At 35.0% G+C, this 72,089-nt stretch overlaps 2 protein-coding genes and 1 pseudogene across 8 annotated transcripts in view; all 3 read right to left on the minus strand.

Moving 5' to 3' along the window:
- Positions 1-17,914: 17,914 nt before the first annotated feature.
- LOC149182451 (alcohol dehydrogenase 1-like) lies at positions 17,915-20,406 on the minus strand. Its single transcript, XM_089416843.1, has 7 exons — positions 19,932-20,406; positions 19,622-19,758; positions 19,380-19,426; positions 18,925-19,250; positions 18,733-18,815; positions 18,317-18,392; positions 17,915-18,177 (listed from the first exon to the last, which is right to left on the minus strand). Exons 1-7 carry the CDS (start codon positions 19,969-19,971, stop codon positions 18,086-18,088), a joined length of 801 nt encoding a protein of 266 aa, XP_089272969.1. The 5' UTR covers positions 19,972-20,406; the 3' UTR covers positions 17,915-18,085.
- Positions 20,407-22,230: 1,824 nt separating this feature from the next.
- On the minus strand, positions 22,231-28,614 carry LOC149182452 (E3 ubiquitin-protein ligase RZFP34-like). 6 transcript variants are annotated; one of them, XM_089416846.1, is made up of 11 exons: positions 28,261-28,614; positions 27,756-28,108; positions 24,935-25,022; positions 24,724-24,754; positions 24,438-24,515; positions 24,257-24,300; positions 24,093-24,133; positions 23,872-23,998; positions 22,996-23,065; positions 22,773-22,814; positions 22,231-22,666 (listed from the first exon to the last, which is right to left on the minus strand). In XM_089416846.1, exons 3-11 carry the CDS (start codon positions 24,973-24,975, stop codon positions 22,466-22,468), a joined length of 675 nt encoding a protein of 224 aa, XP_089272972.1. In that variant the 5' UTR covers positions 24,976-25,022; positions 27,756-28,108; positions 28,261-28,614; the 3' UTR covers positions 22,231-22,465. The 6 variants fall into 6 exon arrangements, with proteins under 6 accessions (XP_089272972.1, XP_089272970.1, XP_089272971.1 ...); XM_089416844.1 differs by having other exon boundaries at positions 24,724-24,783; XM_089416848.1 differs by having other exon boundaries at positions 22,624-22,666; positions 22,949-23,065; positions 24,724-24,783.
- Positions 28,615-63,342: 34,728 nt separating this feature from the next.
- Positions 63,343-72,089, minus strand: part of LOC149182453 (phosphatidylinositol 4-kinase gamma 7 pseudogene) — an 11,867-nt pseudogene continuing 3,120 nt past the window's right edge. Inside the window, exons 2-4 of the transcript XR_016257615.1 lie at positions 68,276-68,416; positions 68,130-68,182; positions 63,343-66,207 (exon numbers count right to left, since the gene is read on the minus strand). The product of XR_016257615.1 is annotated as a phosphatidylinositol 4-kinase gamma 7 pseudogene (transcript). The remainder of the gene's footprint in view (positions 66,208-68,129; positions 68,183-68,275; positions 68,417-72,089) is intronic.

The raw sequence follows: 72,089 nt of genomic DNA on the forward strand, positions 1-72,089 counted from the left end.
CAACTTACCTAAACCATATATCTGGCTTCTCATTGAGCGGGGCAGTGGGTCACATATCACATGCATTGCGCAACAGAACAACAAATTGATCTTTTCGTAAATCCATATCCTCAATGGTGTGCTGAATTCCAACACTGTGGAAGTAAAGCTTAGTAACAGAGGAATTAGCCAATAGACCTTCTTCGTTTGTAGGAAGAACCCAGCCAAGTTTAACATTTTCAGTACCTTTTCCTCAGAAACTGACAAGTCCACAGGCAGAAGCATAGAACTACCCTCTATCTGCCTCAGTGTGTGGCTGTCGAGTATGATATGATCTAAAACTTGTTCGAAAGTCATGTCCCTACCGGTGGCGACGTGTTCCCAAATTTCTTTATAATCTTCCAGACACACGGCGTTGGCGGAGTTGGGGGCGAGGGTGGATTGCTACTTCGGCCAGTTCATTCCAGATTGTTTGTGTGATGTAATAACACATTTTGCCATTGACAAACAACATGTTTTCGTGGGTTCCCCTACTCTCCAAATGGAATTCCATGCCCAAGAACGCCCATTTTATCTCATCATTATCACACTCACGCCTCACTCACGCCTCTGTGGTAATTGACGCAGATGTTCGAACACATAAAAGTACCGCACTCTCTTGAAGAGACGTCCTGGCAAACATTGAAGGCGGGTGTAAGATGGGGAGAGGCCCAAAGGGCGCAACAAGCAGCCCACTACCCCTTGTAGCAGAGCCCCTAGCGGTGTTAATTTCAAAAACTGCCAGAGGCCCAAGCAGATTTGGAAGGCCAATAGGACTTTACCCAAAATTGCCTTCACTTCTTCCTTTGACATCTTTACCATGAAAGATTATCCACTCTCCTTACTCACTCACTCCACTGATCTTCCACCTTGGATAGCCTACTCTCTCAGTTCACTGATCTTTGTCCTCCTCGCATTATTATTTATATTATTAATATTCATCCTTCTTTCCCAAAGGCATCTTCTTTTTCTTCATGACTTCGTCTTCGGGTACTTTCTTCGTTAACTTCATCTTCGGGCAAAGCCATCACAGATTCCCTACCACACCAGTACAGCATCAGTGTTTTTTATTAGGCCATTTCACATGCAAGTACGGCCTTCTACTATTCGCTTCGGAATAAGAATTCACTTTCATAATGAAGAAAAGAAAGGGGCAAAATACTATATATCATATACCAGTTTTATTTATAATACATATATAATAGATTATAAATTTTATCTATGTAAAAATAGGTCATAAATTGGAAGGTTATTAAAAAAGTTTAGTGAATTAAATTTTTTCAAATTTTTAATTAATTTTTCTCATATATTTATCTTTCATATAAATTTGTATAATGATGTTTTAGGTTTTTAATTTTTTTTAAGAGATATATTAATTTGTTTTGTTAAGAGCATTTTCTTTTATATATAATAAAGTATTTTTGTTTCATGATTTTTTTTAATATATTTGAGAATAATTAATATGAATTTAGAGAGACATTGAACATAGTAGTGTTCCATTATAATAGTACAATTAATAAGGGGTTGGTTTTTATTATTACTAGCACAACATATTTAATTAATTAAATGTAGTTGATATACGAGGAAACCTTCATTTATATCTTTACACAAATTATTGATAAATATATAATAATAAAAATAATATTAAAAAAGACTATTACCATAAAAATATTATTATTTTAATTAATAAAAATAATAATAAATCATTTAAATAATTAAATAATAATAATAATAATAATTTAAATAAAAAAATAATAAATAATAAATATTTATAAATGTTTATTTATTAACAATAAATAAGCCTGAACTCTATAATAATTATTTAATAATAACAATAACCACTATTAATAAATATTTATTATTTATAAATAAATAAATATTAATAATTATTACTCTAAATATTAGATTATTAGATTATTAATAATAATGATTAGTTATTATTAATTATTTATTTATTATTATTATTTAATAAATAATAATAATAATTTAAGTAATAATAAAGAATGTAAAAATATCAAATAATTAAATAATATTAAATAACTAAATAATATTATATAATTTAATTAAATAATAATACTAACAATAATATTGTTTTTTATTTGATCTAAGGCTTTTGTGATCCATAATAATTTTTGTAAAAGTTATCAGATAAATCACATAGGCGATAATTGATGGCCAACGTTTCGAACCTAAAAATATTAATAATAAATAATTAATATTATAAACCCTATAATAAACATGGTTCACTAAGGTTGACCATGGATGACCATGATTGTCACAATGTGACGTTAGACCAAGGGATTGATAAACCCAAGGGATTAATTCTAAAACCCTAAGGTATTATAAACCAAAGGGAATAATATTAAACCCAAGTGATCAATATTATAAACCCAAGGGAATAATACTAAACCCAAGGGATAAATATTATAAACCTATATAAACCCAAAAATAAACATGGTTGACCATGATTAACCACAAATGATTTTCATATTGACACAATCTTTGTCACAATGTGACATTGGCCATGGTTGATTTACATATTGAGACAATCTTTGTCACAATGCATTGTTGGACCATGCTTGACCATGGTTATCACAATGTGATGTTACCAAGATACAATCTTTGTCACAATGTGACCATGGTTGACCATCATTGATTGTAATGTAGAGACAATCTTTGTCACAATGCAATGTTGGACCATGATTGATCATGATTGATTTTCATATTGAGACAATCTTTGTCACAATGTGACATTAGACTATGGTTGACCATGATTGATTTTCATATTGAGAAAAGCCTATTATAAACCCAAGGTATATAAACCCTAAGATAAATATTATAAACCCTAAAATAAACATGATTGACCATGGTTGACCACGGATGATTTTCATATTGACATAATCTTTGTCACAATACGACGTTGGACTATGGTTGACCAAGGTTGATTTTCATATTGAGACAATCTTTGGCACAATGCGACGTTGGACAATAGTTGACCATGGTTGACCATGGTTGATTTTCATATTGAGACAATATTTGTCACAATGCAACATTGGACCATGGTTGGCCATGGTTGTCACAATGTGATGTTGGACCAAGAGACAATCTTTGTCACAATGTGACCATGGTTATTGACCATGGCTGACCATACTTGATTGTAATGTTGAGACAATATTTGTCACAATTTGACATTGGACCATGGTTAATCATGGTTGATTTTCATTTGAGACAATCTTTATCACAATCTTATTTCTTATTACCTAAATTTCATATATTTTCCTATACGATGCCATCAGATAATGATCATACATTCATTCTGATGATGAGTTTCATCTCTTTTTACCATAAATTAGGGTGGAGTCTGCACTAAAGCAACTCCATTGTCGCTACAAGATGCGACGCGAACAACATCATTTGAATAAGAAGAAGCAGAGTGAGAACTAAGTGGAGGTATGGGTGGAAAAACGACATATATAGCTAATGGCCTCAAAGAAGGAAGCAACATCAACTCTTCATTGGGATTTATGAGAACCTGTAGCACTTGTCTTATTGAAGGACGCAGTTTGGGAACAAGATGCGAGCAAACAAGTCCCAAAATTAGTGCTTATTTCATCTTCTCTTCATCAAAATAACCATTCAATCTTTGATCTTCCACCTCGATAACTTGTCCCTGACCATAAATACCCCATATCCAATCTACCAAATTCTCCTCTTCTAATAACGGATGTCGCTCCACCACCCGCATGTCACTTGCCACCTCCCACATGATGACCTTGAAACTGTAAACATCTGACTCTGAAGTGGCCTTACCGATGTAACCACATTGGGGCGCTTAGTATCAAGGTGTCCCTACTAGCTTGGTATTGACAACTGAAGATGTCTTGTCGTGCTCAATGAGGTAGGTGGGGCTGAAATCACTGAGACAAGCATTGAAGTCTTTGTCAAGCATAATGTTGTTGGCCTTAACATCCTGATGTACAACTTTTTGCTCCCATTTTTCATGAAGGTACAACAACGACAAAGCTAGCTCACATAAGATTCGGTGCATCTGCGCCCAACTCAGAGGGTGATGATTATGATTCTAATGTTGTTCCCCAGGTTTCCAGAAGATGAACCTGTCGAGGCTTCCATTGGGCATGTAGTTGTAGATGAGCAACAACCCATCACGCTCATGGCACCACCCCTGGTACCGCACCTAGATGTATCCCATTCAAACTGTCATAACACCAAGCACAATTTTCTAAAACATTACCCGATACCCGATCCATTACCCGATGCACTTATATATTTATCTATTACCAGATGTGTTGTGGTTGTGCTAGCTGTAGATAAAGATTCACGTGAAGCATATTCCCAGCATATCGAATCTTCACCATTAATTAAAAAGTAAACAAGCCTCCTTCCGCCGGTTGAAATAGGAAGCCTTCAACTAAAAATAAAGGAGATAATATGGTGAAAATTAACCTCCCCATCTTGGATTTTCCTATAAAAGGATTCTTTTTGGAGTGAATAAAAAATTCTCAACTCTTATTTCTTCTATTTAGATATCCAAGATGTTATTTATCATCAAACCTTTTCACCCCCACATTATTGGAATCTCTCCTCTCCAACCACTAAGATGTTTTCATTGAACCCTCCACTTTGTCACCCCCTCAACATATTCACCATACCATCAAATTTGTGCTTGACACCCATCTTCCTAATACCTAGCCATATTGTCTTACTCCTACCAAGACAATTGACATTGACATAAAAATCTAGCCATTGTTGCAAATATGCATGATTCACCCCACCACCTTACCCTATGGATCAATACCTTGGTAATCCCTAAGAAGCAAACCCATGAATGGAATCTAGTCACTAACTATAGAGTTTTGAATAAAGTTATCATAAAAAGAAAATACTCATTTCATTGTATCCAGGATTTGTTGGACCATTATACTTTGAAGCATACTTTGGCTAGTAGAGGCCACATGGAGGTTGATGTGAGCCTCATGCATGTACCAACTGTAGACAAACTTGCTATGGGAAAATGAAGGGTAGTAAAAAATAAATTTTTATGGAGGTGGTTATTATCTTGACCACCTTAACATTCTTGATTAATGTCATGTTTGCATCAAACATACAACACTCAAAATATTTAAAAGAAAATTATTTCTGTTTTCTCGCGACGGCGTCTAATTCCATCATTATTGAATTTTTGTGCATGTGTCATTATAATATTTTATGCATCATTGCATCAAAATAGCCTCTTTTTCATAAATATATTGCATCATGTTAGCATTGTGATATTGAATTCGTAAAAAAATATATTATGAATTTTTTGTCGTATTCACACACAATTTCATTTCCATTCTTCTAAAGAGTTGTCATTTTTCATTGACCAAAGAAAAAACCAACCTTTACCAATCAACAAAAAATGCATTTGTATAAACCGATGCACCTGTCCATAATTTCAATACAATTGGATGGTTAGGTGGCTCATGGTATTTGATAAACCTCCCTATAATAATAGTGAGGTACCTTTATATTTCTTGAGGAAGTTGTGGGTAGAGTTCAAGTTAGGACTCCATGTCAACTACTTTGACACGGGAGATTCCCATGGGGTGTGTGTTGGGTTTGCACAAGATAGACAATAATGTTAGGCACAACCTAGCACTAGGCCCTCATCCACATGGACAAAGGCCTAACCACGTGCCCAACATCCTCTAGTAATGGATAACATTGTTGCAACAAGAGACACCAACAACTCATGTTACATGAGGGTTGGACCATTAGAATTTGAAGCATACTTTGGCCAAGAGAGGCCACATGGAGGCTCATGTGAGCCTCATAGATGTACCAATTGTAGGCGAACTTGCTATGGGCCAATGGAGGGTAGTCGAAAATAGAGTTTTATGGACGAGGTTATTATCTTAACCATATTTACATTATTTATTAATGTCATGTTTGCATCAAACATATGACACTCAAAATTTTAGAAGAAAATTATTTTTCTTATCTCGTGACTACGTCTATTTGCATCAATATTGAATATTTGTGCATGTGTCACTATAATCGTTGACTTGTCGATTGTGTCAAAATAACCTCTTATTCATAAATATATTGCATCATGTTAGCATTGTGATATTGAATTCATAAAAAACTATGTTATGAAATTGTTTTCATATTCACAGATAATTTCATTGTCATTATTTTAGAGAGATTTCATGGATCATAATGAGTGAAATTTGCAAAACTTGGTGTGAGGAATAATAAGGTCATTGTTAATACAAGAATAAAACTTAATGTAAATAATCATATGGTATTTGTGAAAGGAATGATATAGAACAAGAGGTTACAAACTTGTATTTATATATTTAGGCAAACATATAGCCCCCCTTAATCTTATCTCTTCTTTTCAAAGATCTCAGTAATGGGTGAATGAATGAAGATGGGTTGCACTTTTGGGCCACATGTGGCGATGAAATTTCGAGATTTTACTCTTTTATCGAATTGAAACCCTCAAAATTCATATAAGCATTGTGAAAATTTTAGGGGCGAATTTTCGCCCTTAGGCAAAATTAAGGGGTTTCAAATTTTTAGTGGGCGAATATTTTGTATCATAGTACATTTTTACAAATAGCCCACCTTATTTTAAGGGAGACGGTAAAAAAGGTAAATTTAGCCCTTGAAATTAGGAGTTACAACCTTCCATTTGCCCTAATTTTCAAGAATAGGTTTTATTTAAGTGAATCTTATGGGCCAAATACAATATTTATAAAAGAGGTATGGTAAATTAATAAAGATATAAATAAATGAGAGGTATGGTAAATAAATAAACAATTTTTAATATTTACTCCATAAGTCACCTTATATACATGCAAGGGTGTAAACAAATAAAAATATAAATAAAGTGGTGGTATGGTAAATAAATAAACCCTCTTTTTATACTTACTCAAAATGTATGGTAAATAAATAAAAATATAAATAAATTAGACGTATGGTAAATAAATAAAACCTCTTTTTATATTTAGTCCATAACCCTCTTTCTATTTATGAAGACTCAAAAAAGAGGTTTTATTTAAGTGAATCCTATGGGCTAAATACCATATTTGTAAAATAGGTATGGTAAATTAATAAAAATATAAATAAATGAGAGGTATGGTAAACAAATAAAACATTTTTTTATATTTACTCCATAAGTCACCTTATATTTACGAACACTCAAAAAATGCGTTATATTTAGGTGAAACCTATGGGCAAAATACTATGGGCCAAATACCATGGCATAGATTATTATTAATACCATGCAAAAAAACATTACTAACCCTAATATTAGTAATAATAAAAATGGCACATGGTATTGAACCATGGTATTCACGTGGAATGTAGCCTATTTAAATGGGGGAATTAAACTACCATAGATCCATCTTTACTCTGGATCTACTAACCACTGAGAGGGATCAAATATCGTGATATGCAAACTAGCATAGAGTGAAAAAATAATATGTGATATGCAAACTAGCATAGAGTGAAAAAATATTTGATCCCTCTCGGGGCTTGTTGGATCAAGAGTAAAAATGGATGTTGTAATTTAATGTATGTTAAACATTTTAACTTGGTTAAAATAAAAAATAAAATAAAAATCAATTATTAATTTTATTAATTTTTATAAATTATTAATAGTATTTTTTAGGCTCGAGGTTTATGATAACCCATGGTAATACCATGGTATTCATGTGAGCATAGACTATTTAAAGGGGAAATTCTATCATCTTAGATCCATATTAATTCTAGGTCTACCAAGTGCTCAGAGGGATAAATAGATTTCATCCCCTAACAGTGGTAGATGTGGAGTTAATATGGATATAGGTTGGTTTTTATGATAATGAAGATATTAAATAGACTTAGGAAATTATATTGTAAAAACATATTAAGGTGAATGGTTAAAACTACATTTAGTCACTTCACAAAATTTAGTAAAAAACACCAATATCTCCATTAATATTGGTTTTTAACTTTTTTCTGATTTAACAAAAAAAAATCAAAACAATGAAACCTTATCACTCTTTTTGCATCACCCTCATAGAAGATTTCTCACCTTTTTTCAAACTTTCTCAATATGGTATCTTCATGAAAAAGTTTAGGTACTAATATTGGATTAGTTGTTTGAAAAATAAGCTGGTTTATACAACCTTTCATCTTATGTGCTATTCTTAGTTTGTCCTAACGATCTGTAGGGGTTGGAGCCACTGCACCATATTTTCCTAAAGGGTGGAGATTGTTCACAAAAAAGGAAATTAATCTACATGTTACAATGTTGTTAAAAAATGACCTATGAGGGTAGTGAATTATGCTAATAAGCAATTTAGATTAGGAGAGACGTAACTAAATTTTATTATTTAATTGAAGATTTCCAATTAAAATAATAATAAATCTACATTTATATATTCATATGTTGATTGGAAGGATTCTCACAATGGTCACTTCTTTCAATTAGATCCCCTTCAAGCCTTTGGGATGCCTAATACTTTATTATATAATATAGTTGGGGCTTGCTACTTGTTGGCGTGTTGGGGTAAACAAACTTGATGGGTTTTTTTTTATCTTGCAGTTGGAGTCTATGGAATAAGAAAGAAATTTGATAACTTGAAAAAAGTGGTAGCTTGACAAAAGTTATAGAAAAAAGATTAATCTCTCCTACCTTGACAAAACTCGTTGTTAATATCAACATCTACAAGAAATTTGTTGTGGAATATTATCAAAACTAATAGAAGGATATGAAAGATTGTATTGTAAGAACCTTGACAAACATGGCTGTTGAAACTTGGAACATTGTTTGTAGGAAGAGAAAATTATGTTTCTTTTTCCAAACATGTATGTTAGTATATTACACTTTAATGAATATGTTTTCTTAATATCATATATGGTTTCATACTTTAACAAAACATTCGCCAAGACTTCACAATGTTTTATTATTCAGTAAAATATTTGCCAAGATCTTACAATATTTTATAATTCAGTGAAAGATTCTCCATCATTGTACAAGATAATATAATCTGGTGAGAGATTCGCCAAAAAAATTATATATACATATTATATTATTGATAAAATCGCCTCCCATTTTTCCTATGTGTCATGGCGATTAGCCCATTTATTATACATATAAATTTAGGGTGGTTCTTAAAATTTTCCCTGATAGGGGGTCTTGTGTTTTAAGGAAGTTGGTTTCCTAAGTGTTAAATTAATGTAATTATTTAGGATTTTGAGTGATTTTAATGAAAATAGGAATTAATTAAGTATTGTGAGGCATATTTGTAAATGTTCTCGAATGTTGGAGAACATGAGAGATTTAGGATAGTTGAAAGATTTGGGAATCAGTTGTAAATCCTAGAATAGGAGTTGGTTTCATGATTTGAGGAACTAGGGAGGATCCTTAGGGATAAAGAAGAGATTTTAGGATTTTGTTGAGAAGGTTATGGATCTAAACTAGGAATTGGTTATAGAATCCTTTTGTATAAATGTAAGCCTAAAAGGCATAGAAAGGGGTTAGATGGTTAGCTAGTTAGGAATCAGAGGTTTGATTATAAGCCTATGAGCAGGTAGGAAAACAGAGGCCACTGATTAGAAAATCAGGCCAGAGAGACAAAGAGTCTCATTATGTAATCATTTGTTTATATATATATATATATATATATATATATACACACACACAGAGAGAGATTCAATTCTTGAATTGTTTGAGGGTGTGTATTGATAAATCAAAGGGTAAATTGTGTGTGAATTAGAGTTTTTGCATGGTATATGTATGCAGGCGGAGTTTGAGCAGAACACAAAGTAGTGTGAGGATGATGGATCGTGTTGGATCGCTTGAATCAATTTGAAGGATCATAGTTGAGGTTCAGGAGTGACAATGATTAAAGTATGTAGAGTAAGTCTTAGAGGGAGTTGTGTTGCAAAACAACCAAATGCCAGAAAGCCTGGAGAAGCCCGAAACCAGAGAAGAACCTTGAGAAACCACATTAAAAAAGAGTAAAGAGAAGGATAAAGAATGAAGCGATGATGCGCAGAAGCCGTTGGATCTATAAGATCAACGAACGAGGTTGAAGGCGATGGGTGACCAATATTAAGTCATGTACATAAAGTAAAAGAGATGAATAGTAGAGATTAAACCCAAGTGCGAGCGGAATAGAGGAGCGGTTTCATAGGCGGAAGGTTTTCGCACGGCATCAAAAACGTAAGTGGTAAGTGAAAAATGGACCCGATAAAGTTTATGAACCATATCTTAATTCAATTGAAGTCTAGAGGTGATTGGACCGTCTGTTGAATCCGTGATTGAACGGATATTGCATGCTAAGCAAGTGCGGAGAATCTTTGAAAAATGGACGCAATGAGATTTTATGCAGCAGGGTTAAATCTTGTTGAGATCTGGTGATCAGGACCGTCCGTTGGTGGTCTAATCAGACTGATATCGCATGGAGAAGGTGTGCGCAAGTTAATACGTTGAGCAAACCTGATATGGTTATGGATGTGAGTTAAATTTGTTTGAGTTCCAGAAGATGAATGGAGATGGTGCGACAACCATTGATCTGGTGGAGTGAAATCAATGGTGGAGGTTGAACACGATAAAGGTAAGCATAGAATGTGCAAATGCCGTGGAAAAGCGGAGTATTTCTATTATACGAGGGTTATAATAGAAATAAAGTGGATTAATGAATTTGGGTTAAGTTGAGTTTAACCAAAGTCTTAGACCATGGTATGATTAAGAGCGAGCGGATAGGTGGAAATCAACCAGAAGGTTAAGTAATAAGGTTTAAGGATTAACCGAAGTGTATGAAGGTTGAGGTTTAAATAGTCAAATATAATGTTTCCGCATGAGGTTTAATTTAGAAGCTTAAATCCTTAATTTGTGAAGGTTTGACTAGGTAGGGAAATTGTAATTCCTAGGACAGAATAGATTATGCAATTTATATGCATACAGTGGGTTGAGCCAGCTTAGGCTGGCATCACTTTACCTTGTAAAGACATCTAGAACTCACCACTGACTTGTCTGCTGGTCTTGGGACCACTTCCCAAACGCTGTTTCTGATAATGAATTCATACCCCTCAACCATGGAATCAACCCATATTGTTTGTTGCATTTCTTCCTCAAATGAGGATGGCTCAATCTCTACACTCTCGCTCATCAGAGCCATGCAACTAGTGTATCAATATGGTGACCTCCTCTTCCTTCACTATGATGTGGGTGCTCCCACATTCTCTCTAGCATCATGCATCAATTTATCAGCCTCTCTGGTGTGCTTCATTCCATCTTTGGAATTCTTTGCATGAGTGGGTGCTTCCACTCACTATTCCTCTGCATGTGGCTTCTCCACATCATCTTGAGGTTCCTCCTTTGGAGCTCAAAGTTATTCTTCTACATGTAATTGAAGCTCCGTCTCAAGGGAACATCTCATGGCCTTCTCTTAATCGAAATTCACATCTCTACAAACTATTGTCATCATGTTGGATAGCAAGTACACCCAATAGTTGTGAGGTGTATCAATATACCCCATAAAAATTCCAAATCAGCTGTTGGATCTAGATTTTTCTATGCATGCTTGGTAACATGAAAGTAGAATGATGAACCAAAGATCCTGAAGTGTTCCACATCTGGTTTCTTACCTGAAAAAGCTTCTTCTGGTGTACTGATCCTGAGTATTCGATGAGGGATTTTGTTCTACAAATAAACAAATGTGTTGCATGCTTTAGCCCACAAGTGAAAAGGTATATCCTCAACATGTAAGATTTCTCATTCCACTCCCAAAATACTTATTTTCTTCCTTTCATCCGCCCCATTCTATTGTGGGTTACAAGGTGCTATTAGCTCCTATTGAATTCCTTTTGATGCACATAAGTTCTTGAATTCATTTGACACATATTATTCATCGTTATTTATTCTAGGAGCTTTAACTTTCATGCCAACATCTTTCTCGACAAGTGCTTTAAATTCACAAAAATTAGCAAATGTATAATATTTCTTTTGCATGAAGAAAATCCAAAACTTATGGGAAAAATCATCAACAAATATTACATAATACTTGTGCTTGGTTGTGGATGATGTCAAGAATAGTCCACACACATCTGAGTGAACTCGATAAAGGATTACTTCCGCTCAACTGTCTTTATCATGAAAGGAACCTTTGGTGTACTTCCCCAATTTACACCCTTTGCATGTGTCTCTCTGCTCTAGTGTACCCTTGGGAAGTCCTGTAGAAATTTGTTGCATGATCTTCACAACTCTGTGGTACAAGTGACCCAATATTCTATACCACAAATCACCAATGTATCAGCTCTGCGCCTTCTCTACTTTTTTGCTCAAAGCAACGGAATCTTCTACATCCAATTTGTAGAGGTTCTTCACTCAAACCCTGATCCGCTTCACCTGTCCTAAGGCTATGTGTCGAAGGAAATCCTTTCCCTTACTAAATATCAAATCGTAGCCACGGTCCTCCAACATGGCAACTAAAACCAAATTCTCCTTTAAACCTGGAAAATACATGACATCCTTTAATTTGAAGGGAGAACCAGACTCCCTCTGAAAGGTAACAATATTGATGTCGGTCGTGCTATACCTCCTATCATCTCCCATCTCGATGTGCTTCTGGAGGTCCTTCTCCTCTAAGTCATTGAAGAACTCTTTGTTGTCAATCATATGGAATGAGGCTCCACTATTCAGGTACCACACACTATCCATCACCAATGTCACCATGCAAGTGATGAGGGTGAAATCCAGCTCAAATTGTGAAGCAAGAGCTTCACCTGTCGCTCCTGCTGTGCGGGGACTTCACTAGCAAAGCAATATCATACCACGTGCATTCATATTGGGGGATATATATTGAGGATAAAATGACATAATATATTGAGCATATAATAGGGGGTAAAGGATTTTTATATTAGGAGGTACAAAAAATGGAGCTCAAAGTTAATGAAAAAATATAAAGGGGTATAAAAAATGTTAACAAAAAAATGGATACCTACAATATCTAGTGATAGTAGGGGTTTTTTAAATTGGGAAGGTGTATTGGGTTCATATTGGTAGGGGGTTAGATAATGTGATTTTTAGAGGTATTTTCCAATATGTAGTCAAATTAAGGGTATTTTTTAGTATACCATGAACGCATGCGCTATGTCATAGGTTCATTCAGTGAAGCCCTCATGTCCTCCTAAGGGCTTATTACTAAACTTATTTTGTGGACACTTTGTGGCATTGTCCCATCTCGTGACAGTGAAAAAATTTAATATTCTTCATGTCCTTATTCTTTCTACCTTGACTGGAATATGAATTTAAATGGGATGAATTCCCCTTCCCTTTCTTCATCTTCCCAGCTAAGGCACAATTCTCCTCATCATCATGCTTGAATGAGGATCCATCTCTAGTGTTCCATCAGATCTCTTCTTGTACCATGTTGGACCACAATCGTTCCCACTCTGGTAGCTTCTCCCTCCCATTAACTGAGTCTTAGTAGTTGTACCAGCTATTGGGAAGTCCTAGAAGTGCTAGGCTCTCCAGATTTTCTTTAGCAACTCTAACACCGACACTTCCAAGCTCATCCCGACATTGGGTGAACTTGGTCAAGTACTTTGGTATTGTATCGTCCTTCTCCATCTTGATATTTCTAAGCTTTTCCTTCAGTGCCAACTTCCTATGGTCACTATTGTTTTGAAACAGGTCGGTCAAGGCCTTCCACATTACAAATGGAGTTTCCTTACCGTGGAGGTTCTAGACAATGTGATCTTGAACTCCTTCTAGGATAATTTGTTGGGTCCCTATAATACTAGTGATTACCCCATTACTATTGTAGTTATACCCCTTATTAATATTGTTGTGCCCCTATTGCCCCAATATTGTTATTACTGTGCCCCATAGAATCCCTCTATTGTTATTTTTGTGGCTTTATATTATTATTGTTAGGTTCAAATGATCTTGTTTCGATTAGGGTCTTCACATGTTTTTATAAAAAAATTGACTCCCCTCCTTTAAAGTTTGATTTTTTTTTTTAATTAATCTAACTATTATTTCTCAAAAACTCGCTGTTTAATATAGCGGTTACTTATTAATATTTGTTTTTAATAAATTAATAAACTAATATCACAATTTAAATATTATTTTTCAAAAACTAGCCGTTTAATATATCTGTTACATATTAATATTTTTAATAAACTAATATCATTATTTAAATATTATTTTTCAAAAACTAGTAGTTTAATATATTCGTTACATATTAATATTTTTAATAAATTAATGAAATAATATCATTATTTAAATGTTTTTTCAAAAACTAGCCATTGAATATAGTCGTTACTTAATAATATTTGTTTTTAATATATTAATAAATTAATATTATAATTTAAATATTATTGTTTAAATATAGTCGTTACTTGAAATTATGTCTCTACATTGCTCTCTATTTAAGCCTTTGCCATGGTCTGCCTCTTTATCTGGTCCTAATGATGAACCACACTTATTGAATCCAAACGCATTGGCCAAAAATTCTCTTATATGATTTCTACCGAAAGACTTTGCTTAATTTATTATGGATCACAGAAACTTGAATACATAAACATATATTTTGTCTTCAAATATCAAATTGTTCTTGGTTATCCAAATTCCTCATGCTATGTATATAGAAAGTGTTGCATACACAATCTAGATGCAAATCATAACAACCTTTAAACCACTTCTCAAAAATTCCCCATTCCAACTAAAAAGGAGATTAAATTCCTACAAATCAAAGCAGATGGACACTTAAGAATATATGTGATATATTCTTCTCCGTACGAATAGCACATCTACCCGATTTAGAGAAACCTCTTTTACCATCTAAAGAATTTCCTTATGGCACAATGTTTGTAGCTTAGTGTTTGGCTTTCAAGTTATCACAACCATCATTCATAATGCTTGCCATTTTAATTTTTTTCAAAACAATCAACAATACAAAAATAACAACGATGATTTAAGTGTAAATATCATTTCAGAAGAAAAAAAAATAAAACTAGCAATTGTCCCAAAAGGTACAAAGAGAGGCCGATAGAATTAGTGAAAGGAAGAAAGTTCTATAGAGAGTCAAGCATATATAAAGGTAAGTAGTGACGAAGGCAATATGATTATAATTTCTGACTTTCAAAGGAACTAAAGTAAATATGGAAACAAGCATAGTGCTGCATAGTGCCCCGGAGGATGTGAAAAAAGTCCCAAGTTTCATGGTGAGTGAATGCACACCAAAATTTAGGGAACTCTTGGACAATGCCTGCATCAAAAAGAGGATGAAGGGCAATCAAATGCACCACAAACCATTCTTAAATGATTAAAGAGAATGAAGGATATTACGTGAACACCCATGTATGATTATAATTGATCTAGAGGATGGGACTTACATCTGGTACACAAGTACATACAGTATCTATGATCTGAATCTGAAGACAATGTACAAAAAATAAGTAAAATTTATACTGTGAGGCAGTACCTGTTCGTTGTCACCAACAACTGATTCATTACCCATAACCTGCAGAAGGGAGTCCTTTGAAGAACAATTCACTGCAGTGGGACCCTTTTATATGATCCTTGATAGCTGTTTGTTGATGTCCCTTGAAGAGGTGAATTGGATAATTTCCTCAAGGAAGTTAAAAGCTAGGAGACGGGGCTTCTTCTGCTCCAAAGAGATATGCCAGGGATCTGCCTTTAACATGTAATATTCTTGTGCACTTGTTCAACATAGTCTAGTCCGATCTCTCCTGTAATAAGTAGAACTAACAGGAAAAAGAGAGATAAATAAATTGTCTCGAGCACTTAAGCAAACCTGCCAGATCTGACATTGACTGCATGAAAGAAAACTTGAAGAGAAAGAGACGTGTTGGTGATTTCAACATTGATGTCAAAGGTGTATGTGGACAGTAAGCTTGGCATTTGATGATGAGACGTTGACTGGAACTTAAGTTTGGATGGTGGAACTGCTCTTGAAGAAGGCTATGTAAGTTCATTCGATTGCCTGGCAGAGACAATGCTCCACCTGATAGGGATCAAGCAATCAAGACACTTTGGCAACATTCAAATGGAGGAAAACAGTTTATTGATGAGATAGTCAAGTTTGATGGTAGTGTTCTGGGTAGTAGATACAGATCTCATCCAAACCAATTCTGTTGGATTTAACACAGCATATTAATGCAAAATTTCTGACCTGAATACTCATCCCTTAATGGTGCTCATGATAACAGATACACTGCTCATCTCACGCAGCTGTTTCTGGGTTGCATAAACAAGGAAATGCGTATCAAACCTCCTCAAGGACTTCTTCATACCTTCATCACCATAGTTATGGAGTGCAAAAGCGTTATATTTTTTTTTACTGATCAGTTCTGCAAACACTGTCACAGGTACACATTGCTTGCAAACTTCTGACTGTTATCACTATTTTTTATTTACGGGGATAGCCCTCCTGGTTACCCCAATTTTGCGCAAGGCACTATTGTGGGTAACAGTCCCCTCTTATATTATCATGCTCTTCTTTGAGCACTAACACATGGTGAGCCTTACCTGGTGTAAAAGCTCTGGCTCGATTTTTCATTTTATGTACCAAGTGCAACAACTCTGTAAACACCTTTGCACAGCAGCTTATTATCTTGAATAAGCTTAATAGTCTTTGGGCTGAATATGTCGTTTATCAACTTTCATTTCCAATTATAATTCTTTAGAAATAGACCATTTGGAGCTGTGTGGAAACTTCATTAATACACTCAAGCACTGTGGTGGCATGAGACCATTCATCACATGTAGGAGACAAAGCATTAGTGTATCTTTAGAAATAGTGCTTAAAGAATGAAGAGAGAAAGCATAAAACTCTGTGATATGGTCCATACTCCATAGAGTATCATCCAACAGATTTGAGAGAAGGCATTTAAGCTGGATTTGCCATCGTGCATTGGGATTCATTTCATCACATGTAGGAGACAAAGCATTAGTGTATCTTCAGAAATAGTGCTTAAAAAAGAAAGAGGGAAAGCATAAAACTCTGTGATAGGGTCCATACTCCACAGAGAATCATCCACCAGATTTGAGAGAAGGCATTTAAGTTGGATTTGCCATCGTGCATTGGGATTGATCTAGCGTTCACCTCAGTCTATAGCTTTGCTTGAAGCTCTACAACACATCCATCCTTGATGAAGATGAAGAGGAGTCCATCACATCATTTTCTGTAGAATGTCTTAATTTTGGCACAGCAGTGGAAGAAGACATAGTTCTGTAGTGCAAAGAATAGGTAACCAAATAGGAAACTGTGCAACTTTATAAGAATGGGCTCAGAGGACAATTGCGGCATTGCCCTTGGTTGGCAAGTGGTACAACTTGGATCAAATGAAAATCAAATCAAGAAGAAACTTCCTCAACTGTAAGACAATTGATGAGTACTGACAACTTCTAAGTGGTGATATTTGATTGTAAATAAGATCAGAGGTTTACTGAGCCTATGATAATGTAAATTTTCTCTGAGGAGAAGTTCAACAACAAATTTGCTACAGTATGACCACTATTTCAGAAGTGAGTTGTGCAGATGATAGGCACAAGTCACATATCATAGTTAACATTCCTCCTGCAATTTTAGAGTGATGGCAGTCGCTGCGTCAGAGGATGTGCTAAAAGTTGGGTCAAATACTCATGTAGTGATCCGATTATGCTAGAAATATTGCAACAAATAAGGGCAAGAGAAATGTACAAGCTTGTTAATAAGTGGGCCTCATCTGCCACCTCCTGCTACACTTTTTCTGCTGAAGCTAATTTCTCTGATATAGTTAGAAACTGTTGTTGCCAAGGTGCATCCACTGTATGTGGACTGGTTGGTGAAGCCAAAGAGCATTTCTGTAAGAAGGCTTTTATGAGAAGTATAAGCACATGTGACACTGCCTCAATGGCAGTTGTTTCTGGAACTTTACTTGCAAATGGTAGTGAGCAAGGCATTGATGTGTTAGTAACTTAGTTCCCACTGCTGCACAGATTAAATATCCCCCATGTTGTACCAATGGAATGCAAGGCAAGGTAAAACTGTCTTCAGCTTTAAAAGTTAATTAATATAAACTGAATGACCTCTTGAACAGGCTTGGCGTGGTCCAGTGGATTAATAAATTCCGTTACACCAAAGAGTTTTGCTGTAAAAGGATCAAAAAAATTAGAAAGGAAAGGCAATTCTTCAGTCAAACATATACACACTGACTCACAAATGACGGAAATGGGCAATTTAACATATATACACTGATTAACAAATGGTGGAAATGGTCAATTTTCAACCTTTTTCAAATCTTTCACTGTTTAAATCGATTCCAATTATTCGAGAAGCTCCTGCAATTCTTGCCCCTTCAGCAGCCTGCATAGATTAACCCAAACAAGATGCGTAACAGAAAACTAAAGGGTACACTCATGATATTGGTCCCAAAATATTCAGGAACAGTGCTGAACTATTAAATAATCATCATAATCCATTAATGACTGTAAAATAAGAGTATTGACACGAACATTCAGCAGCCTGCATAGATTAACCCAAACAAGATGCGTAACAGAAAACTAAAGGGTACACTCATGATATTGGTCCCAAAATATTCAGGAACAGTGCTGAACTATTAAATAATCATCATAATCCATTAATGACTGTAAAATAAGAGTATTGACACGAACATAAAGAGAGTACACTTTTCGTTAGTACTTACACCAAGCCCAACAGCCCCAAGGCCAAATACTGCTACTGTTGAACCCTTCTTGGGTTTGGCTACATTCAAAGCCGCACCCATCCCTGAATCCACAGCAAAATGAAGTTTGCATGACATTTCTAATCTAGGAAACGATCATGGGTTTCACAATCATCAACCAAGTACATTAAGAAGTTCGCATGAAGTAGTTACCTGTTGAGGCACCACAACTCAGAACACAGACTTTGTCAAGAGGGGCCTCTGGATTAATTTTGGCAACACAACCGGCATGAGCAACAGTGTACTCGCTGAAAGTCGATGTACCAAGGAAATGGTAAATCGGTTTCCCATCTTTTGAAAACCTTGTTTTTCCATCAGTTATCATAACCCCTCTCTCAGTGTTAATTCTCAGAAGATCACACATGTTTCTCTCCTCTGACTTGCAGTGTCTGCATTCTCCACATTCTCCAGTAAATACAGGAAGCACAGTGTCACCCTCCTTGAGGTCAGTCACCCCTTCTCCAACACTCTCAACAACCCTGTGTCAACCAACCTATAGTTAGTGAACAATAAATCACAAAGTTTCTGTCTCTTTTTCCCTTCTGAAATTCTACATGCCTACTAGTATAACTAATTAATTTATTTTGAATAAAAAACAGAGTGCATACCCAGCTGCTTCATGTCCCAAAATGCGGGGAAAGAGAGGGGTTTGGCCCTGCAACAGAAAGCAGTATGAGTATCAGTAATTTAATTTCACTGTTGAAAATATGTAATAATCAATGTTTGTAGTGACTTAATTGTATAAAGAGGAAGCTAATGTATCATACAGTGCAGGGGAATGCCACATATCCAGACTTTAATTTTTATTGATGTTTAATAAATTTAGTTCCAATAATTTTTCAAAGCATACCTTTGCTTCCCAGAAATAAACGTCTGTATGACACAAGGCAGTATAATGAATTTTAATTCTGACTTCCATTGCCTGTGGGGGAGCCACCTCCACTTCTTCAATCTTCAGAGGCTCCCCTGCTGCCCAGGCAACAGCAGCTGCAACAGATATACAAATATCAAAATATATCAGATTTCAAGAAGCACACATACAGTTTGCATAAATCCAACTTAACCCTGAAATTCAATTTTGCCCTGAAATGATATACATGAAATAAATAGAATGTGGCCATGACTCTTTGCACTGAACTGAACTCAACTGGAGTAATTACCTTTGCATTTGATAACCTGGCCTGCAGTAGAGCTCGCCATTTTCCTTTCTGCGCAAATGGTCTTCTCTCGCTATGGTAGTATTATGTAGGACAAACAAAGGCTTCCTTCTTGCGTTGGTGGTGAAGGCAGATATGGTTCCTGAATTTATATCCCACTTCCCTTGAAACACTGATAATCGAATGCGGTGAAGGCGTTGCGAAGTCAGGCATGCCATATTTGTCGGGATAAGCCTCCATGTCATTAGTTTGAATTAATGAGGGCATAGTTATCTGCAATATTTATGGAGTCCATGGTTATCTGGTGGCCTTACCTATCAGCCATACAGGATCTATGAAATCCGAGTCTGCGTTTTGCGTTTTTCCACTTAACTGCTAACAGAAACGCTTGAACAATTTCCCGCTGAATGTGGATGCCAAGTGTCAGTCTCACAAACAAAAGGACGACGAAAAAGGTCTTTCAAAGGAAGGCCTATCGGCCTAAATATATATATGTGAACTTTAGGTAGAAAGAGGTGTAACTAGCAATTGTCCCAAAAGGTACAAAGAGAGGCCGATAGGATTATTAAATTAGAATTGTTGAATTTCTCTAGAAGAGATGTTGGTTCAAGCCTAATGGATGAGCAATTTGAGCTAGCTAAAGGCCTTCTAATTACACTATTGTTTGGGTCTTGAAGTCTGGATGAGCAATAAAAATGCTTAAAACATAAGATGAAGTTTGTAAAGTAAACACAAGATTTGAGATCTTAAGTCATTGCTAGAATTAAGACGACATATAATTCACAATATTAAAACAATCAAAATGCATCCACCTCAAATACAAATAAAACATCACCTTTGCAAAATAATACCACCAGTAAACAATTCAGGCAGGATTGCTTAAATGTTTAAAAATGTATTAATTTGTGTATTAAGGATTAAAAGCAAATCACAGTTACCAATATGATTATAACAATTAGAGGAAAAATTATTAAATCCCAACAATGAATAACTATTATCTCTTACCACATTTAGGCTTTTCAGTTCTATTAAATACTATGGAAACATATTAATTAATTTAATAGTTTCCACTGTGTGATGGTATACTAACGACAAGGTAATTCCATCATAGAATATAAGACATAGGATCTTCCAAACAAATTTAAAAAGGTCAGTAATACAATTACAAAATATTCAAGTCAGTATCATCCCCTTTGTTAAGATCACTTTCTTTCTCAGATAGTACTCCCTTTGTGAGGATACAGTCTCCATCTTCATTCTAAACCATTACTAATTTTCTGTAAGTAAGATAGGTATCAGATTCAGTTGCAAATCAAAAACTTTCTGGGTAGATTACATGATGCTCACAATTTTAGGAGTATGGGAATAAAATATATACAGAGCTGATGGATGAAAGATAGATTTTGGAATGATAGGGCTTGGAATAAGTGAGAAGGAATCCTTCCAAGGGCTTCATCGCGATAATGGGAAGACGGTTTATAAACATACATTTCCGTTTTCTTGACATAACATCTGTAAAGGATGTGACAGGAAACTTCTCCCTCATTCCCCTATGTCAACATAGTTGCAAGCAGTGAGATATTCAACAGACAATTACACTTCATGATCCGCCTTTGCTGCTTAACAATAGAATTTAACAATAGAATAACTCTTAGTGAGACCATTTCATTAATTTATCTTAAGACCATGGGGATATTTGAATAATAAATCAGGGAATTTGCAGATATTGTTTAACAAGTTTCGGAATCCAATTTAATACAAAATTTAAATAGCAAACTTGAACTACTTTTGTAATTGGAAGCCAGGCTTTTCGGAACATATAGCAGAAATTCATTACAATTGCTAATAGTAACTTAATAGAAATAATTGCATTTAAGCAAATAATAGTAGTAACTTAATAGAAATAATTGCATTTAAGCAAATAACGAGAATATCTTGTGCGGGCTTTTTTGCATTTAAGCAAATAACGAGAATATCTTGTGCGGACTAAAAAGCAGGAAGGAATTTTGGTTACACATATATTATCATAGAAATCTCAAGTTGTTTAAGTGTTCATGTATGAGTTTACCATGCCCTGTTCTTAATAAATTGAATTGGATATTCACGCTTTCTGTGTCATGAGGCATAAAAAGAACCCATAAACTCAACCTGAGTAAATGTGAGATATATGAAACTGGATTTAGGCTTTTCAGTTGTATTAAATACTATGGAAGCATATTAATTAATTTAACAGTTCCACTGTGTGATGGTATATGAACAACAAGGTAATTCCATCATAGAATATAAGACATAGGATCTTCCAAACAAATTTAAAAAGGTCGGTAATACCATTTATGGACCAATTGATAACTTGTGTTTTTTACAATTTCATTCCCCTATGTCAACATAGTTGCAAGCAGCGAGATATGTCAACTGTGTTATGATGTTAACAGCCGTAGAGTAGTGCCGCAAAAACTGAGCGGTTACAATGAATTCTTACAGTATGCCACTGCATAGCAATTTGCAGTACAGTTGTTTTTCATGCCACATAATCAGTGCTAAGGCAACCTTACGAGTGGTAAAGAGGGATACATGAATCTGAACATTTGAGAATATAAAAGATGAGATCTACATGAACTTGCAGAAGGACCTCCCCTGGTCTGCCGGGTGTTATAAGAATTGCAACTTTGACACTTGTGTGCAACAATGTGAATAATTACTTCAGAAGTTACTCCACAGTCATTGCATAAGATCCAAACCTGCTCAAATGACCGACGAGAAAGTGGTGAGGTATTTTCTCCCACGCCACTAATGGGCTCTAAAATATGCCTCCAAATTATACCACATTAACATCAGACAACTTACCATTTTGTTCTGGTAAGCTTCAGGCATTGGAGTCAAAGAAACCTACATGACAAAAAAAAATATCAGAATCCACTCAAGAAACTTAAAAAATCAATTGCCATTGGACGAAAGAAAATTTCAAATATGAGAAATCAAAATTAGCAAAAACACATATAATAAGCTACTCTTTATACAACCCATTGCAAGTTGACTTCAAGATGTTCATCTTGTCGACAATATCTACCTCTCGGTCAAGTTTCCCCCACAATTTAGACATATCACAGACAAATTTGGAGCACACTGGACAAGCAAATCTGCAAAGGACAAACAAACATGTTAGAATGGCAAGAAATTTGAAATAAAATTAAAGCTGCTACTGTGACCACAGATTGCTGAAGAAGGTACCATCAATGGGCATATCAGTGCAAGTATATCTTGTATTGTGTAATAGTATAGGTAGACTGGAAACAAGAGGTTGTGAGCCAGGGCACAAAACAGGCCACATATGAAACTTACTGAAGTGTACCTACAGGATAACGCTTTAGGACAGTATTGCGTGTAAAGACATAGGTGGACAAAAAGGGGATTATTGATCGTGTGGAATAAAATCTCAATACAGGGATATGACTATTCCAAAATTTTGATAGACATGAGCAAAGCTAATTGATCATTAAGCGAAGTCAACTGATTTTTGATGGACATGAGCAAAGTCAACTATTTAACTTTTATCATATCAAGCATATCAGGTATTCTACTATAATAAGATATCTTGCCATCACATATATAACAACTACAAGTCAGACATGGTACACAAGGCAGGACACTGAAACCACTGATGTTGTTTGTATCAGAGCAAGAGAAAAATAACATAAATGCACCCAGTATAGCTAGGTAATCCGAAGCTAGCTCTAGAAGTGGGTACGGATATCAACTGATGAGAAACAAAATCTTGTGAGTAAGAATGCTTATCATAGCAGAAATCATTGTAATCTGGTAAGGGTTCTCATTTCTTTATGGGGTAATGTAAAAGAGTAGTTCTTATGGAAGAGTTCAGATATTTCTTAGGTCAATTTATAAAATTTCATAAGACCAACGAGGAGAGTAAAATCTTCAATTGCACCTGAACATGCGTAGAACAGTCAGTAAAGCCAGGTTAAGGTTGGGGTGATCCATGTGTGCGTGTCTTTGGTGCATTGCTTTTTCCACACAAGGGTGGCAATCCTTCAAGCGGATAGAGTGGCAACATCCTAGAAAAAGGTACATGAGCAAATAAATCATTCTCGCACTACAATGAAACAAGGGAAGAAGCGGTGATAATTTGAGAAGTCATAAAGAACATACCACATTTATAACAGTGGAAGAAATTATCGTTGCTGCCTGTTCTGAAAACCAGCACAAGTAGCTAAAGTCAAAGGCAAGAAATACATCTAATACATTTCACAATAGCATGAAAGATTACTTTACAAGAGAGCAAGAAACATCAAAGGAAAAAGAGAAAAGCATACCTGCAAATTCCACATCCGTCACAGTGGTATTGCTGTTTTGAGTCCTGGAAACCAAAGTGGCAAGTACAATTAGAACCGAAAGTGTATACATCCAAACCATCTTTTTATAATTTTGTAAGAGTGAAACTCTCTGTTTTCCTAAACCAGAACTATTAAACCTGAAAAGGCATTAAAAACGTACCTCATCATCAAAGAAATTGCATTTTTCACAGAAGTAATTTCCCATACAAACACCACAAGTAACGCAGGTTTGCTGAACCTACAAAATGACAGTGCATAATCATTTTTAAAATAACTCAAGAAGCATTAGTGTTTACCTCTAAATTTTCTGCACATTATTAAAATTAAAAAGGCTCAGCTCTTTCAAATCTACCTTCAGAAAATTACAAAGAATACATATTGTTCAGAGCATTAAGACAAACATCATAATGAATAACATCTAACTGGAAAACAAGATAGAACCTTACCTTTCGAACTTCATGGCGCGGTACATTATGTCTGTCATGTGGATGGACATCCATTGAATTCTGTTCAGATATGAGATCAAACCATACTATACCCTCACAAATGAAATTAGAAGAGACGTAATTTTATAGTTCTATTTTAACAAGTATATAAACCAAACACAACCGTTGAACTTGAAATAGCTACGAAAGAAGTAAAGAAAAAGAAGCATACTTTGGCCTCATTATGACAATTCCTACAGTCAAAGACTTCATTACAAGACGGAGCCCTTATTTGGCATCTCCGGCGGTAGTGTGAACATCTGCCATCAATTATCAGTATCAAGAAAAGACACATCAGTAAAATCATCCCTATAAGACACATTTTTCACCACTTTGTAAGATGCATGGAGATACCAATAAGAAAATATCAAAATTATATATAATAAATAAAAGGCATAAATGTTACATTAAACAATAGTGTATTGAACATCTCCATTCTATTTCAAGGAAGAAATACCAAATACAGTATGGGTATGCATGTCAAACAATGTAGATGCTCACTACCTTAAATATTTATGTTAAGGACAACAAATGACCAGGATGAATTCCTTGACAGTTAAAAACAGAAATTTCATAGCCCCACGTTAATGAATGCTATTTTTGCACACTTCAATTCCCTGAGATTCATTGTCTTAGTAGAAAGTAAATTAAGCTGAAGAAAATAGAGAGACACACAGAAATACTCTTCTCATGTTAGCAATACAAAGAGGTCACTTTAGCACAACCTCTTTTCTTGTTCTATGAGATGAGATAGGTTTGCTTATGGCCAAAGGGATAAATAGAACAAATATGTGGGATACCATAGCCCCGCATAATATGTAATGGTTTTTCAGCTCTAAAGAAAATAAAGTTAAAAATTGAAATTAGTTCCACATAAAGAACACATGCACCAACTATAGGTTTCCAACGTTAGCCGTCTCTTGAATGACTGTGCCAACATCAGATCGCTGTTGAATGGAAAGATTGCACATGCCCACATCATCAAATGTGGGTTTCAAGAGCATTTCTTCTTACAAAACAATTTGATAAACATGTACATAAAATGCAGGGATTTGGATACTACACGCCAAGTGTTTGGCAATATAGCTGAACGAGATGTCATCTCGTGGACTTCGTTGATCACGGGTTACGCTCAGAATGGGCAATATGAGGAAGCCCTCAAACTTTTCGAGCAAATGCAGAGCCAACTGGTGTCGCCGAACAAGTTTACTTATGCTACCATAATGAAAGCGTGTGCCGGTGTTGCAGATCTGGAACGGGCCAGGGGGGTTCATGATCAGATTCTGAGAAAGAACTAAATCATAAAGAAAGGTAGTCGATAGCCAGGACAACTTCATTTTGACACAAGTGTTGTTCTATAGACCTCCCTGTCAGACAGAAATTTGAAATAAAACTGACTGCATTAAAGGGTGCCAACAGAAATTTATTGTTGGGTCATGGACACAAGAGGCTACCCCACGAATTCTACTGGATTACAGTAGCACATAATTACTCATTGTTCACAGAAAGTTCCCTTACTACACTAGTTTCCTCAAAATAAAAAACTATGATAACATCTCTCGCAGATACCCTTCATAAAACACAGCTTCAATCTGCAAACTCCACCATTTGTAACACCCAAAAACTCTTCTGTTTGAAAAAACTTGAAATCAAGGTCTTGGCAATATTGACGTTCCTGGAAGCAAAACAATTCTAACCCAGAACTACAAAAAATGGAAAGACCTGTCAAACACTAAATACAGCTTGATCCTACAAATAATTGAGGCAATGATGCATCTTGCCTGACTATTTATTGATCATTACAGCGGCTCTAAGCCGTGTCATTGCCTCAATGTGCACTAAATTATTCAACCCAATGTGTGTATATACGCCTCTTGGTTTTTTCAATCCCATTTCTTCTTTACAACTGAGCAACGCGGTGCCCTCCGTTATTGTTCCATTGCTCTAGCAAGAAAACCTGATCAAGGGCAGGCTCTTCCTTTTCACAAACCCCAGGATGATATTATACAAATGCATAATAGTCATATGATAAATAAAAATCCTCAAATCCACCCCTCCACTGTATTTGCAATGAGACCTAGCATTCGCTCGAGCCTCAATTCATGCCAAATCTGCTTATTTAATCATTATCTTCAAATCTTTTGGTTAAAATTAAGTAGAATGTTGCAACCAGGGATCTCTTATCATATCTCTCGATGAATGGACTGCAGAGATAATCCTCTGCCACAATGTAAATGACCTGCCTAAAATATGGAGGATTCTAAACAGAATTAAGCAGAATTTGCAGATCTAGTAATTCTCAACACAGTAAATCACGAACCAGAACCCATCTCGAACAGTTATACATATTTCTCTGTTCCAGTCAAACACACGCAAACATGTATGTGTTCATGCACCAGGCTGTGGCCAAGAGGCAACTTCGAGCAGTTGTCGTGAGGATGAACCAGGTTCAAATTCCAGTTTCCTCGCTCCCCCTGCCTGATGGATAACTATGTGTAGTATTTATTGTAGCTCTGCTGCAATGATGATCTGACGCCTAGCTGTCGATATTGTACTGGTTGTTGCTATTGTTGCTTAGCCTCAGGGCTGTTGGTCTATTTGTGGCCTGGCCAACGCAGTGAAAGAGGTTTCAGACCAACCAATCATGACCTGTTTCCAATGGGTGTACTACACACACAAGGCTGTGAACTATTGTCCAGTCCACACACTCACCAGATCTATAAACCACCCTGCGCTATCAAACTTTACTATTTATTTTCAGGTGTGTGTGTGTGAGTTGTGGGATTGGACCTATTTTAAAATCCTAGATCTGTGGCCAAGAATTTCTGTTTTCAAGTTCCAAGAGAAAGATGGCAAAGCCCTGCAAGCGGAAGAGTATCCGAAAAATGCACCTTCAACCAAAAACTGATCTATAATAATAACGAGGCCTGAGATTCCAGACTAACTAAATAGACGTAAAATTATTAAAAAAATGATAGAAATGAAATCCTTACCTTTGGGCCATTGTGCAAGGACGCTTTCCTTCAAGGTGGCAACAGTGGTGGCAGATAAATATCTTCTGGGACCAACGTCTGTACCATCATGGAGCCTGAACTTGACCTCCAAATACTCTTCCCCTGACATTTCTCAAAATACCCAGATCCTGGTTCAGAAAACCCTCTAAAAGCAGCTTAAAACCCTCAGTTTGGGAACCCTTGTGACACCTTAAAGGGTAACCCAGAAAAACGCTATTACAGGTTTGGGTTTCCTCAAAATAAAAAACTATGATAACATCTCTCGCAGATACCCTTCATAAAACACAGCTTCAATCTGCAAACTCCACCATTTGTAACACCCAAAAACTCTTCTGTTTCAAAAAACTTGAAATCAAGGTCTTGGCAATATTGACGTTCCTGGAAGCAAAACAATTCTAACCCAGAACTACAAAAAATGGAAAGACCTGTCAAACACTAAATACAACCTGATCCTACAAATAATTGAGGCAATGATGCATCTTGCCTGACTATTTATTGATCATTACAGCGGCTCTAAGCCGTGTCATTGCCTCAATGTGCACTAAATTATTCAACCCAATGTGTGTATATACGCCTCTTGGTTTTTTCAATCCCATTTCTTCTTTACAACTGAGCAACGCGGTGCCTGAAAGGCTTGGTGCACGAACTGAGCATACATGGCCCTTGACATCCTCACAGAGACATCTACCATCTCCTTATTGCACAAAAACTTCTCCATCCGAGACGCCGCCCTCATGGAATCCACGTCCCGTTCATAAAAGGCCTCCACCGCCTTAGAAATCAAGTGCTCATCGTGCTTCAGGTTTCGTGCTTCAAAACCTGAGCCATGCTCAGAGAAACTCGAACCCTGATAAATGTACAAGCCAGGTGTCAACATCCGAAAGAAAAAGATGACGAAGGGACGACTGTCCACGTGTCAACACGAGAGCCAAAGGAACGACGAAAGTCTGTTCCAAAGGAAGGCCTATCGGCCTAATTAATTAACAACTACATTCTCCAATTTCAATTCATACACAGGTGGACACCCACTTTTTACATACGTTAATACGGACTCTTTAAATCCGCGAACAAACCCTTTAGTGTTAGGGCCACAAGATTTGATTGACCCACACCCATTGATGATACCACTTTTTATTTGATTTATTGTTTTCTTTTAAATAATTAATTTAGAAATAAAAGTCGTTTTATATTTCCTGAGTTTAGTGAATTTATATATATATATATATTTCCAAATTTTATAAAGAAATTGAAAAATAAATTAGCAAAAAATATTATCAATATCAATATTAAAAAAAAAAATCAATATTATTAAAACTAGTTTAATTTAAAATCTTTAAATTTTCTAAAATTTAAAGATTGTTAGGAGTCCTTTGTAATTTATATTTTTTCACGATAAATTATTTATAGTAAATCTAGTGTTTTGGTGAACACATAATTTTCCTAGTTATGTGGGTTCATATGAAATAGTTATACCTGACAGCTCATATTTAAAGTTATTTCTCCAAAAATTCTGATTTTTATTATAAAGAAAATTAAGAATCTTTTTTATTGAATTACATTTTTTAATCAAATAATTTGAAATGAGTTATTTTTTTTTTTTCACTCTCACGTATCTCTCATGCAAGAATCATCATTTTACACATCCATTTTTAGCCCTTATAGAAAATTTGGGTTATATATTATAACATTGTTGTACAAAATCCTTTATAATTCATGTAGAATTTATCACAACATTCTTTCCCTTCGCTGGAGGATGAGGGTTATCTTCTAGGCCATACTCAAGGCTTAAAATATACCTCATAATTATTTACCATTTTCATCTAATAGTGGTTATGGATAGATCGCTAAATCATTTTTTAGTTTGGGCACTTCTTTGTCTGAGAAGTGGCAAAAATAATGATGTTTATTAATTAAATCCAAGTGGATATCCTTTAAAAAAAATATAGGTGTTAAATACTCTAACATCCATCTTATTCATAATCATTACATTTAAGAAATATCTCTCCAAAGAGATAATTCCCCAAATCATCCTCATAGTAAATATAAGCATAACTAAAAGTTTGAACTTCCACTTACTAAACTATCAAATAAAAAAACTTACTAAGAGAATTTGTCATAATCATTACATTTAAGAAATATCTCTTTAAAGAGATAGTTACCCAAATCATCCTCAAAGTGAATATAAGCATAACTAAAAGTTTGAACTTCCACTTACTAAACTATCAAATAAAGGAACTTACCAAGAGAATTTGATATAGTAGAAACGGAATGAGGATGTATGTATTCCAAAGGGAATTTCTTCCTGTAAAAAGAGAATTAAGATGCCAATATTCTATAGCCATGTTAGCATTTTTATATAGGAACAAAATGTAGATTTACATAAGGTTGAGACTTGTTATTTTTTCTTATCACTAATCTAGACCATGCTTGTAATAGATTGGTAATTTTGTGCATAAGATGCCAATATTCTATAGCCATGTTAGCATTTTTATATAGGAACAAAATGTAGATTTACATAAGGTTGAGACATGTTATTTTTTCTTATCACTAATCTAGACCATGCTTGTAATAGATTGGTAATTTTGTGCATATATACCTAATCATAGTCTATGTTCTCGCTTCCTCTTTTTTGGGAAAATTTTAGGGGCTAATATTAGTAGGTGGGCTAATTTTCCATGTTTTTTACCAAAAAAAAATTGTCAATCTCCATTTTTTTCTAAAAGAGATTCACCCAAATTTTATAGTATAAAATTAGTTTAACTTAAAAATCACCAAAAATTTATAATATTTTTATAAATTTTTTTCCAAGCATGTTACAATTTGCATATTAAATATTAGTAATATTCGCCAAAATGTCATCCTTTTGTTTCATGTCTATTATTTAAATCCTCTTCCTAATTTGTACTTTTTGACTATTAATAATTAGTAATACTACAAATTATATATAAATTATTAAATAAATATTCATATTCTTGATAGCAAGACCCTTTCATGTTTTCCTTTACCACTAATTCATTATTTAAATTAAGATCCAAAATTTATTAAAAAAAATCAATAGAAATAATAGTGCTCTTATATTTCAAGATAGTGTTTCATTATTAATATTATGTCCTTTCGCTATGTGAAAATAAATTATTTCATTAACATCATATTGCTTTATATCAATCTTGGAATTCTAATAATCAACACAGTTTGAGAAAATTTACCATATGGATTTAAATCACTTATTATTCAAACTCACAACAAGGTAAGCTGCGAGGCAGCAAGTCCCTGCATCAAGTTAAAACTAGTAACTCTCTTCATCAAGTTAAAACTAGTTACTAGTTGGTCATTAGTTATATACGTAATTACGCTTTAAAGTCCTAAAAGAGTGCTCGGTAATAAAGATGGTCAAATAAGGGTATGACGGGCTTTATATGCGTAATTACGCTTTAAAGACCTAAAAGAGTGCTCGGTAATAAAGATGGTCAAATAAGGGTATGACGGGCCTGCCTTTCATTGCAGACGTAAAATACTGTGAACATAAATTATTCCAACCAAGTCTAAAGAGGTAAGATATTTGTTCATGATACAACTCCAACACCTCCACATATGTAACCTTCAGCTGAGCAAGATAAGCGAGCCGACACCTTGACATCTTGACATTGCAAACAACCGTAAGAAGTCAAACAGATCATATATCTCACGTGGGTTTTTCCATTTGTCAAGATAGTCCTGCACTGCCGTGAGTTAGGTATAGGTTTCCTCATCAACAACTACGAGATTTTGGTCCGCTACTTTATCAGTAGATAAAATGACATCATCGTGGCCATGTGTAGACAGACACAGTCGATTGCTAGTTTAATATACCATAGGAAAGTCAATACACCATGGGAATCTCACGGGATGCTATTATTCATGCGTCCATTAACAAATTGAATGTGCGATAGATCGTTGAATCAGAAAGTCCAACCCCAACTTCAAACTTCATTTAGCATAAAATCAAATAATGAATGAAGTAAAAACTACAATTTTTGCATATATATGTATATGTTTGTATAATTGCGACGCACAAGAAGGCTTTGTTGAACCTGCTTTTCTCTTTTTAAAAATTAAAGCTGCTGCTTTTTTTCATATAAACTTGAGCGGAAAAGAAATATTTGGGAATAATCTCTATTTAGTGATTGAGACTTGGCTTAAAACCCTAAAACTTCATTAAGCATAAAATCAAATAGGACTCATTGTTGTACATGTATATTTAAATTACACAAAGAAATCATAAATAAGTCTTTTCATCGATTTGAAGGTCAAAGAAAAAAGATAGCCGACATTCAATGTGAGATCTTAGAATAATTACAACATACTAGCACAAAGATTCGTAAGAAGCTCGACCTCAAATTATCATGTTCTTCCAAAGCATAACAGCTGTGCACATAATTCATTGGCCGCATGTTTTTCCAGAGCATAACACCGTGCACATAAACCATTGGTTGCATGCATGGTTAATGTGACATGTCAAATTCGCTTTAACTCCGTCATCGCTATGCCCAGGTATCGGCTTCAGCAAGACTAACGAGTTGTCCGTGGCATTTCCATTATCACCTTCGCTGTAACCATTGTCATTATGGCCTTTGCTATAAGTAACCCAATCTGTAAGCATTGCCATTATCGCCTTCACTGTAAACAACCCAATCTGCTTATGCTCTAAGGAGAGCGAGAGCAAAGCTTATTCTAGTGCTCCTTTTCTGCTTATGCTCTAAGGAGAGTGAGAGCAAAGCTTATTCTGGTGCTCCTTTGTTTGTGGAGATGCAACCCTATTTGTGCAGATTAGTTGATATTCGCTGCAATAAATTTGTGATGAACAAAAAAAAATACAGTTAGAGAGTTCAATCAACGTCATTATCATGGAATATGGAGGTTGAGGGCCACAACTCTGCATTCAGGTTTCTCGCAGGTCTCAGCTGAAGAACTTTCAGTGCCATGGAGCAAAGATCAGGTAAAGCTCAAGTAATGCAAGTACAGGTAATGCTCATTGATAAGTTCTAAAATGAAGAACTCATTAGATATGGTATTCCTGAAGATATCTGGTCCTGCCCTTCTAAAGGATCTATGCCTCCGTTTTCGGTTAATTGTCAAGATTTCTGTCTGCATTCACATTCACTGTATCTGCCCAATTGTTTCTTGCAAAATTTAAATGTCGTGGCCACAAGTATTTGCATGGGATATATTATATTGATCTTGAGATTTTCTTAATTTGTTTTCATTTGCTTCAATCTGGGTTAGTCCAGATCTTGCTACACGATACTGTGGATATTTTGCATTTTCTGTTTGCAGTGGTGTTCTATTGCTCTAGCCAGTACTTGAACTGGGTCATTCTATGTATAAGCAAGTTTGAAGCTAATTATATTTTCTTAATTTCCAAAACTAATTATGGCTTTAGATTTGAAATAATGGATTTCTAGTATTAAGCATTAATCTTAAGCTAATCCCAATTTATTTTTACATGGCTTCCTTTGTAATCAATTGCAGGCTAAGCAATCCAAAAAGTTTGGAAGCTGCGGTGGAAGTAACAGCAGAATTTCTAAATGCAGCGGTGAAGCCAGTGTTGGTTGTCAAGATGTCTGTCTGCATTCACATTCACCGTATCTGCCCAATTGTTTCTTGCAAAATTTAAATGTCGTGGCCACAAGTATTTGCATGGGATATATTATATTGATCTTGAGATTTTCTTAATTTGTTTTCATGTGCTTCAATCTGGGTTAGTCCAGATCTTGCTACACGATACTGTGGATATTTTGCATCTTCTGTTTGCAGTAGTGTTCTATTGCTCTAGCCAGTACTTGAACTAGGTCATTCTATGTACAAGCAAGTTTGAAGCTAATTATATTTTCTTAATTTCCAAAACTAATTTTGGCTTTAGATTTGAAATAATGAATTTCTAGTATTAATTTCCAAAACTAATTATGGCTTTAGATTTGAAATAATGAATTTCTAGTATTAATCACTAATCTTAAGCTAATCCCAATTTTTTTTGACATGGCTTCCTTTGTAATCAATTGCAGGCTAAGCAATCCAAAAAGTTTGGAAGCTGCGGTGGAAGTAACAGCAGAATTTCTAAATGCAGCGGTGAAGCCAGTGTTGGTAGGTGGTCCAAAGATAATTGTTTTGTAGGTATTTTATTGTAATATATTCAACTGACTGGCTTTTATAGCGCATTGAATTTTGCAAGAATTGATTTAAAGCTCACCATGCCAAGAAGCTAAGCCGGTAGGGCAGCAGAGTGAATACTCTTCTCTTTTTCTCTTCGAATTGTTGTTGCAGTCTTCCAATTGTTTTTGCGGCTGCTATTGCTGGGCTAACTGGGAGGGAATCCGCAGAGGGTCCGAACGAGAGAGCTTCGGCCTATTGCTTGGACCTGCTGTGTTGGAGCTGGCAGGATCAGGTGCACTTTGCCTTCACTCTTCTTTGCTTCTCCGGTGCTAATACATGATAGACATGCTGTGTTGGAGCTGGCAGGATCAGGTGCACTTTGCCTTCACTCTTCTTTGCTTCTCCGGTGCTAATACATGATAGACATAATAGTTGTTTGTATCTTGCGCACTGTATGATCCTCTTCCACGCAGTATTGAGTACTGACTCGCCGCTCTCGTCCTGACTCCTCAGGTCACCGGACCGTATCAGATAAGACTAACCGTACACGCTCTTTCTTCTTTCCGCTATGATAGAGATAGTATAAGAGCTGTAACACAATTATGAACATGCAGACACCGCATCAACATGTAGACACCGAAGCATGCAACATGCAGTAAGCCGATGGCAACAAGTGGCAACTTCAGCCACTTATAAATTAGTTCTAGTTCAGTTTGACACTTCCAAACTTTGTAATTATGCTAGCATTTCATACTGCTAAACTAATGTCAACATTAATATGGAAACCGTTGACGGTCAATGATAATAAATAGGCGAAAGCAAAATAGGCTATGATCCAGCCTCTTCCGCCTCAGGAAGAGGCCAAATAAGATGGCAAACCAGATTAAATTCGAAGACTTTGGTTTATCCCGGTAATAGCAAACAGAGGCAGTTGGAAACTTTGGTCTAATCACCGTATAACAGAGTTGAACAGATTGGAACTAATGCTAAAACTGAACGAATCGATTACTATAGTCCCTGGACATTGCCAGATGACAGGGACTAATAAGGTCTTATTGTTATACACATTTGGTATTAAATGTAGGAAATATGAAGAAATAAACAATAATCATGTCTATAAATACAATACTCATGTATATAAATACAAGGAGAAAATCCATTGTAACCATGAAGAGTATAATCCATAGTTATTATAACTTCATTATAATTATGAAATAATTATGATGTTACATGCAAATTCCTAATATGGAATTCATGTGCATTTTTCGAAGAGAATACTAGAGAAGGAAAAGCATGAATGCAAGGGAGAATTCTTTGTATTGACATTTAAAGTAATAAAAGGAAACGACCATTTTTTTATAGTTATGAATAAAGGTAAGTAAATTATAAAATACATTTTTCTAATGAAGCAATCAACTCACACTCTAAATAAAAATTCATGTTTGAAAACAAAACAAAACAAAATGATTTACTAAAGGTTTTATAAGAAAATGTAATCAAATTCATATTTTAATCTAAATTTTACTTTAAAAATGAGCATGGAAAGTATTGCAAATTGCACCAACATACATTTGGTTTGTGGAAGACTAAAGACTTGAGAAAGATGATATTCTAAATACCCATTTACTCTAAATATTCTATATCCATCAATTAGTATGTTAAAGGGGTGAATGCATGAAGATGGGATACAGTTTTGGGCCAAATGTGGCGATGAAATTTCAAGTTTTCCTCTTTTATCAAATTGTGGTCCTTAGAATTCACATAGGCATTGTGAATTTTGATTCGGAGTAAAAAGACAATATGTGGAGAATTATGTTGTTGTCCTAATGATTTTTTGAAAAAAAAAATAGTGTCGCATAATCTCTCAATTTTCCAATAAATGCAATACTTGTCCTTGCAAATTTATGCACATATTAAGAGGTATATGTGTGTTCACATAGCATAACATAGCCTAAAATGTGTAATATATATATATATATCTATATATATATATATTCTACATAGAGATAACTAAGTTTTTCATGTTAAAATTTTATTTTTTTATGAAAAAAATACATTTTTTATTATTTTTAAAAGTTAACGAAGTAATATTTCGATTGCATTTTAGAGACACACGTCTTTGCATAATATTTTTTTCAACCAGGATTTAAATAAATTGAAAAAACAAGAGTTCCCTTTTGAAGATGACTTGTAAACAAATATAGTGGTATTTTTTAAATTTTTTGAATTTTGTATATTTTATGTTATTGATTTTTTTATATTTTATGTTATTGATTTTTTTATGTTATTGATTTTTGTATTCAGCCCCTTTTATAGGATATTCAACCAAACAGGTATTTTTCATATCTATCTTCGATGAGTGACAGGTGTTCAGGTAGTATAGAAGAAATTGACCAAGCATCTGCGACGTTATCTAGCAGGAAAAGATCAACTAGAGGTGAAAATATTAAAATAAAATTTCATAGACGGATGGATTTTTTTCTCGCCAAAGGGGGCTCATGTTCTTATGATAATGAGAACATAGATGAAAGTGAGGTGCCCTTGAGGTACAAACATCTAGTGAAACATTGGGCACCCAAGGATCTTCTTGAAATAAACGTTGTTTTTTCCGTCAATAAATGGATATACCACATTGCCCCATCGTCATTACAAGTTTTGGGGCTATTTTCCATGGATGACATAAAGGTATGTTACGGAGGATTAACTGAATTGATGAAGTATGTCGGACCTTGTTACAACTACAATGATTGTGTATGGCTATTCCAATATAACAAAAGTATGCAAATATATGGAGTAGAAACAAATTATATACAACTAAAAGATAATGATCAAAATAAAGGCGCAACTATGTATATTGATGGAAGGCCAAAAGCAGCAGGTAATATTTTAAGGTTAATAAATAGTAAATGGCTTGTGACCATAAATAAGCAACCCAATAGCATATTCGAGGGGTGTGAAGGAAACCATGTATTCATATGTGTCATTAAATCAATAGTTGCAGGGGAAGAGTTTCTCAATGATTACAATTTGAATCAAATAGATACAAATATCTCTATTACAAGGGTGTTATATATTCAATTTTACCCAAATTGTAAGGAATATCTATTATATGTTATGATTGTAATTTGCTACAATATATTTTCAAGCATCTTGTAAGTTGATGAAACATTTTAATACGTCATGATTAAAATATTTTGGCAGGTTGATCAAGTTCAAAGGATACCAACCTCACAACACGTAAGCATTAAGGTAGTTGTACATAAAATAATATAACCATGAGATTTATTCTCGAGTAGAATTTTATCCATTATAGAGTGATCCAAATTCATATTTTTAGGCATCATATAACTAAATGAAATATTCACTATGCATATGACCAACTTGAGCAAATACATTCCTTCATCTTTTTCAAAGTATTGTTTCTATACAATGTGGAATATATATTGATCCTATCATAATGTATGTTCCAATATCCTTCCAAGATGATGATTTTTTTTATAAATTTAGAACCTTTTATATCGGTCATGATATAACGTGAAGCTTCTATATAAATTTAGACATATTCCAATAGCAGTTTTGTTATTAATATAATGACGATTAATTGTGGATGAATTTAAAATTACACTTATTTGATCAATAGGGTGATAACAGGAAGGAATCAGCCTTAGAATAGTCTAGAGATGCTTCTAAGGAAGAGCTTACTAAAGAGGAAAATTTTATTTTCATCAATCCGATCCAAATAATAAAGAAGCTTCAAATGAAAGAAAACAAGAAATTCAGTTCTTTAGTTCTGATTAAGCCTCAGATAGAAACTATAAGAGGAGAAATCAAAACCTTGATGCACCAAATTCGTCAGTATGGGGTGAGAAACTCATTTAATTATCATGTTTATTTGTTTGTGATTTTAATTATAGGATCCTTTATAATAATAAAAACTCTTTATTTTACAGGAGTTTTTGGCGAAGTACAAACCTCATGTTGTGACTAAGGTGGTCGACGTTGGTAGCAGCATCGATGCTCCACCTATGAGTAATGCACCAGTCATTGAGTCTGGTACACCTGTTGAACCACACTTGACAAGATTTGCACTTCCTAAACAACAAATGATGTTGTGGATGTAAAGCATGATATCATTACACAATTCGAAGTGAGCCTTATTAGATCTTCCTATGTTACTAGCATGCGAATACTACCAATTACACTTTTGGTAGATGAGGACAATGTTTCCATGAAAATAGAAAAACTTCCAGGTATTTAGGAAGTGTTTTAAATATTAAGTACAATCTAATTGAAATTAACGTATAGTTTGTGATAATTTTAATGTAATAATAATATCATTTTGTAGGAAATGATGTATTATATAGGTGTTTATATGACCTAACCTTGGAAATATTTGGGCCCACCATTCGTACAAACTGGAAACCCCAAAGTTCCAAGTCAAAAGATGAACTTATAACCAGGATGGTTCGCCTATTGGGTGAGGATACCTTCAACAAAAATTGAGTTACCTCCAAGGTAGGATTATATTTGAAATATTTGTGGGACCAATATAGGTCTCATTTGGAGAGGACAAGATCACACGAGCACCCTACAACAATATCAGAGATGGAGTGGAAAGCGCTCGTGGAAGATGCAAACGAGAAGGCACTGCAAAAAGTAGAGAAGACACTACCTGAACCAGGAAGGTATGAGGCACTTTTAATAATGTAATTATTATGCTTTATCATCATTGTGAAATCGAATTAAAGTTTTCAATATTTTAAATATAGGTTGTCAAATACATCCAAAGTCATGTTGGCTAGAATATTCAAACATGGTAAACATCATCTTGGCCCAAGTGGTTACTCAAAACTAGTCGCTAAAATTGTAAGTATATAAAAAAATAATTTGCATCCAAATTATAAATTCTTAACAATTTTATTTTAATATCACAAAAGAAAAAAAATTCATGTTCTCATGCAAAAGTACAAGGGTCACAATTCAAAGAGGCTCCCATGGAGGAAGACCTAAAGCTTGTTTTCAAGCATGGCTATCAAATTGTGGTTAAATGTAGGGCAAGATTGACGTTTTCAAAATCTTCCTACACCCAACCTAACACTCACGAAGATAAACACAATGAACATGATTTATAAATGATTACTTGTAAAATCTATTGATTATTATTTTTTGCAATAAAGTAATGTGCTTGATTGTAAAAACCAGGAAAGCAATGTGGATACAACACATGAGCCTACTAATAGTGGAGTGCCTCTTGAGACTGATGTTTAGCTCGGTACTGGAGGTATTTCATGTGTTATAAAAAAATTGTAGTATGGAATACAATTAAAAATATTTAAATGCAAATGGTGTATTAATTATAACCTTTCTTGTTTCTACACTAGAGCATGTACAAGATGAGGCCAGAGAAGATATGGCCACATACGAAAGTATTATGCTTCCCTCCACTACCGATGTCTTGGCTCCTCGTCCTTGGTAATTAAGGATCGAATCGAGTCCTTTTGAAAAGTGTTGATGCTCAAAACAAGAGGAGATTCAAGCTCCTTCTTTTCTAGCCTTCATTTGTGTTATCACATTTGTTTAAGTTTGAAATTTTTTAATGTTGGAAATTGGAGTATCAATAAAATATTTGTAATAAATAGGAAACCATGTTGATAATGGGACTATCAACGTTATTGTTATTTTGAATTTTTTTAAAGAAATATGTTGAGAACGAGAGTTTCAGCATTATCGAGTGTTTTAAACTGCAAACCAATGAATTTTGTGGGTAACCAGTGTAGAAATTTCACCTGTAGAACAAACCGATATATGCAATGTCCTAAAGCATAATACTTGTTCTACTTCTACAAAACATTAAGCGGAAGCATAATTGAATTCATGAGCAACATCAAGTAGAAACATGCATAACTGATCAAGAGAAATAATCACACATAACACAAGATATATCCAGGGGAAAGCACCAGCATAAAACCCCAACCATGTATTATCAATCAAGTGGAAATCCTCTTCACAATACAAAAACAATTAGCTCTCAAGCTATTCAGTTCTCAATGAACTATGAAGATATGAAGATATATCTCATGAACCAACCAAGCCCTATATATAAAGGCTTTACCTATGGTCCAATCCATATTTCCTTGCGCAGTTTGCTTAGGAAATAATAGCAAAAGCATATGCAATTAATTCCAAACATACCAAGTTAACCAATGGTCCAAATACGCAATCCTTGAGGACACTAGTTCATCAACCATGCAAAAATTGCTTACTAGAAATAGTCAAGCATATGATAGTACATTGTCCCACATCTGAGCTCAACTGGGTCTCTGACAGAACTGACATGCAACAATTATCCATGAGTGAATCCTCAGTTATCTAAAATAATAGTTATCACATGCATGCAAGCGTTAACAAACTATATTTTATTATTTTAACAACTTGTTAAAATAATCTAACTGGACTTGACTAGTTAGAACTAAGTCAACTGATTCTCTCATTATAGAACTCATACTTATTCCCTCAATCAGTAGAGGAAATTAAGGATAAATTCCTCAATCAGTAGGAAAATTCATGTGCATGCTCACAAAGACTTCAAATTCGAATTTCCTTAACTAATTAACTCAACTGAATTAATTAATTAATATTTCCAATTGTTGTTCAGACCAAAATTAATTTTACTTCCTATAGATAGACTAGGGACTACTATAAATAGGAAGGGACCCAAAAATGTTATTTTTAGAACTTTCTATTTTTAGCAGTTTCGCCTCTCACCCAATGTGGCCAATGACCTCACTAGCCAAACTGCTATTTTTAGACATGCTATTTTTAGCAGGTCTATTTTTAGCACATTCTAAATTTATCATTTCTCATTGCACACTTTTCAACACCCCCTCTCAACAAGAAAGGCTTTCTCTTGAACTTGATCCTGTAATTCTGGAATGTTCTGCATGCAACACATCTACCCGATCCACTTGCTCCAACAACACTTGGAACAAAAACACTCCAAACTGACCACTCTGTTGGGCTAGGAACATACTCTGATGTTGAAGCTCTACCTGCTATTGGAAAGTGCTCCCTCTCTGACATCTGTGCTACTGCAACATCTCCATGCATCTCGCACCATTGCACACCTCTCTGTGCCACCTAGCACTGTGCAAAACACTTGTGCCTCTTGCATTGTTGCAGCCTGCTAACTATGCATTGTCCTGGGATTCCCTACACTGTCACTCTCTGTGCCGCTCCATCCACATCTGTCTCTACCCAATTAGTCAGTTCCTGCTACTCCATATCATGGCTCCTGTAGCAAGGTCTCACCCAAGAGGTTGGTTACCTCAAGGATCCTACCCCTCCTCCTTGGGACAATCACTCTATATCACCCCACCTCCTACCTAGAGGTATGGCTTCATGTGATCCCTTAGCCCACCTGGCTCGAAGTTTCCCCCTATTAGAGGTCTCTACATGAGTAGATGTCTCTACTCGATCTCCACTCAGCTTCCCTTGTTGTGGCTACTCCATAACCTCCTGAAGTTGCTGCACCAATCGTGGATCCTCCACAATTGTCTGAGACTTCTTCTGGATCTGCATGTTGAGAGGTAATATACCCTCCCTCTCAACCACCAAGTCTCCATCAGTTGCCTTTCTCCTCAAGGCTTTGCATGCATCTTGAACCTCAAGAGCATACAGGTTCTTGACTCGTGAACCAATCTGCTTCACCTGTCTAGTGATGATGTGTCTAAGGAAAACCTTTCCCTTACCAAAGACTACATCATAGCCTCTGTCTTCCAGCATCACGATCGACACCAAGTTTCTCTTCAGTCATGGTACATACTTGACATCGGTCAAGGTAAGGTGAGCTCTATGCTCCCTCTGAAAAATAATCGTGCCTACACCTGAGACATTATACTTCTCATCATTACCCATCGCTATGAGTATCTAGAGATCTTTCTCCTCCAAAGTACTGAACAAACTCTTGTCACTGGTCATGTGGAAAGAAGCTCCACTGTCAAGAAACCAACCACTTCCCACTATGGATGAAACCATGCATGCGAAGAGTGTGAAATCCAACTCAAAATGTGAAGCAATTGCCTCACCTTCAGATCCTTCCCCGGATCCCTTCTTGGATTTCCTCCATGGACAATTTGCAACATAATGGTCCACCTCATGACAATGAAAGAATCACAATTTTGATTTGTCAACCTTCTTCCCATCATTGGAAGAACTGGATTTGGAAAGAGAAACCTTCTCCTTCCCCTTCTTTGCCTTACTCACTAAGGCACACTTCTCCTCATCATGCATGGATGAAGAACTGTCTCTGGTGCCCTGTTTGATCTCCTCCTGCATCAAATCTGACCATAGTCGTTCCCAATCTGGCAGTTTCTCCCTTCCATTCACCAAGTCCTAGTAGCTATGCTAGCTCTTAGGAAGGCCAAGGAGTGCTAGACTCACCATATCCTCATCTGATGTCACAACCCCTACACTTGCAAGCTCATCCCTTCATGTGATGAGCTTGGTCAGATACATAGAGATCATCTCATCCCTTTCACACTTGATCTTTTGAAGTTTGTCCTTCAGTGCCAACTTCCTCTGATCATTGCTATTTTGATATAAATCTTTCAATGTTTTCCACATTGCATGTAGAGTCTCCTTCCCATGGAGGCTCGAGACAAGGTGATCTTGCACTCCCTCCAAGAGAATTCTCCTAGCTCTAGCCACACACTTCCTCCATTCCACCTGCTCAGTCTTGTCAGTAGGCTTAGGGATTTCTTGATCAATGAAATCCTTAAGATCATTATCTTCCAAAACTACCTCCATGCGATCCTTCCAAGCTATATAGTTTGAGCTGCCATCAAGGGCATACTCAAGCCTCAAACCATAGAACGCCATTGATGAAATAGATGTGATAAGAACTTTAGATCTATATCCAAATAATAAACTTTGATTTTCTCGTGCTAGTATATTGTTCTTGCTTGATCACTTCTGCTCTGATACCATGTAGAAATTTCACCTGTAGAACAAACCGATATATGCAATGTCCTAAAGCATAATACTTGTTCTACTTCTACAAAACATTAAGTAGAAGCATAATCGAATTCATGAGCAACATCAAGTAGAAAAATGCATGACTAATCAAGAGAAATAATCACACATAACACAAGATATATCCAGGGGAAAGCACCAGCATAAAACCCCAACCATGTATTATCAATCAAGTGGAAATCCTCTTCGTAATACAAAACAAATTAGCTCTCAAGCTATTCATTTCTCAATGAACTATGAAGATATGAAGATATATCTCATGAACCAACCAATCCCTATATATAAAGGCTTTACCTATGGTCCAATCCCTATTTCCTTTCGCAGTTTGCTTAGGAAATAAGAGCAAAATCATATGCAATTAATTCCAAACATACCAAGTTAACCAATGGTCCAAATACGCAATCCTTGAGGACACTAGTTCCTCAACCATGCAAAAAATACTTACTAGAAATATTCAAGCATCTGACAGTACACTGTCCCACATCTAATCTTAGCTAGGTCTCTGACAGAACTGGCATGCAACAGTTATCCATGAGTGAATCCTCAGTTATCTAAAATAATAGTTGTCACATGCATGCAAGCATTAACAAACTATATTTTATTATTTTAATAACTCGTTAAAATAATCTAACTAGACTTGACTAGTTAGAACTAAGTCAACTGATTCTCTCATTATAGAACTCATATTTATTCCCTCAATCAGTGGAGGAAATTAAGGATAAATTCCTCAATGAGTGGGACAATTCATGTGCATGCTCACAAAGACTTCAAATTCGAATTTCCTTAACTAATTAACTCAACTGAATTATTTAATTAATATTTCCAACTGTTGTTAGGACCAAAGTTAATTTTACTTCCTATAAATAGACTAGGGACTGTTATAAATAGGAAGGGACCCAAAAATGCTATTTTATAACTTTCTATTTTTAGCAGTTTCACCTCTCACCCAATGTGGCCAATGACCTCACTAGCCAAACTGCTATTTTTATACATGCTTTTTTTAGACATGCTATTTTTAGCAGGTCTATTTTTAGCACATTCTAAATTTAGCATTTATTGTTGCACACTTTTCAACAACCAGGGTATCAACACCAAAACATTCAAATTTGAATTTTTACTTTGAAATGCACTGACATGTTCCACATCAGCAAAAATGTGATTATGATCTGATCACGCTCTATTAATTCTGATATGAGAAAAACACTTGTAGAATGGATTATTTATGTTGCTGAAGAGGTAAGTGGGTAAATTGTAATGATAGAAGGGTTAAATCTTTGTTTTTTTATTGTCAATCAGTTATGATAGTACACTGTTTGAAACATGATGATTAATAATTTTACACATATAGAAAAGTTATATGTTTCATTGTGATTCTCACAATCTTTTTCATTGAAAATGATCTTTCTTTTGATTTACCCGACGGAGATCCATAATCAAATCTCGATCCTCTTCTTTGTTTATTCAATAGACCGCAAAAAAATCAATGGGGAAAGGCAGAAATTTAAACAGAAATGAACCAAAGGGGACTGATCTTCTTGAGATCTACCTAGAAATTCAGCAACTGTTTTGACAGGCCGGATGGGAGGAACTCTTTAGGTGATGCACCAATTTTCACGATGAGGTAGCACAAGCTTTTTCCCAAGGTTTCAACAAACAGTGAGTGGAGGTTGGACGAATTTATTTCCAAATGATAGAGGAGTTAATTTCTAAGGTCACATATTTTCCCACTAATGGAGAGAAGGCCTTTAGGAGTCACATTCTATCTAGAATTGATGTTCCTTTCTTCCTAAAGGACAAATTCAAAGAGAAGGACCGGAGGGAAGGAGTGCAGAGGGCATGGCTAAAGGACAAATGGCATGTGTTGCTGTGAATGGTTTAGTCCTATTTCACCTGCGAGGAGCACTGCAATAGGGTCAACCTCTACAATTTTTGTTTTCTTGCTCATCTGGTAGGTCATATAAGAACCAATGCCTCTTACTTTTTATTAGAGAGTTTTAAAAATATGGTTGTTGGTGTTCGAGCTAGGACAAACCCATTTTCAAATTTTATTTATCATAAATTTTTGATAAAATTATTAATTGAGGATCAATTAGCAAAGGTCGAGAGAACATGGGGTTATTTTATTTTATGGGGAGGGTTTAAGCCCCAGCTTCCTAAGTCTAAAAGGGGTAGGAAAAAGGGTATTAAAAAGGAGAACAAACAAGGAAAAGACTTTGAGGTCAGAACCTCCTCTCAAGGAGATTCTACTATGCAAACCAGAAGTTGAAATAAGAAAGAGAAAACATATCCCCCTGTTCATCGAGTGCCTAAGGTTTATACTAGAAGGAGTGATAGGTTCAGAAAAGCACAACAAACCCCTTCTCCTCCTACTGAAAATCATCTTATTGTAAAACCCCATACTCAGAGCCCTCCTTTTGAAACCCTACCTACAGGAAGCCAATTACCAAAGAAAACCAAAGAAGATATGGTTGAGCCCCATGATGAAGGAGTTTCAAATGAGAAGTAGCCTACCATGTTTGAGAGGTTCAAAGGGGGAAAAATCCCCACACTAGACCCTGGAACAAGATCAGATTAAACATTAAACTAAAGCAAAACCCAGATATTTCTAAATAAGTTATAGATGTGGATGATATACCATTAAAAGACCTAATCATAAATAGGGAGAAAGCTACAGGTTCCCGAAAATCAAAGAAAACAAAGGCCACCAAGAAAATGGTTCCCATGGAAACCAGACAAAGAAAAAGATGCAAGATGGCTAATGTAGATGTTTTTTTGGAAGCATCCAGTACTCTTAGCTGGAAATGTTTTTGGTCTTTTGAATTTTTTGACCCCATGCTGTCAAAAAGAAATTTTGGTTTTCAATAGACAAAGTGCTTGTCAGTGTTTTAGCACAGGAGAGTGCAAAAGAGCGCTGACAACTTCATTGTCAGCGTGTTTTTGGTGGACAATTTGGAGGAAAACGTTGACGTTCGACCTGTCAGTGAATTGTCAGCTCTGAAAAATAAATATTGATAGTAGGATTATCATTGAATTATTAGTTTCAGCAGTTACGAAGTGATGACGGGATTTTCAATGAATTGCAAGAAAGTTGCCCGAGGAAGTAGGAGATACACAAAAGAAGATGGTTATTGTAGGAATGACAAAGATGGATTCCCAAGAAAGGAGGCATAACAACTATGCACTTTCAATCCTCATTTTTAGCACAATTTACAACAAGTTATTTTTTGGAAAACATATATGTTTTGAAGGATATTTTACATGCATGTACCTAAAGATATACATTGTTATTTTTAGATTATTGTAACTAAGTTTAGCTAGAAAACTGTTAGCTATTGTATCTTCTATATAAATAGTTTCTAAATAAGAACAAAGGGTTGGAATTTTTTGAAAGACAACCTTTTATATTTATTGTGTGATCAGAATTATAAATAAAACAGTTTATGTGAGTAGTTTTTCAAAAATTCACGTTGCAGTTCCCTGTCTATCTCTTGGTATGTTATTGTCCTCAATTCTTGAATTCTAAGTGTTGAAATTGGAATTCATGTTTGTTGTGCTCCATTTTCTTATGATTCATATATTTACATACTTGTTTTTTCTACATATATATCACATTGATTTTCCTCCATCATCCTCCAATTTTCTTGAAACTTGTCAAAGGAAATGTTGCTATCTCGCTTTTGTAATTTTTCTCACTGAACCTGTGACTATATAAGCCTGATTGGGTCAGACTCCATGCCCAATGGTTAGATTTTCCTATAGTCCAACCAACCCCAATTATTCTTATATAAATCTGGCCATAGGACTTATTGCAAACCCTCTACCATTACGACCTTGGGTAGCTGAGTTTTAGGGAGAGATCCATGTCCAGGCTGAAAGGGTCAGATTTTCAACCACAAAGAGGTTTGAGGTTACCTTGTAGGTTTACCTGCAGCTAAGGTTTCCTCTAAGTGATAACAATTTTCACGCTAATTATGCTCAGGATTTCGATGAAGAGTAGTTCGGGCCTCATGCTCGAGTATAGAGAATACCTTTATATATCTTATGCAGATGTAGTGTATAAGTTTTGCTTGATGGTGAGACTATGCTTCAAAACTTTAGTACTTTTGTCTTATGCTTAAAATATTCCTTCAACAAATTTGATCTTGGAACTAATATATGCACAGGTGTAGAAATGATCTCGGTGCTTCTTCCAATGAGGAATTTATGCACAGGACTATATCACATAATTATGAACCTCTGATAGATGAATTGAGTCCTTTCTAGGGATGTAAATATGACACTTAATACCATAGAAATATAAAAAATAATCCTTCAAAACTTTAACAAATTTACTGATCTATAGCGACTGAACTATAAATACCAGGGATGCATAAATATTCAGATATTTTGGAGGGTTTTCAGGCCTTGTGATGCCACTTTTTATCTTCTCTCCTATACCAATGAGTGTTGCCTCTTTAGAGCTACTTGACAAGCCTTTCTTCATCTACAGAATTTCTCCTTACGCTCTCCCTTCTGCTACAGTAGGTCTACGTCCTTAATATAGTTATTAAGGGCTTATGGAGGTGCCAAAAGTCTTCAATATGATTAGTAGAAGGTGTGGAATTGAGAGGATTATTAAATTTTCCCTTAGATCCTTTTTCACATGGCTTGAATACCCTCCAACTAATCTCTCTCTTGCACTATGTAATGTAACTTTGTCTCTGTAATTAGGGCTAGAGAATGTGCCTAAAAATTCATTCTAGTTGCCTCCATAAATTCAACTTAGGGTTTTCACTTTCCTTGAGAAGCGATGATGCTAAAATGACCTTCTTTCTTCCCTCTAATAAAATCCCTAGCTCTGATACCATGTTGATAAATCTAGGGAAAACAATTAGGGTTATTATTTAACTTGATTTCTCTTTTATCCTTGACATTTTCTTGTGATTTATATCATTTTTTTTTTATGTTCATCATCAAGACAAATTCCAATAAGAAGATCTCAATTTCAACACAAGAACACCAGATGTAGGCTGCTACCTAGGGCCAAAACCTCTCATAGAGAGGAAGACCCACAAAATCTCTTCTTATAGAATCTATTCAATGAAGACTTACAAGACCATGACCTTGACCCAAGACCAAAAATTCGATGTGATAAGTCAGCCAGAACCCCAAACCAATTCTCTGCAAAATGATGACTGAGGAAACCCCAGATCCTCCAATAGATCCCACATGTGAGTTTCTTAAACACAGATTTTCATTCGTCACTGGCCTCTAAATAATTCGGTCTTCCTTCCATAGACTTCGTTGGATCATATATCCTTTCTTCTTTATATGGATCAAATTGATATCACTTTTTGTGTGTCTTTCAAATGAGGAGAGTGAGTCCCTTTTATAGGCTTTTTAGGAGGTGAATTAGGCCTCTCTAGGCTGACATGAAGAGGGTTTTCCAACCCATCACTTGGAGGCTTCTAGACATGACATTTTACAATAATTTTTTTTTTCTTCTTGTTACATGGGCCCTCCAAGGGCTAGTACATCATGACCTTGAATCTTGACTTGACATCAGGACCCCTAGAGAACTCAATGGGTGCTTTGACCTAGGTCCACAACATGATGGCAAGAAACCCATTTCAATAAAAAATATTTTTCTTCTTACAAAAAAAACTTATTTTCTTTTCTTTTGACAAGTACATCAATAATTACATCAAGTCATGACTCAAGAATAATTATGAAAACCGACACTATTTACATTTGAACGTCACCTTGGATTATTTTTATGTTGCTTCTCTTCAACGTTTTAGTAGAGACTGTTAATTACTTAGATATTTTCTTCAAGAGGGATAATTGTAACTTTTTTGCTTCTTTCAGTGTAGGTCAGCTCACTGACTTGTATAGGCTTGAATTGTGTGTGTTCAAGTTAAACCCCACACACAGTTCAAGCCTATACAAGTCAATGACCTTCTGCGATTAACTTTAGAAATTAGGTTCTCCATGATCTTCATTTCTTGGATTGGACTCCTCTCTATAGAACTTCGCATGGCTCCTCCCTACTTAAAAAAAAATGTAGATCGAATGTTCTCTAGTCATATTGTATATCCAAACTCTTTGTTGCATTACATATCTAAATTTTCAGTTGTATTACAAATTCAAACCCTATGTTGTATTGAAGGTTTGAACCCTCTATTGTATTGCAGGTCTAAGCTTTATGTCTCTTCAAATTAGTAGAGATTCATTAGCTATTATAGTGGTTTTTCATTGTACTTTGGGCCAATGTGAACAATTATCTTGAGGTTGACTTGTATACTTGTTTGGAGGTCGATTTTGAAGGATATGTGGCAATATTTTGTAGAAGAAAAGGGTTGACTTGGTGGAGGAGTTCCCTTTGACACAAAAACAATTTTATGACTTTTGATTTTGACTCAATAAAATAACTAGAGCACACAATAGGTGTTATGACCTAATGACCATTGACACAAGCATGAAACCCATGCTTTAATAAGTCAATCCCTTTAAATAATAAAACATTTTTCTTTTCTTTCTACAAATCATGACTCAAATAAAATTATGAAGATTCACCCTAGTTACATTCTTCAACACTTGGTCCTAGATGACCCACTTCCTCTCTATTTATCTTGAAGATTTAGAGACCCTCTCTTCATAATCATTGAAACAAGGGTTTGAAAAATATTCCCACATAATCCAATTCTTGAAGTGGAAACCATTTGACAACAAATTCCTTGGTGATTGATTTTCTTCTCTTGCTTGGGATTGTCCTCACCTGGGCTTTGATACCATGTTAATTTTAGTTAACATGTTCTTTACTTATAACAATTACTTCAATGTTGCATATTAGCCCAATTACAATTTAATTTCATTTCCAATATAAATCACATAAACCATTATCACATTGATAGTAAGTGAAGAAAAAACAACAAGCACAAATGCAAAAAACAAACCAAGACAAGCGAAAACTGACATTTAGGCTTGAAGCCAGGGTAAAACCCCACAACAGGGAAAACCCATAGATCTTTTCTTCTTGATAATATCAAATATTCAGAGAGAGAGATATCCAAAATAGTACAATGATACAAAGTCAAATTCAATAGTCAAATTAACTTTCCAATAAGATGATCCAATACCACTACTCATTGTCAAATAGATGGCCCAATAAAATTTTGTGATTCTACCCTCCGTCAATAGCAGTCAAACTTTTCCCTAACCAAAAAGCCAAAGGTTGGTCAAACTCTTCCAAAACAGTGAAATATGGAGCAATCAAACTTAGTCAAACAAAAGGTCAACCTTGTGGTCAAACTGCGACCTCAGGCCTACAATCAATGCAGGTGAAAACTACCCATATTTCCTCGATTTCTATGCCATTCAATGCAACCTAGTCAAATAGAGTCAACCCTCCAAAAATCATAGTCAAAATAGGTCATTGTTGGTCAACATTGGCTGAAACAGGAAGTCATTGTAGAGATAAAATGCCTAGTCAAACTCTCGCATGTGTGAAGAGAATAACTTCCCTTAGAGGTCGAACCAATTAGAAGAGGAGAGAGAGAGGTGTGTGATGTGAACATGCCAAAATGAAGTTTCCTTGACCTTTATTTATATAAGTCAATGTGACATCCTTAATAAAATATGTTATACATACCTTTTTCATAGTGACTTGTTATTCCAAATGCAATAGTATTTTTATCATTTTTATTTAAGGTTTGCATCATCTCAAGATTTTATTTACTGTATCTATCTACTAACCTCTTCTTGCTTCAGGATCAGTAAGTTATGTCTCTACCGCTAGCTCATTACTGATGGATAGATCTAGAGAACTATCTACAACGATATCCCTTTTACCCAAGAATTTCTTGAAATGATTATCAACAAAAATATCTTGTACTAATTCTTATTATTATTGTCATCTATTGATGCAACGAAAACTCTTTCCTGTGATGGAACAAAATTGAAGATTTCATGATCTTTAGTGATAAGATGACAACAAACAAAACCTTCCTTCAAAGAGATGATTGTCACAGTGACCTTACTTACTGCCTTTGGATTGTTATATCTTCAAAATCAATAAATTGTTGCTTCTTTGCTTACAACTTTGTGATGCACAGATCCCATAGAGCTAATTGCTACAGGTGCAATAGTATTCCTTATACCTGAAAATTCTTCAAAACGTTTACTTGAGTATTATGATGACTAAACATAAAATTTTCTTGCACTAAATGTTGTGACATTACCACTACTTGTAACTTGCTTCTTCCAACGTGACCACTTAGATTATTATACCCCTAAATTAGGACTTTCAAACATAGACCTTTATTCTTGTTGACAACTTTATAGAGCTACACTCAAAAATGATTCCAAAAATAATACCAATGCAAATTCACATATATGTACCTTTCAATGAAGTTCGGCCCACTAATTTGCATAGGCTCGTATTATGTATTTTTATATGCCAATTTCGTCACAGAACCTATAAAAATATTCTTGTCTTCTTATGCCACTTACGCAAGTCAGTGAATTCTATCTTGATCAATGGTGACTATATCTTTGAAGATAATCCATATGTGCCTTTAAGAGATTCGATATGGATCTCTTCTGCTCAGAATTAGAATAGGAGGCTCGACTCCCTTTTCAAGATGACTGATGTTTCAATTTATGTCCTTTTGAAGTGTGTTTATACCTAGAACAAGAGGAGATCTAGACTTGTTTCTTTATAATACTGAAATTACTGCATCTAGATTCCAATTAGGCCATTATCCTAGATTTGATTTGAGACTAATGAGAGAACTAATCCTCACTTGCAATATGACAATATAAACAAGGAACATGCTTAGAATTTTGTTGTCTTGATGCACAAGTGTAGAGTTTGGTTTTTGGATTTTTTTCAACAAGACTTAAGTTATGAACGAGTTCATCAATACCCTCAATATTGGATCTATTTTATGCATAGGTGTGTCCGCTTTCAATAGTGCTTTCAACTCCCTTTAAAAAGGTAACAATGGAAAACCTTTTATGGCTTCCAAAAGATACTCATGCACATGCCTTTCAACTTGAGACTATGATCACTCAAAACTTTTCCAGAACAAAGGCTTGATAGACAAATTTAGGATCCTTTTATATGTCTCGATCCTCTTGTAACAATACTAATGCCCATAATGAAACTCCGCCTTGAATTTCCATGCACAGGTATAGAGAGAGGATCTCGGTCCTATTGAAATAAGAAAGGATGAATTTCTTCTAGGATTTATAATAAAGGTTTATGCTTATGGAAAGATGTCAAATATTCCTAAGCATTATTAAAGTATTATTAAGAATACCTATGACATCCTGCCTTGACTAAAGTAGCATGAAATTTTGAAGACTTCAGATCTTGTAAAATTACCTCATATCTTCACTTTGTCAATATGCTTGACATTTCTTGAGCTCCTCAAATAGCCTTTCGTTCCGTCAAGATCAGAGTCCTTAAATTCTTTCTCTTCCTAAGTCTGAGGTTATGTCATAGAGAAGAGGGCTACTAGAATGATCCCAAAACTTAGTTTTCTTGTTTGACAAGTTCGATCCAGGGAGAGAAGGTCTTCTATGTATTGGGTTATCAAGAAATGTGTTTATATATCCCTCCAAAACCCCTTGCTCCTTTCTGTGTATACTATCGACCTTATCTATACAATTAGGGCTAGTAATTATGCCCATATTTTTTTTGTTCTTGCCTTCACAAATTTGGACCAGAGAATTTGCTCTTCTTGAGATGAGATGGTTCCAAGTCGATCTTATTTTCATCCCTCACTTCAAAACCTGGTTCTACTACCATGTTGAGAAAACTAGGGCAGAGAGTTAGGCTAAATATTAACTTGATTTTTCTTTAATCTTTGACACTTTCTTGATATTTAGATCCTTCCATTTATTTGGTTACATATCAATGTGATGGTTAGATCATAAATTGAATTTGATGGGTCAATCAGTGTGAGGGTTCGATCATAAATTGAATTTGATGGGTCAATCAATGTGATGGGTCGATCATAGAGGGTGTAGAATACCATATATTTGATACATTCTTGGTATAAGCCAATTAACACCGTTAGGAATACCAAGAGCCTATAACTAGATTCCCATGTTAAACTAAGCCTTTACACGATATGTGCCCATGATATGCCAACCATCTACTACTTTGTATCCCTATCCCACTCCACCATACACTACCACACCCCTAATTCAGGTGTTAACTACTCCTGCTTCAATGCCTAATCACAACAATTTGTTATTATGATGACAATTTAAGTACATGTGTGTAATTTCCATGATGGGACATATGAATTGTCCTCCCCACATTGCTCGTCAATGATTGTAACCTTGAACGGCCTAGCACTGGTCTATTTCATAATCTGAAAATGACCTGGCAGATGAAAATTTACAATTTTTTTCATCATCACTTCACACTATCTCATAGATTACACTTTCTACATATTATATATATTATATGCATGAATTTATGGAAGATCATCCCCTCTAATTATCCTATAATTGATTGTGACAACAAGTGAATAAAAATTGTGATCAGTCTGCTTTGTCAAAAGCACACGCCAATACTATCTTCTACCAAAATTAACGACATTGTTAGTTTTGAGATCTCCACTCCACTATATATATAGAGTAATGATTAAAGTTCTATCTAATCCATGTTACAATTCTATCCAAATGAAGATACTTTATAACATACCTAAGAAAAAGAACATACTCTTGAATGTTTAATAAATTAATTTTAATTTTATATTAAAATAAAGTAGGGTAAACATAAATAAATTCATTTAATTAATAAAACTTGAAATTAAATCATTTTATTGTTAAAAAATTAATTCATATATATATATATAACATTAGTAAAAATAATCTTTTTATAACTTAATACATTAACTTTTATGCAGTAGTTTAATGAAGGGGTTGTTTGAAATAGTTTAGTGATACTTTTTCAATATGTATTTATTTTATTTTACTGTGTTAATGAATAAGTAATACGAAACTTTATGTTGCTGCTTCGAAGGATGAGTGGCACGCTTTCAAACTAGCGGCGACATCGGTTTAGTGCTTTCAAACTATGGGATAGATGTGTCCATCTCTGGTTCTCCCCTGCCTCATATTCTTAAACGACCCAATTTCGGGTGAAGACTTCTCAGGCGATTGAAGCGGCTAAGGGAATGGGTCAGTCCGCCATGGATACACAGCATATCACAGCAGGGGAAGAAACAAACTGGCTCCTTCTTCCAAGAAGGTAGTTTGATAATTTCATTAAAAAAGATGTGATGTCGGTTTATAAGATGTGACCAACCAGTGCCTTGGCAGAGGCAGAGTTGGTCTTAAACGCAAATCTTCTGTAATCGGCATTTTGTTCTGCTACAGCTGCAATCTCCATTACTGCCATGGCCGAATTATACTGCACTTCACCTTTGGGCTATTCTAATAGCATTGTGAAGCAAAGCAAGGCCTTGAACTCTATTATACTTTTGCAAGTCCTTGTGTTGTTCTTGGCAAGTTTGCAGAGAGCCCAGGTGAATAGATGGTCATGGCCGACTTGGTATAGTTGGTAATTGGGAATGGTCTCAAAGGCCAAATGCCCAACAAGTGACCTCATGGAATGTCGCTCTGGGCAAAATGATATGTCGCGAGTCGGGGTCATTGGACAGTAACTCGGACAAAGCCCAGGCAATCATGGTCTGAACTACCATCGCTTCAAGACCTTTGCAAAGATTGAATTAAAAAAGATGCGATGTCGGTTTATAAGATGTGATTGAACATGTTAACTATTGAATTTGAAAATAATTTTGCTCAGATGATGTTAATGCAGCGAACCAGGCGAGTTCTGTCATGTTTCAAATTTAAATCAGGCGAACCAGGCGAATCATGTTTCAATTGCAAGAGGGGCAGGGCCCTTGTTACAGCAGCGACAAAGGAGGGGCTCTTTTCAAAGTATATCTGAAATTGGGACGCTTTTCTGTGCAGATTCGTGCCCGCCGAGTGCCGACGAGTTCTTGCGGATAATTTAAGTCAGAAGATACGTTATCATATTATAACCGATCACTAAATAAATTATCATAGAGAAGTTATGAGCAGAGAACTTCCTTTACTTATCGGAAGATAAGTTATAAGAAGATAACCGCTGAACGTATCACGGATAAGTTCTTAGAGAGAACATATCTACTGATAAATTATGAGAAGATAATAGGAATAACTTATATTTTTATAACTTATCACATATATGATATATGGAAAGAAGCTGTCAGCGGATAAGCTATTGGAAGAAAACCTATCAGCGGAGTACTTATGAAGGTATATGCTATCAGAAGATATCCTATCAATGATAATCTATCAGAGTCTCTGATTAGCTCTTAGTAGATAACAGCGTATGTGTTATCAGTGTATAAGATATCGGGAGATAACAGCGTATATGTTATGAGTGCATAAAGCTATCAGGAGATAACAGCGTATATTCTATCACTGTATAAGCTCTCAGCGGAGCGGATAAGCTATTAGAATAGGACATATCAAAACATAAGCTATCAATACAGAAGCTATAGATTATTTGCTATCAATCGATAAGGTCTCTGAAAGAAGCTATAAGCAGATAAGCTATTAGATCATACGCTATCAGACGATAAGCTGTCAGCCTATACGCTATCATTGAATAAGCTCTCAGTAGATAGCCTATCGGTGGATACGGCATTGAAGAGTACTTCTCTGCTGGAAACGATAAACACAGGTTCGATTCCTGGGGGAAGAATTTCTGGAATTTGTACGCTCTGCCAATCCTGCGAGGAGCCATCAAATATAAACACGGTGTTTGCTATTTTCAAACCGCTCCTGTCTGCCACCATTTCAATGCATTCATCACACAGAGATTGCCGGAACTCAGCAAAATTAGAGGATCATGCTCAATGCATTCATCACAGGGATTGTCGGAACTCAGCAAAATTGGAGGATCAGGGAGCCTGCGGGTCGTTCTGCTCAGAGGATTTATGACCAGCAATTGGGCTGCCATGGCTGCAAGCAGCTCCTGCTCTATTCGAAGGATGAATTTGGAAATAATAAACTGACAGAGGATGACTCTGAGTTCGGACAGAAAATAAGGAATTGGGGGATCTTCTGAAGGTGAGATTCAGTGATATTGAATAACATGTTAGTTTGATGCAGACTGTGGACAATGACCTTGCTTTAAAAATTTACATAGAAGCAAGGGCTACCCCAAAGGTAGTTGCAGCTTTTGCTGAGAGAAGAGAATTTGACAAAATTACTTGCATAGTCCAAACAGGTAGGCTTTAACCAATTGTAATGTTTAGTATGTGGCCCAAACAGCCTGAAGTAAAATTAGATGTGTATATTATAACTGGAATTAGAAGACAAGTTTGTTTATTCATATTTTAGAGGTGAATTCTGACCACCATTCGTATTTGGGTGAATTCTCGGCCGATGCGATATTCAATAACCGTTGGACTTTCTCCTTCAGATGATATCTTCCACGCTCGCTCTTATGGGTTTTGAAGAATCACAGAGGGTACGATTATTATTATTTAGTGTATGAGATTTGTTTTGGTGGGACAAGAGATTTATTTCTGCGTGGCAATTTGAATATTAGACTCTTAAGGTTAATAAGGCATACATACTTTACTTTTCTCTAGTTTTGAATTTACGACTTCTTAAGAGGAAACACATACTCTTAACCATTAGGCTCACTCAAACTGTAAATCATACTCTACCTTTCTCTGGTTTTGAATTTATGACTTCTTAAGAGGAAACACATACTCTTAACCATTAAGCTCACTCAAACTGTAAATTATATCGGTTTGATGGATTTTAATAATTTAATCACACTGAAAGCATCATTCTTCCCTAAAATTATCAACCACTCTTCTTAAATTTTTTTCTAAAAATTAAGAAGGCATACATACTCTACCTTTGTCTGGTTTTGAATTTATGACTACTTAAGAAGAAACACATGCTCTTAACCATTAAGCCCACTCATATGTGTTTGATGGATTTTAATAATTTAATCACAGTGAAAGCATCGCTCTTCCCTAAAATTATCAACCACTCTTCTTAAATTTTTTTCTAAAAGTAAGTTTAATCGCTGTCTTTGCCTAACAATTTCCTGATATTTATTTTTTTGGTTTGGCAAAATATCAATGACTCCCATTTATTTGTTTCAGTGGTAATTTTCACAAATTTTTTTGTTTATTCCGCAAAGAAATCCTCAAACCACATGGCAAAATTTATTTTCCAGGTGGTAAAATTAGAAGTACCAAATTTCAGCCAAAACGCATACCAGAAACCGCACAAACTCAACATGAAGCATTTTCATTAAGTTTTGGCACAACCAAATATTACAATGTATTTTTGTTAATGGACATGGTTTTCTAAGGTTCATAATCCTCTGATTGAGAAATTAAATAGGAAGTTTATTTAAAGTTATTAGGATTCATCTCATTTTTCATACCAATTTTACATGGAATTCATTGTCATTACTAATTTAATAGTCATGTTGAGTAATTTTTTATTAATTTAACTAATTGCAACAGTTCCATCTTAATCGCAATAGTTACATTACTAACGGCAATCAATGATTTAGTGATCGAGAGCAATTGGTAATCGGGTTGGTTTCATAACTATAGGTCTATGACTTATAGACCCTTTCAACCGATATAAGTAAATCTTGAACCCTGAATGGAGTTGACATATAGAATCAAAGCCATTGCCATTCTAGATTTAATCAAGGTCATTGTCATATGGGGATTGGTCTATGACTTATAGACCCTTTCAACCGATATAAGTAAATCCTGAACCCTGAATGGAGTTGACATATAGAATCAAAGCCATTACCATTCTAGATTTAAATCTAGAATCAAGGTCATTGTCATATGGGGATTGGTCTATGACTTATAGACCCTTTCAACCGATATAAGTAAATCTTGAACCCTGAATGGAGTTGATATATAGAATCAAAGCCATTGCCTTGTGGGATTTAAATCTAGAATCAAGGTCATTGTCATATGGGGATTTGAATCTAGAATCAAGGTCATCACAGTCATTGCCATTTTGAGATTTGAACCTCAAATTAATGGGATTGCAATATGATTTTATCAATCTTATTTAGTGGTCGGTCATAATTGGATTTAATGGTAATCCATTCTTATCCTTCACATTGTTTTATTTAATGACAATTCATTATTATCTTTCACATTGTTTTATTTAATAACAATTCATTATCATCCTTCACACTCTTCCATTTAATGGCAATCCATTATTATCCTTCACATTGTTTTATTTAATGGCAATTCATTATTATCTTTCACACTGTTCAATTTAATGGCAATCCATTATTATCATTCACATTGTTCAATAAAAATAAAATGATTTGTTATAAATTATTATCTTTCACATTATTTAATAAAAATAGAATAATTTGTTATCAAGTTTAAATTTGATGTTAATAAATTGATTAAATGTGATTTTATCACCTTTGGCCAATGTCAATCCAATATCATTCATTTTGTTCAATAAAAATAAAGATAATTTATTGTCAAGTTTGTGTCGGAGGTTAAGGTTAGCAAAATATTATGATTGATGTCAAAGAGTGTTAGGATTAAAGTTAAAGATGGTTAGTGATTGTTAAGTCTTTGCTATTTGTTGGCGTTATTGGTGTTAAGTAAGAGTGTGGAGCAAGTTGAACTGGTCTTAAGTAAGAGTGTGGAGCATGTTGCACAGTTGCAGTTAAGTGTGAATCCTTGGGAAAAGCCAAAAAGTGTTATTGGTGTTAAGAGTGTGGAGTAGGTTGAATTGATCTTAAGTAAGAGTGTGGAGTAGGTTGAATTGATCTTAAGTAAGAGTGTGGAGCGTGTTGCACAATTGCACTTAAGTGTAAAAGCCAGAAAGAAAAGTTTGAAGTGTCGAACAATTGCAGTGAAGTGTGGAGCCTTGGTCAAAGCCAAAAGCAAACGTCAAAGCATAGAAGTGAAGTGTGGAGCTTTGGTCAAAGCATAGGTGTTCTAGTTGTATTTATAGTTTCTAGTTCTAAGCATAGGTGTTCGAGTTGTATTTATAGTTTCTAGTTCTAGTTGTACTTATAGTTTCTATTGATTTAGCATTAGTGTAAATTGAAGTTACCAATAGAAAATTGAAAAAGATAATGAAAAATACCGTAGGTGTTCTACTTGTATTTATAGTTTCTAGTTCTAGTTGTATTTATAGTCTATATTGATTTAGCGTTAGTGTAAATTGAAGTTACAAATAGAAAATTGAAAAAGATCGTGAAAAATACAGTGAATCAAACATATTGGGCAAATGTACTTCATAAAGCAATATGAGCTTACAACATCACCCACAAAAAATAAACCAATAGAGAAGTTGAATTCATCCCAAAATATATTGGGCAAATGTACTTCTTAAAGCAATATGAGCTTACAACATCACCCACAAAAAATAAACCAATAGAGAAGGCGAATTCATCCCAAAATATTGTTTTATTTTGCTTCTGGGATAGAAATTAGAATGTAAAAGCTTTGCTATTTGTTGGTGTTATTGGTCTTAAGTAAGAATGTTTAGCATGTTGACAGTTGCAGCGAAGTGTGAATCTTTGGTCAAAGCCAGAAGCAAAGTTCAAAGTGTCCACAATTGCAAAGTAGCAAAATTCAAAGTGTCCACAATTGCAAAGTTCGTTCAAAGTGTCCACAATTGCAGTGGAAGCAAAGTTCAAAGTGTCGACAATTGCAATGGTTATGTGTCAAGCAAGAGTCAAGATCAAAGCAAGCATAGGTGTTCTAGTTTTATTTATAGTTTCTATTGATTTCACATTAGTATAAGTTGAAGTTACCAATAGAAAATTGAAAAAAATCATGAAAAATATAGCAAAAAAATCATAAAAAATACAATGAATCAGATATATTAGGCAAATATACTTGAAACAGTATGAACTTACAACATCACCCACAAAACAACTACAAAGTGAACCCTTTATAAATTGATCTTCCACAAAACAACTAGAGTGAACCCTTTATGAATTGATCTTCCTTGAATTGATCTTTGGAAATGAAATAATGTTAACCAAAAAATGTTACATCGAAAATCGAAAATTTTGAATAAGCAAATTTATGTGAACTTTAATGCAAATCTTAAACCAAAAAAAATAATAACAAAAAATAAATCAATAGGAAGTCAAATTCATCCGGAAAACAAACACATATATATAAAATAATTTCATCCCAAAAAAACATACACACATATATATAATAAATTAACATTTACATTGAAAATTTTGAATAAACAAATTTATGTAAACTTTATTGCAAATCTTAAACAAACAAAAAATAATAATAAAAAATAAACCAATGGATAAGTCAAATTCATCCCAAAAATATTGCTTTATTTTGTTTTTGCATAGAAATGGGAATATAAAGAATCTTCTGAATAAACAAATGTCAAATGTGACATGAGCAAACAACGTCATGGTGAATTGAAAGACTAAAGATAAAAATTGCAATGACCATCTGACACATGCACTTTAATTATTACGTTTAAGTCAACTGAAATATTTACAAGTCAGAATTAAATGGCTTTTAAGAAGCCAGATTAATATGCAATTATTATTTTAGTCAACTAAACATAATTAAATGGTTCTCAAAAAACCAGATTAATATGCAATGAACATCTTACAAATATGCACCCTCAATTATTACGTTTAAGTCAACTGAAATATTTACAAGCAGCCAACAAGTCAACTGAAATATTTACAAGCCAGAATTTAATGGCTCTTAAAAAGCCAAATTAATATGCAATTATTATCTTAGTCAACTGAACATAATTAAATAGTTCTCAAGAAGCCAAAATAATATGCAATGACCATCTTACAAATACGCACCTCAATTATTACGTTTAAGTTGACTGAAATATTTACAAGCAACCAACACCCATATTAATATGCAATGCCCATATTCCAAAGATGCACCTCAATTATGAGGTTTGAGTCAACTGAAATATTTACAAGCCAAAGTTAAATGGCTCTCAAGAAGCCAGATTAGTATGCAATTACCATCTTAGTCAACTGGACATAATGAAATGGCTCTCAAAAAGCCAGATTAATAGTCAACCAAATTAATATGCAATTACCATCTTAGTCAACTGGACATAATTAAATGGCTCTTAAAAAGTCAGATTAATAGTCAATGGAAATATTTACAAGCCAGATTTAAATGGCAAATACCATCTTAGTGAACTGGACATAATTAAATGGCTCTCAAAAAGCAATCAACCAGATTAATATGCAATTACCATCTTAGTCAACTGGACATAATTAAATGGCTCTTAAAAAGCCAGATTAATAGTCGACGGAAATATTTACAAGCCAGATTTAAATGGCAAATACCATCTTAGTCAACTGGACATAATTAAATGGCTCTCAAAAACCCAGATCAATAGTCAACCGAAATATTAAAAAGCCAGATTAATATGCAATGACCAGTTTACAAATATTTGCATGCCAGAATTAAATGGCTTTCAAAAAGCCAGATGAATATGCAATGACCATCTTACAAATATTTACAAACAGCCAGCATCCATATTAAATGGCTTTCAAGAAGCCAGATTAATATGCAATGACCATCTTACAAATATTTGCATGTCAGAATTAAACATAAGTCAACTGAAATATTTACAAGCTAGAATTAAACATAAGTCAATTGAAAGATTTACAAGTAAGAATTAAATGGCTGCCAAATAAGCCATAATTAAATATTTAAATCAACTAAAATATTTATAAGTCAGAATTATTATTAATTCTAAGTCAACTGAAATATTTACAAGCCAGATTTAAACGTTTTAAGTCAACTGAAATATTTACAAGTAGAATTATAGGTTTAAGTCAACTGAAATATTTAGAAGTCAGAATTAAATGGCTCTCAAGAAGCCAGATTAATATGCAATGACCATCTTAGTCAACTGAAATATTTACAAGCCATTTATATGGCATGACCATCTTAGTCAATTGAAATATTTACAAGCCAAAATTAAGTCAACTAAAATATTTACAAGTCAGAATGAAATGGCTGTCAAGAAGCCAGATTAATATGCAATGACCATCTTAGTCAACTGAAATAGCCAGATTAATATGCAATTGATTGTTTTAGTCAACTGAAACATTTACCAGCCATTTATATGGAATGACCATCTCAGTCAATTGAAATATTTACAATCCAGAATTAAATTAAATAGCTTTCAAGAATCCAGATTAATATGTAATGATCATCTTACAAATATGCACCTCAATTATTACATTTAAGTCAACTGAAATATTTGCAAACCAAAATATAAATAGCCCATATTAATATGCAATGACCATATTACAAATATGCACCTCAGAAGTCAACTGAAATATTTACAAGCCAGAATTAAATGGCTTTCAAGAAGCCAATGACCATCTTACAAATATTTACAAACACCCAGCACCCATATTAATATGCATTGTGCAATAACCATTTTACAAATATGCACCTAAATTATTAAGTTAAGTCAACTAAAATATTTACAAGCCAGAATATAAATGGCTCATATTAATATGCAATGACTATATATTTAAACTGAAATATTTACAAGCCAGAATTAAATGGCTTTCAAGAAGCCAATGACCATCTTACAAATATCTACAAACACCCAGCACCCATATTAATATGCAATAACCATTTTACAAATATGCACCTCAATTATTAAGTTAAGTCAACTGAAATATTTACAAGCCGGAATATAAATGGCTCATATTAATATGCAATGACTATATTACAAATATGCACCTCAAATTGAAATATTTACAAAACTAAAATTAAATGGCTCTCAAGAAGCCAGATTAATATGCAATGACCATCTTAGTCATATTCACAATATAAATGGCCTATATTAATATGCAATGACCATATTACAAATATGCACCTCGATTATTACGTTTAAGTCAACTGAAATATTTACAAAACCAAAATTAAATGGCTCTCAAGAAGCCAGATTAATATGCAATGACCATCTTACTCATATTCACAAGCCAGAATTAATTGGCTTTCAAGCCAGATTAATATACAATAACTATCTTAGTCAACTGAAATAAGTCAACTAACCAGAATTAAATGGCTTTCAAGAAGCCAGATTAATATACAATAACTATCTTAGTCAACTGAAATATTTACAAACCAGAATTACATGGCTCTCAAATTAATATGCAATAACCATCCTATTCATATTCACATGCCAGAATTAAATGGCTTTCAAAAAGCCAGAAAATATACAATGACTATGTTAGTCAACTGAAATATTTACAGGCCAGAATTAACTGGCTTTCAAAAAACCAGATTAATATGCAACAACCATCTTACAACTATGCACCTCAATTATCATGCTTAAATGGCTCGGATATTAGTAGACAGTAGTATGTTTGCAAGTTATTTTGACCACAAATTATACAAATAGTGTACATTATGATACAAGAAGGATGCAAGAAACTACTAAACGGTTCCAAAAACTCTCCAACAGAAAAGAAATAAAATTTGGCATGAAGTACCAAATCTGTGTCTTTGATTTAAACTTGTGATTTTCCTTTGATTTAAACTTGTGATTTTCCTTGAAGGAAAAGCATCTGTAAACCGCTTCTGAAGTATCAATAAACAAAGCCCACTCTTGCTCACTCATATCTGAGACTTTGATATGGTATTCAGTCCTGGCATTTTGCTCATACCCGCTTTGAACTGCTCCAGTAGCCAAGACTCCTTGTCTACTGCAACCCTGGTTTCTCTTTGAGAAACTAATACATGTTTCTCTATGAGAAACTAATACATCTCAGTGATGTCTCTTTGAGTGCCTAATAAATCTCACTACAGACAAAAAGCCTTTATGGTTCAAAGAACCCTCCTGCATTCACCACTGGAACTGGCTCCTACATTTCATTTCCTCTAGAGGTGAAATCTCTTCCAGCTTTGAAAGTGGACTCCGGCATCATCCTCCAGGAGTTTTGGGGGAAGGCCAGCTTGATGCAAATGAGGATTTGATACCTCTTTGACAATTTCTAAGTGTCCCATATGAAACAGGAGGAATTTGTAGATCATTTCTTTCGGAATTGGTTAAGCAAAAACTTGTTAAAACGATTTGCTCCCATAACCTATGCCTGTTGTTAAAACTGCCACACGACTCCTTCACCCAACCACTGATAAGAGTTCATGTTAACTGAAATCGTCATGATCTTCATCCATGAAAAATGCTCTCTTCCAGCTTTGAAAGTGGACACCGGCATCATCCCCTAGGAGTTCTTGGGGAAGGCCAGTTTGATGCAAATGAAGATCTGATATATCCTTTGACAATTTCTAAGTGTCCCATATGAAACAGGAGGAATTTGTATATCATTATTTTCGAAATTGGTTGAGGAAAAACACGGGAAAAATAGTGAGACTCCACTGTACTCAGGCACATTTAGAAACTCGTTAAAACGATTTGCTCCCATGGAAGCCAGTCTGTTGTTGAAACTGCCACACGACTCCTTCACCCAACCACTGATAACAGAGTTCATGTAACTGAAATCCCCATCATCTTCATAATCCATATCAAATTGAAATTGTTCAGGCAAATGTTCCTCTTCCGAAAAAGGTTCCAAGCGAATATCCTCTCCTGCAGATTTAACAACAAACACTTCTTGATCAATTTCCAACTTACACATCAAAAGACTAACAGCAGTCAAGTAAATCGCTTGAAGCTCACTGGTTTCCTCCTCTACTCCATGAAACTCACGACTCATCATTGCACCGATTTCTGCAAAACAAAGACCAGCTTTGGCAACCCTTTTTTTAAGGAAAATAGTGGACAGCATCAAAACCCTTCAACAAGCCTCTCCCACCATGGTTAACTACCGTCTCAGTATTTATGCATCCTTGGTAGGATCAAACTTATAAATATATTCCAATTCATACTCTGAGAAATAGAAGCTTGAGGCCAATGGAGCCACTCAAAGTAAGGAACCTCTAGATTTTCTGGGAAGCAAAGTATATAGATTTTTTGGGAAGCAAAGACCATGATCTATAGGTGTAATATCAACGGATTCTACTCCAACTTGGGGATATCTTCTTACATTTTCAATATTCTTCACAAGAAGATTGCCTACATGTCTGTCAGTATTAAGTATATCCTAATATCTGGTATTCCAATCCTATGTACAGCGGTCACTGGGAAACTAGATGTTCCATGGTCACTGGCATCACAATCATGTGAGACAAACTGCTGAAACGAAGCAATCTTATTAACAGTCTGTCTCTTAATCCTTTTCTTCCTTGTAGTCACTTTACATAAAAATGATTGAATGTGTTGTTTTGACAAGCACAGTGGGAAGAACATTTGCAAAATGGTTATGCTGCAACTTCTCTGATAACTGTTTCTACAACTCTAACCTATCTCTTTAAACCAGGTTGCCCCAGAACTTTGCCAACAAATCCTTTTGGATTGTTGGGAGCAAAGGGATCCTCATCTGTTGGTTTTACGATGGCAACACTTCTACCTCCGTAATTTCCAGCCAACCTCGAACAAAGGATTGGATCTACACCACGATCAACTGCCTTAGTCATGTCTTTGACCAACTTGTTAATTTTCGTGCAGCACCTTCCTTCCAAGATCTCAACAGCCCTACCTCTATCTCTTTGCAGCTGACAATCAACAATGGGCTTCTCGTAAGAGGAAGAGAAGCATCGTTTCGCACTGTACTCGGATCATTCTTCAACACTGTGCCTCCAAATGTGAGTGAACTTTCTTCAGTGGGTACATTCAAGCTCCATCTGCATCTTCTTTTAAAGTGTGTGCATTGTCTTCTCTGTCCAGTGCAATGCTCAATGCACCGCCTGCGTCTGTTTGAACGAATACACGCCTCCCCCCGTCCATGTCCTTGAACCCATGATATTGACTGTTAAGGCACCCATCTAGAACAGCAACAGCCATTTGTGTTTGTACCAGACCATCCTTGTTGGAAGGCATAAATTATAATCTGCTTTCTTCGGAAAGCCAAAGCTCTCCTCAGCACCAAATTCCAGCCTCTAAGCATACAACTGAACAGGAAATTATCCAACGAACAACTGTGAAAATCAATCAAACTTGATTTCATAGCCTCTCAAAATTGGTGACAATGGCTCCACAAATACATCCTAAACATGAATTTCCAGGAGAATTTTGAAGGGAGTATCCGAAGCCCCTACTCTCACATCGGAAATGTCAGCTGACTAACCTCCAAAGCATCCTCTACCTGGAAACAGAGAAAACAATCACATTTTGGCTTAAAAATGAAAAATAAGAAAGTAAAACATATTTAAATATGATTTCTTTCTAATCAAATTCGATTGAATAACCCAAATGAGCAAAATATTGTCAATTCTATTTCCCATAATTGATCTGATCGTAGCTTTTCTAAACATAAAATGTTGTAAATAAACCCAATCTGAAATGGTTTTCAGAACCAGAATTTTTCTAAATTTCCAATAACTGGAATGGACCAATATATATATAATTTAAGTGAATGAAAACCGGATGAGTTGTTCAAATAATTTTAAACAAAAGATCTGCATTCTTTCTTCCCCTCCCCTCTTGTGGGCAAATTTAGAAGAAACAGAAAAGCATTTTCACGGAGATTTACTACCACCGGCTATTGGCAAGCAAAAGTCGGCTCTTTGAATGTGAAAACATAAATACATTCCTATTTGAGGAGCTCCAAATGATGAGAGTGTAAATGATGAGATAAGCTAGTGCAATTTTGTCCAACAGAATGAAGAAGCCTCTGTATGCAAATCGATAAAAGCATAAAAGCTTCTGTGCAAGGTATTTAACACTGCTAGTAATTGCCAAGAAGGTATTTAACACTGCTAGTAATTGCCAAGTGAAAATGAGACTAATGTTTACCATACTGGAGCCTAGAATTAACATATAGATGCAAAATAATAATAGCATAAAAGCTTCTGGGCAAGGTATTTAACACTGTTAGTAATGGCTTAGTAATACCACAAGCTCAAATAACCATATTTCATATTCTAAAGAGCAAAAAAATGAATAATTACTTCTATAATAAATCTCAGCCTTTTGACATGTGATTATTATTAAAAATATTCCAAAATATCCCATTAATGTTATATCTCTACCATTTCCTAGCATGCCCTGTTACAAAATAGACATGTAAATTTGAAAATGGTATGCATGTAGATATTTTATACAATCCCCTTTAATAATGAAACAGCAATAAATAATCTCTAAAGCGTATGTTAGATTTGCTTATACATAGATCGTTGACTGATGCACAGAAATCTCTGGTATTGGGTTTTTCATAAGATGAAGAACCTGTCAAGGTTATTTGAGGCAAAACGGTAAGGGATCGTGAAACTATCCCTAACATTCTTTCTGCTCCATCTTGCAATGATCATGGAAAGCAGCGGATAGAGATGGGCCGCGTGGCTTATCTTCAGCATTGCTCACCATCTGCATATTTTCACCAGAGATGGCCATAAATTAAAATTAACCCATTTTTCATTAGGATTGCTACAGCCAAAATATCTAGATATCAACAAATGACCAATTGGTTCTGCCAACCAAAAATACGCAAGGTGATTAGAAGAAATGACAATGGAGAGAATATGAAGGAAAATATCTATACGCATACCTTGGATCCCCTGCCAATGAGAACTGAATCGCGTAGATGAAATTAGAGTTCGTTCTCTTAACAGAATTCAACGAGGAAGGTCGCCCTGGGTAGGACCTGGTTTGTTTGTTCTAGTACAAATTTATTTCAAATAAAGTCATCACAAGCCATAGATTTCTCTAAATGATGCACGCGTCCATCATTTCTACCTGCTGCTTTGTTTTCATATGTTCTGTCCGAAGCCATCGGGTTCAGAGAACATTTCGTTTCTACCTGCTGCTTTGTTTTCACGTGTTCTCTCCGAAGCCATCGGGTTCAGAGAACATTTCGTTACCATCAGATTGTAATTGTAACTTCCGTGACAAATCAATTGGGAACAGCTTTTGTGTTGAAGTACTGGAGGCTGATTCAGGTGAATTTCTTCCTAGACCAGAATATAAAATACGCGGACAATCAATGAAAGAGTGAAAAACGTATCTTAAACCTAGATGCAACAGTGAAAAAAGATGAGGATGACAAAAAGCCCATTAAATTTTCTTTACCTGTACTGAAAACGCGGCCATACAGTTAGAAGAATCCACGTTAATGCAATCACCTGAATATAGACAGACATGGCTTCTAAATAAGAAAACAACTAAGATGGAAATGCTCAATGCATTCCAAAAAACAACAAAGCAATACACTATACCCTTAGTTGGAGAAGAACAGGTTTGACCCTTGAAGCTTTTGACAGTATCTTTTTCATTCAGACTCTGCGGTGTTGACTCAGAATGAATTGACGAGAATAGTTGCATCCTCCATTCCATCGTTACCCAACAATCCATCAACTCTGAAACCATTAACTGCCATTAAAACCCCTATTCCAAGAGTCAAGACAATCTGTCATACAAAAATATGAAGATATACACAAGGAAAACGCACACTAAACTCGAACAGAATACTCACTTGCACAATCTCTCGCTAAATGTCAGGTAATTGCTAGTTGGATGTTTGCCTGGTTTGTGAACAGCATACGATACTATTTGAGTTTGAGATAAGGTCAGCAATTTCTAGCTAGTTTGGCAGACTGGCGTAATACATATTTAAAATATCATGCAGACTTCCGATTTCTGTCGCATTGGAATAGGGCAGGGCTAGTCTATGTGATAATGTTTTCTAGTAAAGTGAGCTGCGGTGTTTTATTCAGTGAAAGAGATCAAATGGTTTCACTAATTAAAGCCAGAGTATTTGCGCTTTTCCTTGGAAAACAATCAATGTTTCCGGTGTCTCAAGTATGGCACTACAAAAACGAGTGTAATGAAGAGAAACATCATAGAAAATGGAAAATAGAATATTTTACTTCAGCAGAAGACATTATTAATGTTGAGCATCCTCGACAGAAGAAGTCAAAGTATGACAGATCAAATGACTTTGAGGATGAAGATATGCTTAAGTGATTTCTAAGCAGGAAGCAAGAGGAGGTTCATAGTCAATCTCTCTGAAGTCTGCCAGATAAGTTTTTAAGTTGAATTAAAACTTAAAAGGTCTGAATTTAATTGTATTGATCATAGTCATTATATTTGAAGCAGTTTTTGACTGAATAAACACTTGTTTTGTATAGGGCATATTGATTTCTGAACCCTCTCTTCTAGACTCATGATTTGAATTTATGGTTATCAACTTATCACTATGCTAAGCAAATTCAAGGACTGGGACTGAGTTAAATAGCTGTTGCAGTTATTTAGCTGAATTTCCAATTTTGTTATTAAAAATCAGCAAATTGAGATCTCAAGACAGTTGGCATCCAAAACCAGCCTGCACGCTGTGTGTTTGTCTTCCTTGAGGCTGTGCGCATCTCTCTCTTTCTTGAGGTTGTTTGCTGCCTTATAGACCGTCTTCCTCTTCATTCAGCCCGTGCCATCAAAGGAATTGTCAAGCGTAAACATAATTTATTTAATTGCTCCTTCCTCCCATTGCGTTGGAATGATGTGGTTCAATTCATTTGGGCATTTTGTTGGTCGTAAATTTTTGGCATTCTCTTGTTTTTAATGGAATTGTCTCATTCCCATCTAATGGAAATGTCACTACATATTTTTTTCAGAGAAAAAAGCATCATGATATTATATTAAAAAAATATAACGGACTGATACATATAAGGCCATATCATTCTGGCCGTCTGCCACTACATATATATGCCATTTTTGGCATTCTCTTGTTTTTAATGGAATTGTCTCATTCCCATCTAATGGAAATGTCACTACATATTTTTTTCAGAGAAAAAAGCATCATGATATTATATTAAAAAAATATAACGGACTGATACATATAAGGCCATATCATTCTGGTCGTCTGCCACTACATATATATGCACATATAGATCTTAAAAGCTCGTGAAAGCCTTCTATGAAACGTAACTCTCATTTGTGAAAGCATTCCTGACTCCCGAGGGAGGGGATTATGAAGGATAGTTTGCTCCAGAAGGCATTGTACGAGACTTGGATTAATTAATCAAGGTTAATCTTGTTATTATATGTCTTGTTTCTGACCAGAAGGAACAGTCAAGCCTGCTTCAGTGTTAGAGGGTGTTGAGCTCTGAGTTAAAAGGAACAATCAAGCCTGCTTTAGTGTTAGAGGGTGTTGATCTCTGAGTTAAAATTGAGGAATTTTGGGTGGATTCATTACTTCTTATAACTAGGAATACGGGAGAAGCCGGGTAAGCATATTATCTCGAATCCTTCAGAGATTTGGGATGATGGACAGCCAGTCCATGGTCACCTTCATGGTAACCAATTTGAAGAAGCTAAGTGGCAAAGGGAGCAGCCAGATTGCAACAACATGATTTTTTCAGTATCAAAGGAAGCACCATGTGAGGGTGAGTAGAAAATTGAAATTTGTTGTGTTTCAAAAAATGAGAAACTTCGGATTTGGAATTGGATACGTTTCCAAGGGTTTTTAATTTTTTTGGACCTGTTTCCGGATTTTCGAAATCCGGAAACGGATCCACTAAAATCGTGATCAAAATCCACCTTTAAAATGTTAAAACGTGTGAAAATTTGTTCAAAAAATTTGTTCGGATTTGGAATTGGATACATTTCCAAGGGTTCTTAATTTTTTTCTAAAATAGTGATCAGAATCCACCTTTGAAATGTTAAAACATATGAAAATTTGTTCAAAATTTTATACAAACAGAACAAGACAGATTTTCAAAAATACAAACAACAGGGTTTGATGAATGTCTTCGTAGAGAGATTTATTTGAGCAATTAATTTTCACTTTGGTTAAGGTTTTGTTAATTGTCAATGATTTTGCTCTTGATTTCATAAATCTCTCCAATATAATAAATCTTCTCTAGTCAATCTTTTGTCTGCATATAGTCAAGAGACGAGACCAACGTGATGTTGAGAAGATTGAAATGTTCAAATAGGTCTTGACAGAATATCCCAATGATCGAGCGGGTCTTTTAATTTCCATGCAAGGAAGATAGATACCATCTGCCATGCGGACTGAAAGCACAAATGTTGTACCATTTCTGATCACATTACTAATGATGATGGTAATATGTTGAATGTTATAATAATCACTAATGATGATGAAAATGTTTATGCTTAATTGATGATGATGATTTTTTTTATTTTGAATTTATGATGATGATTATGTATTTTCAGATATAGAATCTAGATTCTAAAATATGAATGGTAATTTGAAATTCTTATTTTGTTATATATATATATATATACAAGGAAACCAATGTCGTTTCCTTGTTGTATCGTATCCAGATTTTTTGAAAATTTGTCATATCCATGTCAAACCCTGTATCCGTATTCATTCCCGTATCCGTTTCAGTGCAACTTAGGTATAAGAAGATTTTTTCTTTCATGTTGTGTTTCGTGGTTTTCCAAACAAAGTCTCCTAACATTCTTTGGTCTTTCAATATAATCTTGTTTCGCTCCTTCCAAACATTCCAAAGAAGAAATCCTAAGACCAATATCCAAGCCCTATTGACCACAACATTCTTAAAAAGGGATACCCACCACGATTCTATGGTTTCCCACAAACTATTGGGAGTGCGGTCCAAATGGCCGAACAAGGCCGAACCCTGTTCCACAAATATTCTACAACCACATAAGTATTCAACAAATGTTTTGCGCTTTCCTCTTGTTGCTGAAAAAGAGGACTCCGAGATGGGCATATAAACCCTTTTCTTTGAAGGTGATCCCTTGTTAAAAGTTGTCTCCTTCCAATTAGCCATAGGAAATGTGTGACCTTCGACCACAATTTAGTTAAAAGTTGTCTCCTTCCAATTAGCCATAGGAAATGTGTGACCTTCGACCACAATTTAGTTGTCCATATCTTCTTCCATAGGGGTTCCTGAGGTATCCTCGAATGACTTGCCGCAAGTCCATAGGCCTCCTTTCTAATGAACATTCCTTTTGATTTATAGCCCCATCTTAATTTTATCCTACACCACTTGGATTTTCCTTTCTCTAAGGAGTTGTTTTAAGATCAGCCAATCTTGAAGGCCC

The sequence above is a fragment of the Pinus tabuliformis genome, chromosome 3_2, assembly GCF_031772625.1.
Source record: "Pinus tabuliformis cultivar Carrire ecotype Pingquan chromosome 3_2, CPIR1, whole genome shotgun sequence".
NCBI lineage: Eukaryota > Viridiplantae > Streptophyta > Pinopsida > Pinales > Pinaceae > Pinus > Pinus tabuliformis.

What these genes read in the sequence shown, in the direction of transcription:
- LOC149182451 (XM_089416843.1), bottom strand. Translation starts at nt 19,971, where the DNA reads ATGGCGAGCTCTACTGCAGGCCAGGTTATCAAATGCAAAG. An exon ending in TTTATTTCTGGGAAGCAAAG is followed by an intron (nt 19,427 to 19,621) that starts GTATGCTTTGAA and finishes TTTCTGTTGCAG; the next exon opens with GGCCAAACCCCTCTCTTTCC. An exon ending in GAGTTGTGGTGCCTCAACAG is followed by an intron (nt 18,816 to 18,924) that starts GTAACTACTTCA and finishes CTGTGGATTCAG; the next exon opens with GGATGGGTGCGGCTTTGAAT.
- LOC149182452 (XM_089416844.1), bottom strand. An exon ending in ATTGTCATAATGAGGCCAAA is followed by an intron (nt 24,784 to 24,934) that starts GTATGCTTCTTT and finishes ATATCTGAACAG; the next exon opens with AATTCAATGGATGTCCATCC. An exon ending in AAGCTTACCAGAACAAAATG is followed by an intron (nt 22,667 to 22,772) that starts GTAAGTTGTCTG and finishes TCATTTGAGCAG; the next exon opens with GTTTGGATCTTATGCAATGA.